Genomic DNA, 72,089 nt, shown 5'->3' on the forward strand with positions numbered 1-72,089 from the left:
TAGTAACATCCCAAAATATGCTATATAACCTCCAAACAAAAACAGACAAAGTGATCCCCCAACATTGAAACCATCCAACACATTATAACTACTCAATAAACATAGCAAACACTTAGTAATGTCCAATTTTTATTCAAAACATAACACCCACCTGTTAAAAGAGCCCAAAACAACATAACCACCTAGAACAGGGGTGTCCAAACTCGGTCTTGGAGGGCCGGTGACCTGCATATTTTAGTTCCAACCCCAGTTAAACACACCTGAACCAGCTACTCAAGCTCTTTCTAGGTATACTAGAATCTTCCAGGGAGGTGTGTTGAAGGAAGTTGGAGCTAAACTATGCAGGGCACCGGCCCTCCAAGACTGAGTTTGGACACCCCTGACCTAATTATACCCTAGCAACCAGCCAAAACATCATAGAAACCCAACATTGCCTAGAAAGCCCCATAGAAACCTCCTGACAATGACCTAGCAACCTCCCAAAACACCTTTGCAATGCCTGGTCCCTTTAGCAAACACCTAAAAACTATCCAATACATCATAACAAGCATCTACTACTGCTAAAAACACTGTTGTAATCACCTAGCAATGATCAACTACTTCACAACCTTTAAGAAATTATCCTAAATATCATTAAACACCCTAGCAACCAGCCATAATACACATGAAACCACTTAACAATGACATTTTGCCACTTCACAACCTGCTAAATCAAGCAATGACCTACCAATACCAGCTGGCCAATGGCCTTAAGAACAGTCTATAAACCATCAAAGACATCACAACAACCATCTACAGCTAACCATTTACACTAGCGACCACATAGAAATGTTACCCAGTAACATACTAACATCTCTGAGCAACCTAGAAACCCCTCAATGGCAAACAACTGAGCAACTACCTAAGAAACCTCCAATATTTTGCAGCCATCACTGAAACCACTCATCAATATTTATGTCAGAAATCAATCACATCTCCATAGCAACGACTTAAAGCCTGTTCTCCTGTTGTTGAAATCGACTCGCAGTTAATAAGGATTGTGAGGAGCTATTGGCTGAGGTTGGATAACATTATTTTATTTTGGATTGTGCAAGCAACATTTTCCTACGTAAGTGATTAGAGTGCATCCCAAAGGTGAATATAGTTGTACTCATGGCAGGTACTATTTGAAATAATTTGAAAAGACATTTCCAGAGTTCACACTTAGCTGATATTTGATAATAGAGCTTGTTTGGCTTGCTGTCCTGGGAGAGAGCCCTGTGATCATAAGATCCTCGAGCCCAGGGCTCTCTCCCGTTTGCAAGGCGAGAGGGGAGTTTGAGCTCAGGTAGATGTCGAGAACTCCCCTGCTGTAGTAGCTAATGAACAGATAGTGATTGCTCTTAAGAGATAACTACTTACTAGGAGCATGTCTATGGGGATGATTTGGATCAGTCAATTAACTTAAGTTGCATGTTTTTGGATGGTGGGAGGAAACCTGGGCACCTGGGGGAAACCCATGTGAGCACGGGGAGAATGTGTAAAACTCTGCATGGAAACGTCGACTGGCTTGGTAAGGACTAGAACCAGTTATGTTCTTGCTGTGAGGCAACTGGGCCACCGTGCCACCCATCTAGGAAAGGAGGAGGAGTAGGGGTGAAAGGGGGGATTCTTCAAAGTGAAGATGGCTGTCATATGGAACTTGTAGGTATTTATAGTGGCTTAGGAATCGTCTGATTGGTGAATCATAAATTGAATAATGCGGAGCCGGCTGCAAGCAATCATAAGCATGTGATCCTCTCGAAATTAGTTTATAAATAAACTTCACTTATTAAAAAAAAAAATGTTCCTTTTGGGATGACACAAAACTCATACACTACACCAGGGGTGTCCAAACTTTTTGGGTCGAGGGCCAGATGCAAAATAAAAATATATATCCCAGGCCAAATTTTACATACATCACACAGACACGCATATATATATATATATATATATATATATATATATATATATATATATATATATATATAGATAGATAGATATATATATATATATATATATATATATAGATAGATAGATAGATAGATAGATAGATAGATAGATAGATAGATAGATAGATATCGTCCAACTGTGTTTCTAGAAAGACTTTTAAAATCTTGAATCTTCTCTGGGCAAATTACAGCTACAACACTCATCTGACACTCCTATATAAATTCTCCTTCAGTGAAGGGTTTCCTGTGCTGTGCGATTAGCCAGCGTGGAATTTTTTTGCGCTTTATTAGCACAAAAGTTTTACTTTTTGATCTTGTTCGGCACCAGTGTAAGAGCTGAAGGCCTGATGTTTTGTTTCATAATGTCTTTTAATATTATATTCCTTTATTACTGCAACTGATTCCTGGCAAATTAAACAAACACATATTCCGCTGACCTCTGTGAGGAAATATCCCCCAACGTGACTGAAATTTCCAGCACTCACTGTTGATTTTCCTTTTTCTTAGTTGCGCCATGCGCAAATAAATCACGCTGTTTGCGATTAAATAGACGCGTGAACATTTTGAGTTTACTCGCTTTATTTGCGAGTCAAATTTGCTTCATTCACACGCAGAATTCACTTCACAACAGATGCGATTCACATCATGGACGGGGCTTCTGTCTGCCTGGTGACTCTAGCTTCGTTGCTAAATGGCTAACATGGGATTTATTGAGGGAGTAGTTGTGTTTATGTGCTTTAGGAAGGCTGAAAACATTGTAAATTAATTCGGCACAGTGTCTGAGCCCACTAGATCCTTTCAGAGGTGCACCAGCTCTGTGAGTTCATAAACTTGTCCAAAAACTACCTGGAAGATGGAGGCTTTCAGTGGTGCTTCCGACTGAGCCAAGCCTAGATGATAAGCAGTGTCGGCAGGAGGATTTTTCCTCTTGACACCAACCAACAGATGCTGCGTTATAATCACACCCCTACAAGAGCAAGCTCCTGATTGGATAAAGTTGCACGAATGTCCGCTAAAGTTCAAATTTTCTAACTCAAGCGAATCAAACGAGCAAAAACGCTGAATTCGAACAGCCTCATTTGCGTGAATCTTGATGTCTGTTCGTGTCTTTGCATTAACATGTAAATCACCCGCGATTGACGTTTCATCTGCGTCTGGTGTGAACGCACCATTAGAGTTTTGAATATGCTACTATGCTGTCACATAGGCATTTATAGCTCCGCCCTCTTTTGAAAAGAGCACAATCTCATTTGAATTTAAAGCGACAGTCACCAAAACACCACAGTTTAGATCAAAGCCTAAATAGGTCAGTTTCAAAGAGTTATTACACATTATTTGTGTGGTATATCAGCCTGATCTCATGAGAAAACGTAAGTATTTTACGTTTTGTCAGTTTAGTGGCTAATTCGTACGAATTCGTAGGAGTTCAGTTGTATGAAATTGTACGATTTTAAAAAGGAGGCGTGGCACCTAACTCACCCCTAAACCCAACCGTCATTGGGGGATGAGCAAATCGGACGAAAATGTACGAATTAGATCGTACGAATTTATACGAATCAGCCACTAAATCAAAAAGTTACGAATTGGCGTGAGATTGTGTTGGGTATTTTGAGCTGAAACCTCACACACTCTGCGGGACATCAGAGAGGCAGTTTACATGTTGTAAAAACAAGCAAAATAGGGCTTTTTTAATGGGCTAGCATAATTGTATTTTAGTCTAATATTGCTAAATATCTACACAAATAAACCATTTTGTCAGAGCTGAATCTTGGCATCTGTTGTGTATATCTCAGGCTCTTAGCGTCTGCCTTGTGTTTGTGCGTGAGGAATGAGCATCACAGCATAAAGCCGCAGGGGACACATATACCTGCCTACTGCATCACTCGTCTGCCATTATCAGCCAATATTCACCAGCGACCATCCTTCACTGTCTCTCTTTAATTGTGCGTCTTTCAAGCGCTTGTGTGTGTAGTGTGTGGGCTGTTTGTGTCTCATGCATCAGTGAAGCTGGGGATATTTTAATAAAATATTAGCGCCACACATTGCTTCATGTATTATTCATAAGCAATGATACTCTACACTGCAGAATTGTCCCTTAAGCTTTGACAACATCAGAAACGGAGAAGAAAAAGAAACTGTGCAGAGTGCATTTGCATGGTAAATCATCCTCATGTCAGCTCCTGATCAATTAATGCCACATGTAGCTGGTTTAGATTCATGAATCGGGGACTGTGTTAAAACTGGTCACCAGGTGTTTCGGAAAGGAGATTAATTAAACAAATCATCACAGAGCTTGTGTTTTACATTTTACCCCAGAGATAAAACTGTTGGGTTCACTTTTTTGTGTTGTTTTAACACCAAAAGTGCCTAGAGGAAAAATGTTATTGACATCTGATCTTTCATAACTCTTAATGAATTTGTATTGAAGTGTAAATTATGCCGCAGATGTTTTTAGACATAAATAATCAGGTTTTTTTCCTTCAGAACAATGAAACTTTATTAATTAGATTTCACCAAGAGTCCAGATGAAGTGTAGCATTGACTCATTACTGGTTTCCTGTTTTTATTGCCTACGAGGAACGTCTTCATCTCAAAGTGCCATGGGTTTAAACTAGCCTAAAGCCAAGAGTGGAGACCATCAGACCAAGAAGAGCAACCCTAGTTAAATTAACTCCAGAGCCTCCAATCTTATTTTATTATCTATTAGAAGTAATTGAGTTAAATATGTTTAAGCTGATGTTCCTCTTTTGATGCTGTCTGAAAGTCTTAAGCATGTTCCTGACATGAAATATCTGAAAACAGTAGAACATTAGCGAACTCTGCATGAGGTAATTTTTTATAATCAAGTTAATATCCTATCAACCAATCCAACACTACTGTAATTACCACCTAACAAAACACAGCCACCTAACAACATCATAGAAACTGCTTATAATATCATTACAAGTATTAACACCCTAGCAACCTCTAAATATACTTTAGAAAACCCCAAACAATGGCCAACCATGTGGAAAATCCCAATATGAACCAAAAAATAGTAACACCATAGCAAGGTTAAACCAGTATAGAAACCATTTAACAATGCCAAACTGCCTGACAGCATCCTAGAAAGTACACATAACATTGCAACAACCAGTTAGTAACACAAGAGCAACCACTAAAACAGCTTTGAAACCATCAAAACAATGGCCACCATGTGCAAAAATCTTAACAACTAATCAAACCCACTCTAAACCGCATAGAATCCAACCAGTAACACCCTAGTAATCACTAAAACACACTAGAAACCACAAAAACAATGGCCAGCCATCAGGAAAAATCCTAATAACAACCAAAACATCATATCAACCAACTAGTAACACCCTAACAACCAGTCAAATACCATTGAATACATCTTACAATGCCAGCCTGCTTGACAACATCCTAGAAACTGCTCACAAACATCATAACAACCAATGAGTAATACCATAGCAACCCCTAAAACAGCTGTTAAAGCACCTAACAATGGCCAACCATGTGCAAAAATCTTAACAACAAATTAAACCAACTAGTAACACCCTAGCAACCAGTCAAAACCCCATAGAAACCAACCAGTTGCAAAAATCTTAACAACTAATCAAACCCACTCTAAACCCCATAGAAAGCAACCAGTAACACCCTAGTAATCACCAAAAACACATAAGAAACCACCAAGTAATGGCCACCCATCAGGAAAAATCCTAATAACAACCAAAACATCATATCGACCAACTAGTAACACCCTTGCAACCAGTCAGATACCATTGAAAACATCTAACAATGCCATGAATCTGCATGACAACATCCTAGAAACTAAACACAAACATCATAACAACCAGCTAGTAATACCATAGCAAGCACTAAAACTAGTTTGGAAACCACCAAACGATGGCCAACCTCATGCAAACATCTTAACAACGAATCAAACCGACTAGTAACACCCTAGCAGCCAGCTTAAACACCATAGTAACCCCTAAAAACACAGTAGAAACCCCCAAACAATGGCCAGCCGTCGAGAAAAATCCTAATAACAACCAAAATATCATATCAACCAAATAGTAACACCCTAGCAACCAGCGAAATACCTTTGAAACCATTTAATAATGCTAAATTGCCTGACAATATCCTAGAAACTACGCATAAACATCATAACAACCAGCTAGTAATAACCACTAAAAACAGCTATGAAGCCACCAAACAATGACCAACCAAACAATGGTTGCTATTTGTTGTTAAAAATCTTAACAACAAATAGTAACACCCTAGCAACCAGTCAAAATACCATTGAAAACATCTAACAATGCCAGCCTGCCTGACAACATCCTAGAAACTACACAAACCATCATATCAACCAACTAACACCCTAGCAACCAGTCAAAATACCATTGAAAACATCTAACAATGCTAAACTGCCTGACAACATCCTAGAAACTACACAAACCATCATATCAACCAACTAACACCCTAGCAACCAGTCAGAATATCACAGAATACATCTAACAATGCCGAAACTGCTTGACAACATCCTAGAAACTACACAAACCATCATATCAACCAACTAGTAACACCCTAGCAACCAGTCAGAATGACACAGAAAACATCTAACAATGCCAGCCTGCCTGACAACATCCTAGAAACTACACAAACCATCATATCAACCAACTAACACCCTAGCAACCAGTCAAAATACCATTGAAAACATCTAACAATGCTAAACTGCCTGACAACATCCTAGAAACTACACAAACCATCATATCAACCAACTAACACCCTAGCAACCAGTCAGAATATCACAGAATACATCTAACAATGCCGAAACTGCTTGACAACATCCTAGAAACTACACAAACCATCATATCAACCAACTAGTAACACCCTAGCAACCAGTCAGAATGACACAGAAAACATCTAACAATGCCAGCCTGCCTGACAACATCCTAGAAACTACTCGAAACGTTGCAACAACCAGCTAATAAATCCACAGCAACCATCCAAAACACATTAGAAACCACTAATTAGAACTACTTGCTTTATTGTTGGGTCTTCACAATATTTGTTCATATTTTATGCCTGATTTAATGTTTGACAATATTGAATTGACTTTGTGCTGAGCAGCAAGTGGTGTTGCTGTCAAGTGTTTGAAACGAATCACTAGCAACCAGTCAAAACACCACAGAAACCAACCAGTAACACCATAGTAACCACTAAACACATTAAAAAACTGCCTAGCCATCTGCAAAAATCAACCAAAACATCATATCAACCAGTTAGTAACACTCTGGCAACCAGTCAAATATTATTGAAACTATCTAACAATTCTAAACTACCAGACAACATCCTAGAAACTACACACAAACATGATAACAACTAGCTGGTAAAACCATAGCAAGCACTAAAACAACTTTGAAACCATCAAACAATAGCCAACCATGCACAAAAATCTTAACAACTAATCAAACCAACTAGTAACACCCTAGAAACCAGTCAAAACACCATAGAAACCAACCAGTAATATTCTAGCAATCACTAAAACATATTAGAAATCCCAAAACAATTGCCACCCATCAGGAAAAATCCCAATAACATCCAAAACATCCTATCAACCAACTAATAACACCAGTAGCAGCCTGTCAGACAACGCTAAACCGCCTGACAACATCCTAGAAACTACGGGAAACATTGCAACAACCAGCTAATAAATCCACATCAAGCATCCAAAACACATTAGAAACCACCTTAGAACTACTTGCTTTATTGTTGAGTCTTCACAATATTTGTTGATATTTTTATGCCTGATTTAATGTTCGACAATATCGAATTGACTTTGTGCTGAGCAGCAAGTGGTGTTGCTGTCAAGTGTTTGAAACGAATCACATGAGACAAGTAGGTTTTGGAAAAATAGAGAAATAAACGTACGATGCTCATTATGAACTTCCAGGTCCTTCAGATTCCATCTCTCTGCTTCACTGCCCCCAGCAGCTGCTGGAAATAGTCCTAAAATCACATTTCATTTTCAATTGCGGAGTGAAAACTGATTCTGAGAGCCTTAAGAGGGTTCTCAGAAATTGCACTTGGCCAAATCACAAAGACTGAGCCATCACGCTTTTGATTTGCTTCAGCGAGTCCTTTAGCAGGAGAAATTAGCTGAGTAAATCAGCTTGTGAATTAATTATTCAAAAATCTCCATAAAAAATTACTTTGTGGTTCTATCCCAGGGTCTGGAGTTAGTCTATATTTCACCCTTAAAACTACATTTCAATACTATTTAGCAAGAAAAAAAAGTGGCTGAACTATCATTCATTCTCCTTCAGCTTAGTCCCTTATTTATCAGGGGTCACCACAGTGGAATGAACCACAAAACTATTCCAGCATATGTTTTCCGCAGCGGAGCCCTTACAGCTGCAACCCCATACTGGGAAACACCCATACACACTCATTCACACACTCATACACTACGGCTAATTTAGTTAATCAATTCCCCAATAGCGCATGTGTTTGGACTGTGGGGGAAACCGGAGCACCCGGAGGAAACCCACGTTAACACAGAGAGAGCATGCAAACTCCACACAGAAATACCAACTGACCCAGCTGGGACTTGAACCAGCAACCTTATTGATGTAAGTTGACAGAGCTATTCCTGAACTATCATGCAATCTGTTCATTTTGTAGTAAATTATGACCAATTTAGCAATTCTAATGCTCCCTGCTCCCAGTCATTTTTAAAGCTTTGTAGCATAGAATTCACTGTCTCACTTTGTGCCGTATCAAGCCGATAGGCTAAAGAAATATCATTCTTAAGTGCCCCTGTGTGTTTGCTTGGAAATAAAACATGAAAGAAAGTGCTCATTGGAAATTCAAATGGGAAGTGTGGGTTTGGTAATTAGCACTGGAGCAAGACCGCAGTAATTAAATCAAGCCTCTTTCCTCCTCAATGGCAGGAAGAGCCCCCATATAGAAGCTCCCATATAGAAATCTGAACTGAAGCAATATATGCAAATTACATACACTCAGTGGTCACTTTATTAGGTACACCTGCACATTAACGCAAATTTCTATCCAGCCAATCACATGGCAGCACCTCAATGCATTTAGGCATGTAGACATGGTCAAGACGATCTGCTGCAGTTCAAACTAAGCATCAGAATGGGGAAGAAAGGGGGTTTAAGTGACTTTGAACATGGCATGGTTGTTGGAGCCAGACAGGCTGGTCTGAGTATTTCAGAAACTGCTGATGTACTGGGATTTTCACGCACAACCATCTCTAGGGTTTACAGAGAATAGTCTGATAAAGAGAAAATATCCAGTGAGCGGCAGTTCTGTGGGCGCAAATGCCTTGTTGATGCCAGAGGTCAGAGGAGAATGGCCAGACTGGTTCCAGCTGATAGAAAGGCAACAGTAACTCAAATAAGCACTCGTTACAACTGAGGTCTGCAGAAGAGCATCTCTGACCATACAACTCGTCCAACCTTGAGGTGTATGGGCTACAGCAGCAGAAGACCACACCGGGTGCCGCTCCTGTCAGCTAAGAACAGGAAACTGAGGCTACAATTCACACAGGCTCACCAAAACTGGACAATAGAAGATTGGAGAAACGTTGCCTGGTCTGATGAGTCTCCATTTCTGCTGCCACATTCGGATGGTCGGGTCAGAATTTGGCCTCAACAACATGAAAGCATGGATCCATCCTGGTGGTGGTGGTGTAATGGTGTGGAGGAGATTTTCTTGGCCACTTTGGGTCCATTAGTACCAATTGAGCATGGTGTCAACGCCACAGCCTACCTGAGTATTGTTGCTGACAATGTCCATCCTTTTATGACCACAGTGTCTCCATCTTCTGATGGCTACTTCCAGCAGGATAACACCATGTCATAAAGCGTGAATCATCTCAGACTGGTTTCTTGAACATGACAATGAGTTCACTGTACTCAAATGGCCTCCACATTCACCAGCTCTCAATACAATAGAGCACCTTTGGGATGTGGTGGAATGGGAGATTGGCATCATGGATGTGCAGCTGACAAATCTGCAGCAACTGCGTGATGCTATCATGTCAATATGGAGCAAAATCTCTAAGGAATATTTCCAGTATCTTGTTGAATCTATGCCACGAAGGATTAAGGCAGTTCTAATCTGGTACTAGTAAGGTGTACCTAAAAAAAAAGTGGGCGGTGTGTGTATGACATACAAGCTCATATGAGGATTTCTCAAATAAAAATTGTCATATATGCAAAACATTTTTCTAAATATTGCAAAAAAAAAAAAATAGCTGTTTACGCATAAATCATTTTTTTTTCAACCATTGGAATTACATAAATGTGTTCAGAAAATATATTAGCTATAATTTTAGAAATGGCCAAATATGAAAGAATATGTGCAAAATATGTGAAAAATACATATTAGTCAGTATTAAAGCCAAAACTGGAACTAAACTAACAAAACAATTAAGAAAAAAACATTTATATGTTGAGGAAAATTATGAAATACAATTTTAACAGAGGAAGAATCAAGAGAAACGTAACGAATGTGAACAATTTAGTTGAAATTGTGTTAATTTTGTGAATATTTTTAACTCATTTGAATTAAAATGTTTGTTTTTTTTCTATTCCTAAGTATGTTAGTTGACCAAACTCTTATTTTAATGGCTGAAGCTGTTTAATATGGGATATATTGGTTATATGGACTGAGAACTGGATCAAAATTATTCGTTTTCCAAAGGCAATTCCATTGGTTAAAAAAATGTATTTGGCCAATTTTGCAACATTTTACGTGAATTTTATGTTTTCTTTTCAGTTTAGTCCCTTTATTAACCTGGGGTCGCCACAGCGGAATGAACCGCCAGCTTATCTAGCATATGTTTTACACAGCGGGTGCCCTTCCAGTCACAACCCAACACCGGGAAACACTCACACACACTAATACACTATGGCCAGTTTAGCATATTCAATTCCCCGCTTTGGGCTGTGGGGGAAACCGGAGCACCTGGAGGAAGCCAACATGGGGAGAACATGCAAACTCCACATAGAAATGCCAAATGACCCAGTCGGTGCTCGAACTAGCGACCTTCTTGCTGTGTGGCGATTGTTCTACCCACTGCACCACCGTGCTGCCCTAAATATGAACTTGTATGTCATATATGTAATTTGCATATATTTCTATATGGACTGCAGCTCATCTCTGCTTTGCTTCTGAATGCTGATGTTAGTCTTTCCTTCAATACTTGGACTTATAAACACGCCTTATGATATTAAAGGTGTTTTTCGCTGTCTGAGTCACATCATTGATATTCCTGAGCACAAGAGATGCTCTGTGGAAGATTATTGATTAAACACACACACGCACACACGACTCTTTCTGGACAGATGACTGATCGCTTCAATAGACACCGCTTATAGTGCAAGCTCAAAACAGCATGCTTAGAAGTATGATGAAGTGCTGCAGCTGAACACTGCGCTTCTGCAGAGGAGGGTTTTGCCTTTGCTTCAGTTTATCAAAGCGCTTCATAGATCTTGTTTAAACCCTGTTGCGGCAGACACTCATTTCCTGCAGGATGTGCGTTCACGAGTCTGATCAATAGCGAATATGCTTGAAAACAACACTGCCCTGTAATCATCATCGAGATCCATGGAGTGAGAATCTAATTGCTGTTGTTTACGTTTTTTAGATCATCAACATTCACTTGAAATAAAAATCCAGACTTGTTGTAAAGGGGACCTATTACGCCCATTTTTACAAGATGTAAATTAAGTCTGTAATGTCTCTAGAGTGTTTATGTGACGTTTCAGCTCAAAATACACACAATTAATGTTTTCCAACTCTCTGAAACTGACCCTTTTAGGCTTTGATACTAATTGTGGTGTTTAGGTGACTGTCGCTTTAAATTCAAATGAGATTGTGCTGTTTTCAGGAGAGGGCGGAGCTACAAATGCCTATGTGTCAGCATAGTGGCAGATTCAAAACTCTAATTTTGGAAGGCTGCTTCTCACTCAGGGCTGCTGTTTATGCTAATGAGGGAGAGATAGTCACTTGTGGGTGGGGCTTTCCCTCACTGATGACACCTACAAAAGGAGAATGTCGATCCAATATTTCTGCAGACTGTTTTTATCAAGTCTGATTATAAACAAATGAAATTATTTTTTAGCACTAAAGGCTGGCTATATTCACACACACAGTTGCCACACCACTGTTTGATCCCCCTTTAAATGTGATTTTTTCAATCTTTAAAGTTACCACAACATGTTAATTCAAGTACTTCACTGTAGTGTGTTTCAAAAACACTATAGTATTTACTATAAGCTACTGTAGTATTTTTCATATGGGTGGTTTATACATTCTAGCATATTTAGTAAAAAGATGTTCATTCAAATTAGGGGTGTGTGATTTTGCGTAAGAAATTATATCTCAATAATTTGGAGCTACAATTGCCTATGTGTCAGCATAGTGGCAGATTCAAAACTCATTTTGGAAGGCTGCTTCTCACTCAGGGCTGCTGTTTATGCTAATGAGTGAGAGATAGTCACTTGTGGGTGGGGCTTTCCCTCACTGATGACACCTACAAAAGGTGTCAAACAAATGTTTCTGCAGACTGTTTTTATCAAGTCTGATTATAAAAATGTTTTTTTATTTTTTAGCACTAAAGGCTGGCTATATTCAGAAATAGTTTGAACCCCCTTTAAAGCGATTTTTTTCAAACTATAGATTTACCACAACATGTTTATTCAAGTACTTCACTGTAGTATGTTTAAAAAGCACTATTTACTATAAGCTACTGTAGTATTTTTCATATGGATGGTTTATACATTCTTGCATATTTAGTTAACTACAAAAAAGATGTTCATTCAAATGTTCATCTCTATAATTTGGTCATTTTTTTAACCAATAACAATTATTAAATCATATTTTGCTGTTTGTTTATTTTAAAGGGCACCTATGATGAAAATCATCTTTTTAAAGCTGTTTGGACAGAGCTGTGTGCAGGTATAGTGTGTCTGCAGTCATATTGGAGTGGTAGAAACACAATGAGGGTGCTTTCACACCTAGACTTTTGTTTTGGAACCTGGCGAGTTTCACCAGTTAGCGCGGTTCGTTTGGCATATGTGAATCCAGCAATCGCGCTCGGATCAGCGCCAAATCAGTCGGTCCGAGATCACCTGAATGAGGTGGTCTCCGCTCGATTGAAGTGAACTCTGGAGCAGATTGATTGCAAGTGAGAAAGCTAACGATCCAAGCCCGGCTATATCACAGTGTATTATGGATATGTAATAGTATAGCCATAGCCATAATAATATATGGCTGGCTAAATGAAGAGAGAATGATGAGTAGGACGAGATGTCTTCATTCCTATTGGTAAATGTGCGTTTCATGTCAAATACGAAAGTGAAAGCATGTTAATTTTTTTAAAAGCCATTTTAAGGTCAATATTATTAGCCCCTTTAAGCTATTCTTTTTCCCGATAGTCTACAGAACAAACCATCATTATACAATAACTTGCCTAATTACTCTAACCTGCCTAGTTAACCTAATTAACCTAGTTAAGCCTTTAAATGTCACTTTAAGCTGTATAGAAGTGTCTTGAAGAATATCTAGTCTAATATTATTTACTGTCATCATGACAAAGAGAAAATAAATCAGTTATTAGAGATGAGTTATTAAAGCTATTATGTGCAGAAATGTGTTGATAAAATCTGCTCTCCGTTAAACAGAAATTGGGGAAAAAATAAACAGGGGGGCTAATAATTATGACTGCAACTGAATGCATTTATTTTCACATGCTGAAAAAACCTATCACAGGTAGCTTGTATAATCTTATTTTACAAATAATCTTGAATTTGGTCATTTTAAGCACACTGTTATATCCTTCACCCAGTCAATGCATCTAGACATTTTTCTTTTTTTGTCAGCTCACATATCGCTAACATGATTATCACTGCAGATAATGCATTTTGCACACCCCAATTGAAATGATCCGCTGCTAATGACTACATTTTTTAAAGATGGGCAGGGGTTTGTTGTTTTGAATGTGCTGTAAACTAAACCCAATCCCAGACACGCTCCATTAAGGCTCTCAGCAGAACTTAGTGGAGAATGTGCATTAGCAAATTGACCATGCACGAGACTTCAGGGCCCTTGGCGACACACACAGTTGTACACTCACAATGAAACAGCTGACGCAATGCTTCCAAGACACATGGTAAAAAGTCTGCTTTATTGGTTTCATCATAACAGTCTTCATTCCCATACAATCACATTTAGGTTCTGCATATACAACATAGGCTAAAATAACCAACAAGCCTTATTTTAACGGGTTTGGTTTGAGTGTGGTTCTGAGTCGAACTCATTTTCACATGCATGTCTGTCTACTGTTAAGGGTGCACCGAACACTAAAGCTGGTGTCTCTGTTGCTTCGAGAGTTTCTCCCAAATAGTTCTTCCACTCCCTAACAGATAAAACACATATCGGAGAACAACCTAGGTTTCAAATGCATAGTCATGTGGAAGTCATGCAAAAATCATGCAGCAACACAACATGAACAAACTCAACAGAAATGTCCCTACGCTCCTATATTGTGCAATTCTCACACTCCAGAGAATTGCATTCACACTTGTTTCTGTGCCTCGTCGTTTACGCTGACCCTCATATTAAATCAAAAAGAAAATACTATACTAATACTGCCATCAGTTGACTGGGAAAATGGGAATGGTTCACTGACAAAGCACAGTTTGGAATAGAAAGGTGAATCAGTGACATGGGAAACAGAATTAACCATATTACACTTTGAGCTGGTCCATTAATCTGTATTATTTTGGCAACTACTTAGGTTAACAATTATACACATTTGCCTGTCCTCAGAATCGTAATGTAAAGCAGATCTCATTTTTATTCACTCAAAATATAGTTAAACTAGTATTAAATTCCTCCATAACGAAAGCAGGTTTAAATGTGTTTAATTGTCATGAAAATACTGCACCATACAAATCTCATTGGTCCTACAGGTAAAATAGCACAGTTGTATAATATCACTACACATAAAAAAACTATAGTCATTTATAGAATAGTACTTCTGAACCATACTATAGTTAAATATAGCATATTACTGCGTATATTATTAGTATTTATGATTTTGGCAGTATAAATAGTGCACGTATAAACTAATAAATTTTAGTTTTTACTACAGTAAGCTCTGGTGTACTGCAGTATAATTTCTACAGTTATAATTTATACGCAAATCAATATACCATCGTTTTTGTGACACTGTATAATAATTCCTATTTACACAGTGCTGTGATGGTTGGGTTTAGTCGTAGACGTTAATAAAATACAATTAATGGGGGATTTAATAAATAAAATAAATAATTCTCGTTAACTTATCGGATAGCAGCTGTATCAGATAGCTGCAACCCAATTCTAGTACTTCATCAACCATAATATGGTTCAAAAATCCTACACTGTTTACTTCAATTTACTATAGTACGGCTGTTATATCTCTATCGTCTCATGTGATTCAGCCTTTGCTGGTTGATGAGCAACTCTCATGTGAACGGCAGTGTTTAGAGTTTAAAAGCTGTCCTTGTGCCTCGACTTTGTACGTTACGCAATCAGTGGAAAAGTTGAATGAAAAATGTCAACCAGCTTGTTTCTAACCTTGCGTCTCAGGAGGGAGGAAAGAAAAATAGAAAAAGTACAACCTGATCTATTCTCAGCGCATACTTCAAAACACGGAGAAGTTTAATGTCACCGCTTGCATAATTCCTCGAAACGGCAACAGAACGAACAGTGAGTTAATTGCACGCAATTAAACTATCAACCAGCAAAGCTACGAACCCAAATAAAAGAGATGAAAGGGAAACGCACTTTCAACAACCTCATTTGAAAATAGCAGTGCATGATCGCTCTCAGTAAAATAAAAAAGAGACTGGAATAGTTTCAAGCTCATCCAAGCTTGAACTGCACAATCTCTCTCCGGTACATTCTCCAAGCATGGCCCCCAGCCAAACCTCCCTGGGAAACAGATATGCACCTCAGGGAGACGGAGCTGTTAACCCGGGGTCATCATCCAGAGATAAAGCTCAGAGTCAAAAGCAGAGAGATAGAGAGAATATGGGAGGCAATGCTAGACGTGGAAGACTTGAATTGAGTTTCTGGCTTGTTTCTAATCCACAGATCTAAAAATTCTGAAATCAAGAAGCATTTTATTGACAAGTAAAGGAATAAATGCTGTTTTAAGAAATAATGTGTCAAGTTTAAGTAAGTTTCTCCTTTAAATCAGGCAAAAATAATCTGCCCATGGGGTAAGTGACGTGATCTTGTTCTTCGTTTTGATTTAGGAGCATTTTGCTTACCAGCATGTCAGATTATTTAGCATGTTTTATTGAAAAACTTAATTTTGGCATATTATTTCTGAAAACAAGAGAATAGTCATCAAAAACAATTGAAGAAAATTGCAGTGTGTGCTAAATTTTTTCAAGCATTTAAGATAGATTATGTAAAGAAACCTAGTGTCACAGAGCAATAGTCAGATTGGCTATTCATCTACTCAATCAGTTCTTTAATATTAAGTCAATACAGAAGTCTGAACAATTAAAGAGCATTACTGAATGACAATAGTGCATGTAAATAGTTAAATTTATTACTATAATGTATGCATTAGACATTCATAAACATGCAGGACATTAAATGCTTGACTATTTAGACTGTTAAAGAGACAGTTCACCTACAAATGTACATTTAATCTCCCATTTTTCCAACCAATAATGAGTTTCTTTATTCTATTTAACACAATAGAGATATTTTGAAGATTAAAAAACGGTAACCACTGACCTCCAAATACTACGAAGGTCATCAATGGTTACAGATTTCCAGCTGTCTTCATTTGTTCAATAGAACCAAAACAACTCAAATGTTTGAAACAGAGCTGAGCAAATGACAGATTTTCATTGAGTGAATTATCTCCTTTAAAATATCAAACCACACTGTTCACACTGCATACACTGTTTTATTGCGGAGCATAACTGGATCTGTTTTGATCTGCATCAAAAGCAAAAACTAGTGAAAAAGCTCAATTGGTAGATGTTTAGAGACACGATCTCCTTCCCTGCCCTCTCTCTGCTGTGTTTGACTCATGAAACTTTGACTGAAAGCGAGTTGGCTGTGTTTTTGTGCCAGATTTGGGTGGTGTGGGTGGAGAGAAGTGGATCTCCGGTCTCCTCCAGGCATGAGACCTGGATTACACTTTCCAAACCCACTTAAAAATGCGCCCACTCTCATTGAGAAAGGATATTGCACTGCAAAATCATTCAATTTTTCAGTAAGGCTGTTGAAATGGACAGGAGGTTGGCAGAGAGGATGCAAGAGTTTCTTCACTCCCAGCTCTGACACTTATGCGCAGGCTCCATTCGAAATAATAAATACTAATTTACCATTGTAACCACAGCGTTTTCTTCAGCAAAATTTAATTTAATGTCAGCATTGATTTATAGTCGTTCCATTTATTTGTTTAGTACAGCAGTAACAATAAATATAGCAACCCTGATATTTTGGTGCAAGCTATGGTTACAATGGTCTACTTTTAAAAGGTTAAACACCAGACAAACAGGGGCATTCAGGGCATGCACTCAAGCACCGAGCACTTTCCAGATGAAAACAAACCAACTTATGAGTAAATGAAAGAACTAAACAAGGAAATGACACAAATGTGGGACCTGACTGCAAGTTTATTTTTATATTACACTTTTAAAAACATGTATAAAATTGGTCCGGCTTCAGAAACAAGGCACGCAATGTCTTGGTTCACGATCTCAGTGTTTGTATCAAGCATTCCCTATATAAAAACATCCAAATTACTGAGGTTAAAATTCCGAGCAGCGAGACAACCATGCAAATAAACTTGTGTGATGCAGACTGGATGCTTTAATAGTAGGTCTCCCTCTCCACCCAACCTACGACAGAAATACAAGATTCAAATTAGCTCAGCAGGACGTTTGCATGCGCGCATATTCTGTTCTCAAAAACTCAATTAATTCAAGTGGAGGAAAGAAAAGCTAGCATTTTAAGTCAAACGTTGGTTCTATCACAGTTATATGACTGAGTGAGCTATCCCAGAATGCATTGCAATGTGAAACAATACAAAGATTCAGCCAAAAGCTGAAAATTAAGAATATTATTACTTTTTAAGTGTATATTTCTGGCTTTATATCATGTTGTCTTGATAGACTACTCAATTTATGAACAAGATCTTCGGTATTATCATGAGCATTGGTGCAAGTGAACGTTCTCTTACCTCCTGGGCTGCGTCGGATGATAAGTTTTCTGATTTCATCATAAATAAAGATGAGGAGTGAGTAGGGGAAGGCGCAGAACCACCAGTTTGGTCTGGAAAAAAATGCATACATTTAACCAAAATTGGTTTTACCAGTTCTAGACTTGATTACATTAGCAAACCACTAGCCAAAAGCCACCTTCAATGCTTTTACATAACGCACGATGCATAAACCCTAATGCTGTAATGATCATTAAATAGAAATATTCTCAGATTTGTATATTGTGATATGTATAGCCGAATTAAACTAATTCAAGAGTCAGCTTACTGCAGGGGTGCCCAAACTCGGTCCTGGAGGGCTGGTGTCCTGCAAAGTTTAGTTCCAACCCAACCAGAAAAACCTAGGCTGGCTAATCAAGCTCTTACTAGGCTTTCCAGAAACATCCCTGCAGGTGTGTTGGAGCTAAAATCTGCAGGACACCGAGTTTGGGCACCCCTGGCTCAGTGTATTTAGAAGATCTTCATGTATTCATTAATTCAGTGCGTTTAGAAGTTGTTTGCAACCTGTAAGGTTTGTTCGTTGAATTTAGTTTATTAGATTACATGAGGTATTTAATGAAACCTGACACTATACTGTCCCTCCATTTAAAGTCCATTAAAACTTCCAAACCTGATGCTGCGTCCCAATTCGCATACTACCCGTCCTAAATAGTATTTGAAAGTAGAATTAGTATGTCCCAAATCGTAGTATGTTGAAAAGAGTTTGCCAAAAGTTCCTGTATAGTTTACTATATCCGGTAAAAATTAAGTGTAGAACCGTCCATAATCTAACCGCTGATATTCCCCACAGTACATTGCGTGTTGGCCGTGCATTCGATTAGAACTACAAACACGGGTTAAAAGTGTAAATAAACTACAATCATGATGGATGCACGAGACCAACCGTCAAGTAGAGAGGCTCGGAAAAGATGTTAATTGTAATTGTATGACTGTTAATTAATATCTAGCCCACTGGAACATGTTTTAATCACGTTTACTGTGTTATATTTCATCTGCAACAACAATACTGAACTTATATAAAGACATCTTTGGACATTAACATCTGAATGCAGAATTATCCAAACACCTGAGGAGATTTCTCTGCATGAAAGACTGGTGAATGGGAGATTAACCTGCTGCTGCTGCTTCTCCAATACGATAGGAATTAAATATGAAAGAAATGTGGATGATTGACAAGGCTCATAACGAAGCAACACAGCGATCTGTTAATGAGGAAGTAGTGTGTCCCAAAGCTTGCATACTCTTTTGTTACACACTCAAAAGTGTGGATTTTCCTTCACAAATGTGTACATGCTTTTAGGGCGTTGTACAAGTATGCAAATTGGGACGCAGCAAAAGTCTTCTGAAAAGACACGATGGCTTATGATGATAGTAATCTTGTTTTCACTTTGAAATAACTTTATTTTTCAAACCACGTTGGCAGATTACTACGGTTTCAAGGGAAAAAAACTCACTCAATTGACATTATTTCTGAAGACAAGACAAAAAGTTTTGCTTGTTTAGAACATGCTTCTTGAATTATGTAATGTAATGTTTGGATTTAATAGCACATTTATTGTGTATGGCCATACACCCAAAACACTTCATGAGCGGGGTCTCTCCACACCACCACCAGTGTGCAGCATCCACTTGGATGATGCGACAGCAGTCAAAGGACAATAGCGCCAGTACGCTCACCATACACCAGCTATAGGTGAAATGGAAAGACAGTGATAGAACCAGTTTGGTGGATGGGGATGTTTGGGAGGCCATGATGGCTAAGGGTCGATGGAGGGAATTTAGCCTGGACACGGGGGTTACACCCCTATTTATGAGAAGTTAAATGGGATTTTTAATAACCACAGAGGGTCAGGACCTCGGTTTAATGTCTCATCCGAAAGAGAATTAAGAATTTTTTGATATTTGGACTAGAAACCAGACAAAAACTAAGTTAGAAAAGCATTTTTTGCAGTTTATGTTAAAAACATTCACAAAAATCCTTACAGAACATGTCTAGATGATTAACAAATATCAGTAAAGGGGCAAGACTTACTTAAGTGGGTACATTCTGAGGGCTACGTCCATGCCTGGGCAGTAGGACAGGAAAGCTGCAAGAGCGGTTTCTTCAAACAATCCAAAGATGAGAATCTTATTCCTGTAGAAAACAGCAAACGTGTAAAACCTCTGATATGAGCCATTCAAAACAGGCTAAACTATTACCCATCTACTTACTTCATTCCTTGCTGGAAGACAGAGTTTCTTCTGGTCTTGCAGATGATCAAATCTGCCCACTGTACAATCACTATACTGGTAAAGAAGGCAGTGTGGCATGTGAACTCTACAATCTTCCTCTGCTCGTACGTCTGGGACGGCCAAGAACACAATATTCAGATTAGATGCTGGACAAACAGCAGTCATCTGCTTATTGGATGATTGACAACACTCACCCATTGCTGGCCATAACTGTCCTCCAGATCGTTGACGTATTTGTCATCCCAATACACTCGAATGCCCAGCAGTGATGATGGTAGGAAGCCATTTTCAGCCAAGATGACAAAATAAGTGAAGAACCCAGCCAGAGCTTGAATCATGCCTGTGCGGAAAGCAGAAGCATTGAGATTCAAACCTCAAACTCTACATCACACTCCTGGTGGAAACCGACAATTCATGTCCACCCAAAAATGAAAGATGTACTCAACCTCAATTGGTTACAAACCTTTAAAATACAGTGTTTTGAAGAACGCTGACAAAACTATAACCGCTGACTTCCATAGTATTTGTTTTTCCTACTATGGAAGTCAATGGTTAAATGGTTCCAGGTTTCTTCAAAATACCTTCTTAGTTTTCAACAGCAGAAGGAATGTCAAACAGTGACAAGTGAAGGTTGAGTAAACGACAGAATTTTCAGTTTTTAGGTGAACCATCCCTTTAGCGTAGCATCTGAGACTCTTACCGATCTGACCGTAGGCTATGCTAATGAGCCTCTCGTTCACAAGTTTGTCTGTTTTGGGGTTTCTGGGTTGACGCTTCATGATGTCACTCTCGGCAGCTTCATAGGCCAATGAGATGGCAGGAACCTTGATGATAACAGGAGAATAATGATTATTAATCCAACCAACCAACTAATCAATAGAACCAAATCAAATGCAGTGCTTACCATGTCGGTACCCAGATCAATACAGAGAATGGTGACGGTGCCCAAAGGTAGAGGAATATTGGCAATGATGAACAGAAGGAAGGGGGTGATCTCGGGGATGTTACTGGTCAATGTGTAGGCAATGGACTTCTTCAAGTTATCAAAGATCAGACGACCTAAAGATATGGAAGATATGCTTGAGGTGTAGGCCTTCAGAATTTATCAGTCAAGCAAGTTCCCAAAATATGACATACCTTCTTCTACTCCAGTGACAATTGAGGCAAAGTTGTCGTCCAGAAGGATCATGTCAGCAGCCTGTTTGGATACGTCAGATCCAGCAATACCCATAGCCACACCAATGTCAGCCTTCTTCAGAGCTGGAGAATCATTGACACCATCACCGGTTACAGCTACAATGGCACCCTGTGGAGAAACACAAATGAATATTAGTCAGTGTTGTGACATGTCCAAAGACTATTCCAAACCAATCAGGGTTGAAGACTTGGTTGTATTCCACAGCATTATTTTGTTTGTGGGTTATTTTAGTGGACAGTCCAGTCTATTAATTATGTCGTGAAGTTTCTTCTCTTTAAATCTTATCATAGGTCTTGTACACTACTTTGGGACATAAAGCACATTTAAAAACATTATTGGAAATAAATTGACTTAAACCAGCTACAAACACAACATGCTCTTTTGGTTTCTACTGCTGTTGTGTCATGCTTGTTAGCTGCATCTACGGTTAATCCTAATGTGAAACTTTTCATCTCAGATAAGCCAGAAGTAACTTGATGCTGGAATCTTCCTGTAATGCACCAGCCAAGTAAAGTACTTGCCATTTATCTCATCAAGACAGCCTGGTGAAGTTTTGATTGATTGAGATTGTTAAGACGACTAACCTGTCTCTGGCAGCCTTCAACGATAATCAGCTTCTGTTGAGGAGATGTTCTGGCAAACACTATTTCTGTGTGATGTTTCAAGACATCGTCTAATTGCTCAGGGGTCAGATCCTTCAGGTCTCCACCATGGATCACACAAGCTTTGGCATCCCTTCAAAAGCACATTAATTGGGTTTGAGCTTGTTTATTTATTGCCACATCAGCAAAGTATGGCATAGCAAGACCAATATAAGCAATAACATCAGTATTAACTTCATATTTCAATTAGAAATTATACAAAATAAATAACAATGACAAAAATATACATTTAATACCATTAGACATGGTTTTCCAGTTCAATTTTGATAACTTAAAATTCTTTCTGAAGATACCCTTTTAAAAACACAAAGTACTCAGGATAAAAATGTTGTCTAGTAATCTTTAAAATTTCACATTGTTTAAGATGAGAGGCTTGGCAGTGATTACCAGTTGCACATTAAATGCAATTAGAAACTAGATGCAATAAATATCCAACAAGAAAACATCCAAATTGAAGAGGAGGAACCAATTACCTTGGGTTGACCTCATTAATAGGAATGTTCAGTCGAGCAGCGATGTCTTCAACAGTTTCGTTACCCTCAGAGATGATGCCCACCCCTTTGGCAATGGCCTTGGCTGTGATTGGATGGTCACCGGTGACCATGATAACCTAGAATAGAGATTTCTAATTTGTAACCAATGCATTTCTGTTTCTTTAAGACGAGCAGTTTTTAAATCATACCTTGATTCCAGCACTCCTGCACTTGCCCACAGCGTCTGGTACAGCGGCACGAGGAGGATCAATCATGGACATGAGGCCAATAAAGCACAGGTTCTCAGTGGGGAAGTTCACTTCGTCGGTATCGAACTGGAAGTCCTCAGGAAACTGTTCATCAGGAAGATTGAAGTGGCAGAATCCTGTGGAGAAACAACATGTTGAAGAAACATGTCGAATGGAAAGGCATAGTATAGCAATGCCATTACTCACCCAGTACTCTTTCTCCAAGACCACCAAGTTCCAAGTAGGCATTCTGGAAGGCATCCTTCATCTCATCATCCAAAGGCTGCTCTTTTCCTTGGATTAAAATAGAGGAGCACCGGTCCAGGATCCTCTCAGGAGCGCCTTTCATTACTAGCAGGTGTTTGCTTTCAGTGTTATTGCTGTTGGGGTTCTGGTGGATGGAGAGCTAAAAAAAGAGATTTCACAAAAAGAAGCTATTAGAAATCTGATATTCATCCAAAGTCAAAGTCTCTATTGTTATTTTTAAAACTGCCTAGCCAATGCAATGACATTTCATTCGGTGTACACCAGTACATTTTGAAGTGACATGACATCCCAAGCCAAAGATAGTTTTACCTGGTATTTGTTGGTGGAGTTGAATGGGATCTCTGAAATCTTATTATATTTTTCTCTCATTTCTTTCACCGATCCACAGCAGAGCTCGATACACTTCAGCAGGGCGGATTCAGATGCATCACCAGCCACGTCTCTCTGTGAGAGGAAACAGGAAAGCATGGGAACAAAGAATGGCCTTAAACAAATGTCCAAACAAACAGTCGATCTGTGGCTCTTTTTAAATACTGCTAAGATGTTCCAGGAAATGCAAGGCGTGGTAATGTGTGCCATTTAACTTGAGGAAATGGGCCAACAAATTAGTCCCTTTACAAAACAAGTCAGAATGGGCCAAAATTGGAAGGTGTTTACAAAAAAACACCATTTCAGTAAGAGGCTCCAGGGAGCTTAAGGGGCTCAGAGAGTCCTTGGAGGCAAACAGCCGAACTAAGCACAAATAGACATGGCTAGCATGTAGTAAACAACTCTGATAGCGTCAATAAAGGCACACGTAACACAGGTATTTTTATAAACGAAGTTCTCCATTTAAAAAAAAAATTGTCCAAATGAAAACTGTAAAAACACACTGTCATGCATGTTCGAACCAACAGGTGGCAACAAAAAAAACACTTCTATTCTGGGTTAACACCAAATGCGAAATTATGTATTTGCGTGAGTACATTGCATACAAGTCAATGCAGACATGAGAGCGGAGGTGGTGCGAAAGTTGTGGAACACGCGACATGTTTGCTGTAAATGTGTGGAATTTGGCTCAATTGCATCTTCCGCGTTTGGTGTGAACCCAACTATGTTGGCCAATCAGAAAAGAGAATACAGTGCACACTCTGTCCACATGGCCACTCGTATGAGTTTTGGAAATTCTTGACCCTGGCCAGAATTTTCAGACAGTTTTGGATTCAGTCATCTGATACTGAGACAAACAGTCAAACAACATAGAAAAAAAAATGTGGTTTTGAAAATACACGTATTTGTGTGGACAGGGCCTAAGATGCAAAACAACTTTTCCATACACTGCAAGGACTGGTAAATCTTTTGACAGACAAGGCATAAACACAGACCTTGAGAATTGGGATGTTTTCTTGTTCAGCAAGGAAGACGGCACGGTTGCAGAGGCCAGCAACACGAGCGAGGGCGGCCCAAGTAGCAGAGCTCCTGTCAAAGGAGGTTCCACTCTGGTTCTCCGTGGTGTCTGCTTCATGAATCTGGTTGTCGAACCACATGTGAGCGACAGTCATCCGGTTCTGGGTCAAAGTTCCAGTCTTGTCAGAGCAGATGGTGGAGGTTGATCCAAGAGTCTCCACAGCTTCAAGATTCTTCACCAGGCAGTTCTTCTTTGCCATTCGTTTAGCAGTGAGAGTCAGACACACCTGGAAACAACAAGAATGAGGTGCATCTATATATAAAACTAAATCTAACTCAATCTGTAGCAAATGTTCTGACACTTACAGTTACAGTAGCCAAGAGACCCTCTGGTACATTCGCAACAATGATACCAATCAGGAAGATGACGGCTTCCAACCAACTGTAGCCAAGGATCAGGGAGAGGATGAAGAACGACACACCCAGGAAGACAGCTACACCAGTGATGATGTGGATGAAGTGCTCAATCTCAATAGAGATGGGGGTGCGACCAACTTCAAGGCCAGAAGCAAGAGTGGCGATACGACCCATGACTGTGCGGTCACCAGTGTTGATGACAATCCCTCTGGCAGTACCTACAAGTAAAACATTTGGCAATGAAAACATTTACTTTTGCTTTACACAATGCTTAATCCCAAAAGATCTCTTTTTGTACCTTCAACACAGTTGGTAGAGAAGAATGCAATGTTTCTGGTCTCCAGTGGGTTATCGTTGGAAAAGTCAGGAGTACGAGTCTGGGGTTCAGATTCTCCAGTGAGGGAGGAGTTGTCCACCTGGAAAGAAAACAATTATTTATAAATGCCTGTGCACAATGGACAAGCTATTTCAGCATGATTAGGTAATAGTACTTCACCTTGCATCCATGAGCAGAAATGATACGCAAATCAGCAGGAATTCTGTCGCCACCTTTGACTTCCACAAGATCTCCGACAGCAACTTCTTCAGCGTTGATGTTGTTCTTCTCACCATCACGGATAACCAAGGCTTGCTTTAAGACAAAGTGGGAATTCACGTAATATGTCAGAGTAAGGAAAATATAACATTTATAATTCAATCTATGTAATATAATATCAATTACAAGTACCTGGGGAACCAAGTTCTTGAAGGAGTCCATGATCTTGGAGCTCTTGGCCTCTTGATAGTACGAGAAACATCCAGTGATCATCACGACAGCAGAAAGCACAATACCCAGATACAACTGTGCAAGACAATGGAGGAGATGTTAGGATTGGTGCTAAAACAACATGATCTTAAGAAGGCAAATCCTTAAGACACACAAACAGGGTTTTCTCCTTACATTATCATTGGCAGGTTCCTCCTCAGAGGCCGCCAGGATGCCGTAGGCAAGAAAACAAAGGATGGCTCCAATCCACAGGAGAGTTGAGAATCCTCCAAAGAGCTGCTTGCAGAACTTGACCCATTCTGGGGTTGTCGGAGGTGGAGTCAAAGCATTGGGTCCATCACGTGCCAAGATCTCCTTAGCACGAGTGCCTGACAATCCCTAGATGAAGTGATGATTTAGATTATCAAGATCCAAACTGAAACTTTTACATTTCCAAAGAAGAATTAGTTGTTCCAATACACACTTACCCTTGTCAAATCAGTGTTGTATTTTCTTGTGAGCTCATCCAGGGACAGTTTGTGATCATCCTACAAAGATGCAATAAAATCCCAACATTTTACCATCCCATCAAAATTTATTTGAGTGATAATGGGATTTATGCTCATAAACTGTAAACCGACTTACCAAGTCCACTTCTTTTTTGAGTTCATCCATGTCTTTATCCTTCTCTTTCTTGCCCTTGGACTTTGACTTCTTGCCCCCCTGCTCTGAGGTGGCTGCCAGCTCATATTGTTCTCTGCCTTCCTATGGAGAAGCAAGCAAAAACTACCATTAAATCGGTTGTGCAAGGTATAACAATATAATATATCCTAAAAAGGATGTTTACAGCTTTAATTTGCACAATAATAGGTCAAATAAATCTCCTTAACTGGCATTGCTCAACTTATTCGGAGAACTTGCATATAAAGCGTCAAACATTTACAACAGTTAACTGAGTGCATATTGCATGACCCAATGGACAATGTGTAGTAATTAACATTTAACTAGAAAGGCAATTAACCAAGTGACATATACTACTCTTACATAACAGTTCTTATCACGATGGCTTTCTTTGAACACCTTAGATGACTCGTCTTGAATGCACGTGAGCTGTTAGATGAGAGTGCACTCACACTATGCTATTTGAACTGTGCCAAGGCACGTTTCTTGATTAGTTTGAGAAGTGTGAGTGCTCTGATTCGGGCTCAGGCGCGGTTCAGTTGGTCGGCCATGGCCTGGTTGGAAGAGGTGTGCCAGAGCGCGGTTCACTTGGGCTTTGGCGCCGTACGCTTGTAGTACGAGTGCAAAGCGCGACTGAGCCGAAACTGAAGACATGACATTACTTTTTAAGGGACTGTTTGATATGGATTTATTAATCATTCTTAAGTTAGAAAGTATTAAAAATTGATCAATCAATTATGAGAAAATTAAGGCCATTAAAAGGTATTAGAAAGTCTTAATCGTGTTTTTGTGAGGTCTTAAATTTTGTTCAAGCGTTGTCCAAAGTGTTTGACCCCAAAAAAGTATAAATACATTTATTTTCCTCCTAATATTAACAACAGCTCGCTCAATCTACGCGACTGATTGGGGTGCGTCCGGCCAAGCTCCTCCACGTAGGAAGGTGATGTGACGTTCTCCACATGTAGCGAAACCATAGAGCAAAATGGGGCAATCGCACTTTGGCATGGTTCAACGCAGCTGTAGCTAATGTGTTCGGCAAAATATATGACTGCATTCCCAAACTACTAAAAATAATACAAAACGATAAAACTAAAGCAACGTCTGTGTTGAGCGAGAGCGCTTCACCTCCTGTTAAACTTAACAGTCGCATCATTGATGATGCAAGCATGCTCAGGTCCGGTAGGTAAAAATGCAATGTAAGTGCAGGTCGAGGGGGAGGGGGGCAATCGCGCTTTGGCATGGTTCAACGCAGATGTACCTAATGTGAGTGCGCCATCAATCACTAAAGTGTGGAACGTTTGAGTGATAGTTCGCATTTGAATCAAGTGCATCACTTTGTTAGAAAATTGATGCTTTAAAATGTACCAAACATGCCATGAAACTTTAACTAAAAAGTAAAACGGTGCTATAGCATGGCATGTTTGACCATGAAAGGTCTGTATAGTTTGAGCGAATATCTAACCTACAGCAAAGTACTTTAACAAATAGTTTCATTTTGATCTATCATTTGTTGATAGTAAAAACAAAGTTTCAAAAAGGATTTGATGACTTCAAATCATTTTAAAAAGATACAAGGCATTTATCTCGGCCTAAAATCTTAATTTTTTGTTTCCCATGTCCTGATATAAATCTGAAAGCAACAAATGCTAAGTGGACATAAACAGAGAACTTGACACCTGTAGTGCCTGACTGAACTCGACAGCCACTTTAAGCACACTTTCTCTTCTGCGTCCGCCAGTTTTACTCAAACGCTTACTCATCAGGTCTAATACGCACATGAGCACCTCTAACATCTTGCACATGCATGTGGAAAATGTCACAAGGCTGAAAGAAAGCGGGAAATAAATCAACCATGGCAGAGCCCACTCATAAATATTCACATTTTTGAGAGAATATTTCGTCTGAATGCTACTAAATTACATCGATCGCACGTGAGCCAAAACCGGTTCACTCAGGCATATCAGCCCTCTCATACTGGGACTTTGCCTTGTTGCCATTGGAAACAGAGCCACACCTCTAGACCCGGGAATGGGTTGAGTCACGTGTCAGACCCAACTCTCTTTGTTTCAGAAGGGTTGAGTGAACAGGGGAAGGTGAAAAGAAAACATGCTGTACAAACTCCTCCACACCAGTCACAGGGCAGTTAGCTTTTTATAAGCTTAGTGCGGTTTATAGAGCTTGGACAGAAAACATACAGTGGGGTCCAACACAGTAAAGCGCTTCTAGTTTACATCTGAATCAGACCTTAAAGGGATAGTTAACCCAAAAATGTAATCGGTCCTCAATTCTAAACTTAACTGAGCTTTTCTGTAAAACACAAAAGAAGATATTTTGAAGAATGCTGGTAGATGGTACCCATTGAGTTCTATAGTAATTTTTTCATACCATGATAGTCAATGAGTAGCATCTACTAGCTTTTGATCACAACAGAAGAAAAAAAATACTAAAACAAATGTTTAAAACCACATGGGGGAAAGTAAATGTTGGCTAGTTTTCGTTTTTGGGTAAAACTTGTGAATTATAAAACTGAAAAACGTCAAACTAACCAATACTTACATTTGAGAAGTCATCTAGACATATTAAGATTCAAAACGTTGTGATGCTTTCATACACAACTGCATTTCTATAGACATCCATGCATTCTGTATACATTTCTCCACTGGTGGTAGTAAAGCAACTTTGAATGGAAGTAGATGCATGCTACCGTATCATAGTTCACTGCACCAAAAAAGGTAAGGGGGCCCTGAGACAGGCAGCCCGTCTGGCTCGGTGAGGAGGGGTGGTCAGCCTCTGTCAGATGGCATTGTCAATGACAAAAGGTCTCACTAACACATACTGACTGATGAATGGAAAGAATGTTAAACCCTTCAGAGACGGAGTGACAGTCTTAGCTTATGTACACACTCGAGAGAGTGAGTACACAGCTGTGGTCAACACCTGATGCTGGTCCAAAAGCACCAACTTCTGTGCATTAAAAAGCAAAGGCGTACTGTGGAACTGTTTATATGAATATTCTCAAATTGGTGTATGAATTATCTTTAAATACAGAATTGCGATGCCACAATACTTAAAACCAAAGAGTAACAATTCAATCCCAAAGTAGAAAAAAACACCAAGAAATTGACAGCATTGCAAAATAGGTTAAATGCTTTTTTTTTTCTTCTTATCAGCCCCATGCACACAAACATGAGTGCATCTGCAGAGGCGAGACATCTGCCCCACTGCGGTGGGATTTGATGGGGCTGGGGGCGTAGCTCAATGCACCAAACCCAGATGAAACATGCGGATGGCTGTTTGCTCTCCATCACATGGAATATCCCGGGACTGAATGCATAATTTACATTTACACTGGGGCTCAGAGCCTCACATTAGGGAGTGGTGTTCAGCTCTTACGCAATGCCACCGCATACTGGAGTCCTATTAGGAGTTAATGAACCCTACAGGAAGCAAATCATAAGACTATGACTGAACGTCAAATGGAGGAATTGGGAAACAAAAAAACGATATTTGTATCCAAACGCGATTTTACGATTACAGAATATAATAATAATTACGATAATCAATATATGGACGCAGAATACAAGACGTGTGTTTTTTTGGGGAGGGAAAAGCAAGATGACTCCTATGTTTATTTTGAACCTCCACTACAAGATAACCATGTCAAACAGACATGATGATAACTAGTCCTCTACCTCGAGTCAACTTTATAGTATCAGACTACACCCTAAATTTGACACGGTTTTCAACGTATTACTCGGTCAGAGACTAAACATGAACCACAAACACAACGCGGCATGATCACGCCATTAAAAACGTCGCGTTAACTACGCGATTTTACATAAAATAGTAAAAATATTCTGAAACAACAGGTTTAAAACAAGAAGATACTTGTTTATATGAAAGTTAGTTTTAGTAAAGTGTGTCAAGATTTTAAAAACGTGTTTGTATCGCGTATTTTTTTAATTACGCGTCGCTCATCTGTTTATTCAGGTTTTCGCGGTTAACGTGTAACAACGTATTAGCATTGAAACACGTTGTCGGGCAACCTAGTTATGTTCTGTAGCAATAGATAAGAGCTTTAAGTTTTTTTCCCCCTCATAAGACCTGCTTAACAGCTCAACGAGAGCTCTTCTCTTGCGACACACATGATTACTTCAGTTTTACAGTGTAAAAGTCACGGGATTTCAACTATATCTGCTTAGACAAACAGGCCGTGTAACACCGCGGCCATAGAGGAAGTTTAGTGTCTGCTACATTCCTCAAATCTTTCTAGAGATCGAGGAACGTCTTAAAATGGAGTTTGACTCCGTTTTAAAGCCACAGACCGAAAACCTGTTGCTCCACCATCGAAAACAGACTTTTAAAGTAGTTTAGATGAACATCTGCGCACATTTCATTCATTTAAAACTCATTTGAATATGAAAACTGCGGAAGTCTCCGAGCTAGAACAGTGAGAGAGCCGTTTACCAGTTGCTTTTCTTATAGTTACTCCAAAACATTGTGTTCAAACACAGGACAAACCGAGACAAAAGTGAATCAACAATTGGGTTTACACTTACTCCTCGTCCCATTTTGCTTCTTTTGGTTAAAAACGACCACCTGGGAATCCCAAAAAACAAATCCAAGCTTTCTTTCAAAACAACAAATTAAAAGTCCCCGATTTCGTTTCCTCTTTTGGGGGCTTTTTAATAAAAATGCTCTCCTTGGTCACCGCCGGACGCGTCGTACCATCCAGACACGCATCCGAGCCGCGTTACAGTCAGATCATTCAAAGCTTATATATAGTGCGGTTTTTCAGTATGACGTCTGCACGGATCGTCATGGTAACGCGGAGGAAAAGGGGCGGGGTCTGCGGGGAAGAAGAGCCGCGGGAGAACAGAAAGAGTACAGGCTTTCACCTCTGAACTTTGATCACGCTGGAGAGAAAATGCCCACCAGCCGCTTTCCCTTTATCAGACAGCAGAAGCCGGCTTCTTTGATTTTAATCATTGAAATAAGACCTTTAAACTGTACATTCAACATTAAGACCCTGTTAGAATATCCAGGTTAAGCCTGGAGCTGTGCCAGCTGGTTTCTAGCTGGTCATTAACTGGTGTGCCAGCGCCGGTTACTGGTTTACTACAGATCTAAGATGGTCTACAGGTTTGATCAAGCTTTAAGAGATCACTGTCTTATGTTAGGGGCATATATATATATATTCTTTCTACTTTTATTTCATTTTTATTTATTAAGCTGTTTTTTTATATATCACTCAAACATCTCAATTTGTGCTGATGTAATAATATTTTATGTTATAATATTATTATTACAGGCATCGCGGTGGCGCAGTGGGTAGCACGATCGCCTCATCGGAAGACAGTCGCTGGTTTGAGCCCTGGCTGGGTCAGTTGGCATTTCTGTGTGGAGTTTGCATGTTCTCCCCATGTTTGGATGGGTTTCCTCCGGGTGCTCCGGTCTCCCCCGCAGTCCAAATACTGGGTAAGCTAAATTGTCTGTAGTGTGTGTGTGAATGAGAGTGTATGGGTGTTTCCCAGTGATGGGTTGCAGTTGGAAGGGCACTCGCTGCGTAAAAGATATGCTCGATAAGTTGGTGTAATATGCTGGATATGTTAGCGGTTCATTCCGCTGTGGCGACCCCAAATTAATAAAGGGACATAATAGGGAAAATGAATGAGTTATCATCATATAACATTACATTATTATAATAATATTACATGTTATTTTATATTTAATAACATTTAATTACGTTAAAACTATTTGTTTGACTCTCAACATACAAAATATGATAGAAAACAATGTTATATATAGTTTATAGGTATAATTTATATTTGGCGGTTAGGTGGCGCAGTGGGTGGCACTGTCGCCTCACAGCAAGAAGGTTGCTGGTTCGAGTCCCGGCTGGGTCAGTTGGCATTTCTGTGTGGAGTTTGCATGTTCTCCCCATGTTGGCGTTCCGGTTTCCCCCACAGTCCAAACACATGCGCTGTAGGGGAATTGAATAAGCTAAATTGGCCTTAGTGTATGTGTGTGAATGTAAGAGTGTATGGGTGTTTCCCACTCTTGGGTTGCATCCTCTGCGTAAAAAATATGCTGGATAAGTTGGTGGTTCATTCTGCTGTGGCAACCCCTGATTAATAAAGGGACTAAGCCGAAATGAAAATGAATGAATGTCATTTTTTCCAATGTCATGCAGCCCTACTGGAAATAGAGAGACGATCATAAAGCGAAGATCAAAATGATGCAATAATATTGCTGCATGAGGTCAGAGTAACCTGGTTAAAATGTGTCTGGATGAAATTAATCTATGATCAAGGTCTTGTGATTGTACTTGTGTTGTAAAAAGCGATCATAAGCTTAGTAATCAGTCTAAAAATCCCGACCTGCTTTGTAATGTTTCCCATTATTCATGATAAGTGCAGTATGTTACCCTTAAATAATTCACTGAATCAGATTATATGATTAATATTAATTCATCAGTTTATAAGGATAACCAGCATACACTAATTTGAGGAGTTCTGTTTTCGTGAGATCTTATTTCATGATAATTATTGTCTTCTCTTTCTGTTATCTGGGATCATCCTCATTAGAGGGATTAATCTCACGTATGGCGTGTGTTGCTGATGGAAACTGACTGGTGCTGTTGAACCAGCGCCTGTTGGAGACCGCATCTTCAAAGGAGGAGAGCTAAAAATATCTTGAATTTTATTTACAAGCTGTGGGCTCTAGCCTATAAATGTGTTGTCATGGAAACTATCATGTCACCCCCTAATTTTAGACCCAAGTAATGCCCTCTAGTGGAAGCAGTGAAATGTCTGATGAGACGGATCTGACAGTGCACGTGCACGTGCTCGGCCTTTGTCGTCATGGTCAGCCTTTGAGTTTTCATGCAGTCTCTCTTTTAAAACGTTGTTAAATAGATTTATTGATTGATTTATGCATTTATTGATTTATTTATGCATTTATTTGGTATTTATATTTGTTTTGCCTTTATTAAAGTTCTATTTTTACATACTTTAATGTCATTTATACACACTTTAAAAAATATGGGTGTAATAGGGATTAACCCAACTGCTGGACTTTTGCATTAAATGAATAGGATCAAATTCAATTCAATGTTTGGGTTAGTCCATATTTTACTCAATTTGGATTTAAATAACCCAGCATTTTTTTAGAGAGCAGCCCAGAGTTTGCTTTCATTTATTTATTAAAATTCTGCTTGTGCCTTTTAAATTAAATATACTAGTAACACTAAACTTTCTGTGCTATTTTCTCTACTAAAATGGAGATCATTTCTAATACTCACGTCATATAGCATTTGACGCCTCTCTAAAATTATGCAAACAGCCTAGAGTTCATTTTAACTTAAATTTTTCTTTTAATAAAAAGGATACTTGTGGCTTTTGTATTATAAATATTAGTAACACTTTACACTTTTTGTGTAATGTTGTCTACTACAATGCAGATAATTTAAACTAGTAGTGTTTATGCAAAGGTAAATTTTGCAGTTTCACGTCATATAGCATTTGATTCCACTTTAACATCATGCAAACAGCCCAGAGTTTATTTATTATTTATTAATATAAATGCTACTTGTGCAATTTGAATTAAACATACTTGTAACACTAAACTTTTTGTGCTATATTCTCTACTACAATGGAGATCATTTGAACTAATGTTGTTCATGCAAACATTAAATCTTTACATTTTCATGTCATATAGCATTTAAAGGCACTTTAACATCATGCAAACAGCCTAGTTTATTTATTTATTATTTATTTTATTAAAAATGATAGTTGTGAAATTTGAATTAAATATACTAGCAACACCAACCGTTCTGTGCTATATTCTCTACTGCAATGCAGGTCATTTGAACTAATATTGTTCATGCAAACATTAAATCTGGTCACATTCACTTTAACATCATGCAAACAGCCTAGAATTTATTTATTTTTTACTGTTTTTATGAAAATGATGCTTGGTTTTTTCTATTGTAAATACTAGTAACACTTTACACTTTTTGTGCAATATTGTTTACTACATTGGAGATAATTTGAACTATTATTGTTTATGCAAATGTCAAATCTTTGCATTTTCATATCATACAGTATTTGACGCCACTTTAACATCATGCAAACAGCCTAGAGTTTATTATTTATTATTATTTATTAATATAAATGCTACTTGTGCAATTTGAATTAAACATACTTGTAACACTAAACATTCTGTACTACACTCTCAGAAATAAAGCTACGTGAGCTGTCACTGGGGTGGTACCTTACGCATTTGTACTTAAAGGGTCCATATTGGTACCTCAAAAGTTTATATTAGTACCTAAAAAATTTAAGGGGAACACTTTTGTACTTTTTAGGTACTAATATGTACCCTTGGGATATTAATATGGACCTTTTAGGTACAAATTTGTACCTTTTGAAAAGGTACCACCCCAGTGACAGCTCGCGTACCTTTATTTCTGAGTGTGTACAATGGAGATAATTTGAACTAATATTGTTCATGCAAACATTCAATCTTTAAATTTTCATGTCTGATAGCATTTGAAGCCAGTCTAATATCGAACAAACAGCCTAGAGTTGAATTTTTTTAATAAAAATGATACTTGTGGCTTTTGTATTATAAATACTAGTAACACTTTACACATTTGTGCATTATTATCTACTACAATACAGATCATTTAAACTAGTAGTGTTTATGCAAATGCTACATTTTTGCATTTTCATGTCATATAGTATTCAACGCCACTTTAACATCATGCAAAATGCTACTTGTGCTTTCTGTATTTTAAAACTAGTAACACCTTACACTTTTTGTGCAATATCATCTACTATAATGGAGATCATTTGAACTAATATTGTTTTTGCAAACATTAGATTTGTACATGCCAAATATTCATGTCAAATAGCAAACAGCCCAGAGTTTGTTTATTTATTCATTCATTTATTTACTTTTCGGCTTAGTCCCTTTATTAATCTGGGGTCGTCACAGCGGAATGAACTGCCAACTTATCCAGCATATGTTTTATGCAGCTGCAACCCATCACTGGGAAACACATACACACTTATTCACACACACATACACTACAGACAATTTAGCCCACCCAATTCACCTGTAATGCATGTCTTTGGACAGTGGGGGAAACCGGAGCACCCGGAGGAAACCTACGCGAACACAGGGAGAACATGCAAACTCCACACAGAAACACCAACTGACCCAGCCGAGGCTCGAACCAGCGACCTTCTTGCTGTGAGGGGACAGCACTACCTACTGCGCCATCCCCTTGTTTATTTATTTATTTATTTATTTATATGAAAATGCACGGGTGCTGTTTGAATTATAAATATTAGCAACACTTAGCACTTTGCTGTATTGTCTACTACAAAGGAGATAATTTGAATTTTTTTAATGCTAATATTAAATTTGTACAATTTAATGTCATATATTTTTAACATTTAAATCCACAGCCCAGAGTTTGAGTTTATTTATTTTATATAAAAATATGCTACATGTTGCCTTTTGAGTTATGTATACTTAAGTGACACTTTGCACTTTATTTTGTTTATATTTCTACAGAAAATGGAGATGTTTGTTTTGGCTCTTCAAACATTCAGACGTCACTCGTAAGTCCTGGCTTTTACTCCTCTAAGAAAGCCTTTTTAAGATGTGTCAGATGTCTTTAATCTTGTGAAGTCTATCCTATTGACTTCTATTGTTCTTAAACTAAACTAATTAGAGCCGCAGTAGATTGGATCTACAGCAGGCATTTTTGAACCTGAAGAAGACATCATATAATTAATCACTAAAAAAGATTACAGCTATTTTTGATTGGTCTCTTTGAGTAATGTAATTTACAAAATACATTTTACCTCAGGATTTGATTCAAATCAAATCAAATCTGCATGTAAATCTACAAGTTGTGGCTTAATGTAAAATGTCAGTAATTCAATTGGCATCTTTTTAAAATCATTAGCATATTGAACACACAAAAACAAGCTTGATCCACTTCAACAGCTTTATTGACTAAAAATGGCCGGATTCTGTATCATTTTAAAAATATTAATACATATAAGTCTTCTTGGGTATGTTTGCTTCATGTTTTAGTAGTATGTTTCTTGTTCCACCCAGCCTGAAACACAAAAACATCACAGACATTAGAGCCAGAAAAACATCTACTGTTATGAAAGTCATCACTATCGCAGATCCCATTCAAAACACAGCTTTCCACGTGGGAAGCAGCTTTAAAATAAAAACAAACACAGTTATCATCGATGTCGAAGAGTGCAGACATCTGTTAGTTATATCTGTTATTACCTCCTGGGCTCCGCCTAAGGATGTATCTTCTAGTTTCATCATAGACGAAGATGAGAAGTGAATATGGGAAGGCGCAGAACCACCAGCATGGTCTAAAACATAATAACAGTGTTATAAAATGGCGTTCAAGTTCACCTACACTGTTTCTTGAATGCAAAATGCTAGTTAAGTCCACCTACTTGAGCGGATACATCCTCAAAGCTACGTCCATGCCTGGGCAGTAGGACAGAAATGCTGCAAGAGCAGTTTCTTCAAACAGGCCGAAGATGAGGATTTTGTTTCTGAGAAAGAATAATGTTGGAGATTAGGATGTGATCCTTAAAATAATATCGTCTGACACACGTTATACAGTTAATGTTTAATTATAGTACTGTGCAAATGTCTTACGCCACCACCAGCTTTGGGGGCTAAGACTTTTGCACAAAACTATCTATCTATCTAAATATCTATCTATCGATCTATCTATCTATCTATCTATCTATCTATCTATCTATCTATCTATCTATCTATCTATCTATCTATCTATCTAACTGATTATTCATCCATCCATCCATCCATCCATCCATCCATCCATCCATCCATCCATCCATCCATCCATCCATCCATCCATCCATCCATCCATCCATCCATCCATCTATCTATCTATCTATCTATCTATCTATCTATCTATCTATCTATCTATCTATCTATCTATCTATCTATCTATCTAACTGATTATTCATCTATCTATCCATCCATCCATCCATCCATCCATCCATCCATCTATCCATCTATCCATCTATCCATCTATCTATCTATCTATCTATCTATCTATCTATCTATCTATCTATCTATCTATCTATCTATCTACACAATTTTCAGAATAAAATAACCTTTTAATCAAAAGACTAGCATCAAAAGTTGTTTAATGTGACCTCTTTAGCACCAAGCAACAGCTTAAACTGTTCTGAAATGATCTGCTATTTGATATCAAGCATCTTTCAGCATTTAACAGAGTTAGCATGTCATATCTTTCTTTTTCTGTTCAGGTTAATCTCATACTACATATAATATTTAGGTCTGGACTCTGTGGAGGCCATTTCATTTTTCTCTCCATATTTGATTTCCTTACATTATCAGTGTGTTTGGGATCATTATCATGCTGAAAAGTAAACCATTACATATGAGGTGCTTTCTAAAAGCAATTACACGATGGATTAAAATCTGTCTGTACTTTTTAGCATTCACAATCCCTATCAATTCAGGAAATATTTCCAACAGCTCCGGCAGAAATGCAGATCAAACCAAGACAGAAAATCCAGTATTTTTCAGTCTTTCATCTTTCTCTTTAAGTCTTAAACAATTACACCCATAAAAATCCTGCATATTTTGGTTGTATTTTATTAAAGAGCATGAGAAATACTATATAAAGGCATCATACCCTCACTAAAATCACTAATGTAAAAAGGGGCCAAAACTTTTGCACAGTACTGTACCTCATTCCCTGCTGTATAATGGAATTCCTCCTGGTCTTACAGATGATCAGATCTGCCCACTGCACAATCACAATACTGGCGAAGAAGGCTGTGTGGCATGTGAACTCCACAATCTTTCTGCGCTCGTATGTCTAGAAATATACACAGACGGGCCGTATTTACATGATTTATGCTTCACATTTTGTACATTATAGGTGATTTTGGATTATAGAGTCACCTTACCCATTGCTGGCCATAGCTGTCTTCCAGATCATTGACATATTTATCATCCCAGTTGACTCGGATTCCAACTAAATCGGAGGGCAGGAATCCGTTTTCGGCGAGAATTACAAAGTAGGAAAAGAACCCTGCGACTGCTTGCATCATACCTAAAAATAAGTATGATGACATTAAATTGAAAGCGTCTGTCTGTGGATTTAAGATTGTGATTAAGTGCACATTTTATTTGTATGTATTTATATATAATTTTTTTAATTTACATATTAATTCCAGAGCATTCCATTTTAATAATGGGATTTTTAAAGAAACAGTAGGTGGCGCCGTTCATACTCTCATTCATTCTTTCATTTTCTTTCGGCTTAGTCTCTTTATTTATCAGGGATCACCACAATGGAATGAACCGCCAACTTATCTAGCATATGTTTTACACAGCGGATGCCCTTCCAGCTGCAACCCAGTACTGGGAAAAATCTATACACTCTCACATTCACACACATAGACTACGGCCAAATTAGTTTATTCAATTCCCCTATAGCGCATGTGTTTGGACTGTGAGGGAACCCAGAGCACCGGGAGGAAACCCACACCAACATGGGGAGAACATACAAACTTCACAGAAAAATGACAACTGACCCACAGCTGGGACTTGAACTAGTGACCTTTTTGGTGTGAGGTGACAGTGTTAACCACTGGGCCACCGTGTCGCCCCAATTTTGTGATAATCATTAGCATATTCATTTACTAAACAACACTGGCGGACTACAGGGATGTATGTGTGCAGGTGTGTAGTGTTTTTTTTACAAGGCCATCTGCTGGCCTGGTGGGGTTGTTGCGTTCTGCTTTCACAGATCTGTGTTAACAGGGACTGTTTTGGTAGGTGTATGATAAATATTTGAAAAACCCAAAGTAAAGTCAGTTTTAATGCACTGTTGTGGTGTAAAGGTAAAAGGCTTTGGTAAATAGTTAGTGAGAATCAGGCTATACTGCTCTTAACCTTGGATTGTCACTGTTTAAAAATACTTTCACTCTTGTGATCGAGAAATGGGGTTAACATAGCTTTTTACCTGGAATTTTACCTGAAACATTATATATTTTATATAGTATAATATATATATATATATATATATATATATATATATATATATATATATATATATATATATATATATATATATATATATATAATATATAGTATAATGTTTTTCCAGCTTCCAGGCTGAAAATGTACACCGCTATTCTATTGTTAATCGTGCAATTCAGTACAAGACATGTGAACTGGAATGAATAGATGCTTAGCAGCCAACAGCTAATTGCACAGCTGATGTGCATAGTGTAGTAACAGAATAACAGTGTATAAGCCAGGATTCTGTTTACCTGTGTTAAAAATGGACCCCTATGTGAAACACCCTATTGTTATCTGCTAGTTAGGTCGTGACATGTGGAATATTGTTTCCGGGTCCAAGCCGTTACTCATTTGAATTGAGAAAATATTTGTTTATGACCCCTTTTTGGTCATATCACACATTAAAGTGAATGTTGTAATGTAAATTTATATAGTGCATTTATCATGTATGGCCATACACCCAAAGTGCTTCACAATCATGAGGGGGCGTCTCACAACACCACCACCAGTGTGCAGCATCCACTAGGGTGATGCGACGGCAGCCACAGGACAACGGCACCAATGCGCTCACCATACACCAGCTATAGGGAGAGTGGAGAGACAGTGATAGAGCCAATTCGGTGGATGGGAATGATTGGCCATGATGGTAAGGTCTGATCAAGGAAATTTGGCCAGGACCCTACTCCCTACACCCCTACTCTTTACAAGAAGTGCCATGGGAATTTTACATAAAGTCATAGTGTACAAAACAGTCTCTGGTTATCGGCGTTAATGTGCTGTGTTAACGCAAGACTCTTATCGCGCGATAAAAAAGATATCGCCGTTAATCTATTCTCACAGTTGGGTTGAGAGCTGGGTCTATTCTGCGCAAGCTATGATGACTTTCACCTTGATAGTTTAGCGCGGTTGTATACCTGACCGGTGAGCTGTCTGACAAACAAGTGCCCTTCTGAATCAAATTAGCAGGATACCTGACTTTAGCAGCAGTTCGCGGTGTGTGTGTGCGTGTTTTGTGTGTGCTCCTTTACTGACAGCCGCCTGTGTCTTGGATCTTGTCGGAAAATATGGTGAAAAGTCCTACATGACGGTAATAGTTTGATTGCAGTGTTTACTTCAGTAATGCCACTAATATCTGCATACTCCACATGGCTTAATTCCATTTCTGTTTAGTTCAGTTATGACTTTAATCGCATTAAGGTCATCAAAAATCTATGGTTACATGGTAGACTCTAATCACAGTATTGTTTTAATCATATTAAAATCGTATTAAAGTATTGTTGCCCATGTAAACATACTCAATGTTTGACACACCGTCAGGGCTCTGTGAACTTGGCATTGAGAAGCAGCATTTTCTGTATGAAATCAATGTTTGGATATTATGTAGGCCTACAGTTCATCATTCATGTTTAACTGAATAAACAGTTGCATTTTGGAAATAGGAGATAAGCCCCTGGTCTAATGCGCCACCTGGCTCGAGAAACCCGTTCTCAAAGATTTATTATTTGGGTAGCACACATATTCTGAATGCCTTTTGATTTTTGCAAGTATTATATCGCTCTGTAAACATTTATTATTATCATTTGTAGAGACTCCCTTTACAGTTTGATATAGCACTTGGACCTGGAAGATGCTTCACATGATGTCACGGTTAACAAGCAGATAGAACCGTAGAGTACTTTTTCAGAACCAGATCACAGAACAAACACAGAACGAACAGCTATAAACATCTGTTTAGAAGAACCATGCTCTTACCTATCTGACCATAGGCCATACTGATCAGCCTCTCGTTCACCAGTTTATCTGTTTTAGCATTTCTGGGTTGTCTCTTCATGATGTCACTTTCAGCACTTTCATAGGCCAATGAGATCGCAGGAACCTGAGGAAACATTAAACAATAATTAACATTTGCAATTGAGGATTACAGGAGGAAACACATCAATTTTAAGCAAGCTGGTTCAAAGGAAATTATGTGAACCATTTCTTTAATCTTTTATACCACTCGAGGGAGCCATCAGAAATTCATGTGCATGGATCAAAGATCATCTAGTGAAGATAAAAGGATTGCTTTGGATTTCCTTTTACAAGGTTTCCCTTTAGACATCCAAAGGTTGCCATTATAAGTTCACACTCCCTTGCTGGAATTATATTTACTGGACATCTATAAAGATAATTATTGCATACAACACATTATATGTGCTGTAAGCAAATTTTGCCAAACAATGTTGGTATTTAAAAGCATCAAAACAAACACACCCATAACCCAACAAGATATTTTTAACATCTCCTCTATCGTTAATAGACAAACCGTATCATTACTGCTAATTGGCTGCTAATGTGTTTTGGTTATTGGGCTTACACAGTATGCAAAATAGCTTAGAGCACCTTTAAAGATGATTAAAAACAACCTGGTGAAAAGGTTATGCAGTAAAATGTTGCACACACACTTAACCCCTCCAGATCTGCTCACACTACACCAGGCAGGATTCAAACCAGCATTTCTGGCATTGAAGGTAAGCCAGGTAGGGTAAGCTAATGAGGACACTAAACATTATAGCTTCAAGTGGGAGTTCTTGACTTGCCCATGTATAGATATTGGTATAGGTGCCTAAAGTCTAGTTATTGAGGTTAATTCACAAAGAAACTATGCAACTAGCATAGAAATAATGAGTCGTTTCACCTACCATGTCAGTGCCCAGATCAATGCAGAGAATGGTGACGGTGCCCAGAGGTAGAGGAATATTAGCAATGATGAACAAAAGGAAAGGTGAAATCTCAGGGATGTTACTTGTCAGGGTGTAGGCAATGGACTTCTTCAAGTTATCAAAGATCAGGCGTCCTATAGTGGAAAACATATTCAAGGAATAAGTAACCTTCAAAGTAACATTGATAATTCTTGATTAATTTAGGTCGTCGTACCTTCTTCTACTCCAGTGACAATTGAGGCAAAGTTGTCATCCAGAAGGATCATGTCAGCAGCCTGTTTGGATACGTCAGATCCAGCAATACCCATAGCCACACCAATGTCAGCCTTCTTCAGAGCTGGAGAATCATTGACACCATCACCGGTTACAGCTACAATGGCACCCTGATAAGAGTAAAAAAAATTACAATGGGTTCATGCAGAATAAGTACTATCAGCTGGAATTGATTAGATCTGATGGTACCTGTCGCTGACAACCTTCCACAATGATCAGCTTTTGTTGTGGAGAAGTTCTGGCGAACACAATTTCTGTATGGTGTTTCAGAATATCATCTAGCTCTTCTTCACTCATACTTTTCAGTTCTCCTCCATGGACCACACATGCCTTAGCATCTCTAAAGGCACACTATGTATTAGCAGACATTTAGATTCAAACTTCTCCATAAGTTTTGTTTTAATGCCAAGTGTACCTTGGATTAACCTCTCCAACCGGGATGTTCAAGCGAGCGGCAATGTCTTCAACAGTCTCATTGCCTTCTGAGATGATGCCAACACCTTTTGCAATAGCTTTAGCTGTAATTGGATGGTCACCGGTAACCATGATGACCTGTAAATAAGATTCAGTGTTATTATTTGACTAACTTAAAGGAATGCATCTAGTATGAACGACACTGAATATGCTGCAACAAAGGTGCAACATATTCAATCAGTGGATCTTGAATCAAGAACTACTTGAATCTTGATTCAAGATCCTTTACAATAGTCTTGGCTGTAAATCGATGGTCACAAGTAACCTGTGATAGAAGACATAGATGCTTGATCATCTAATTAATTTAATTTAATACAGGTATAATATAATCAAGGCATCAGTCTTGAATCAAGGTGAAACAACACCTTGATTCCAGCACTCCTGCACTTGCCCACAGCATCTGGTACAGCGGCACGAGGAGGATCAATCATGGACATGAGACCAACAAAGCATAGGTTCTCAGTGGGGAAGTTCACTTCTTCAGTATCGAATGCAAAACCCTCAGGAAACTGGTCATCAGGAAGGCCAAAGTGGCAGAAACCTGTGAGAAAGGACACATTTACTTGTGTGAATAGTCTCAGTTATTAACAAACAAAAACTTCTAAAGAAAAACTTCATTAGGGGGATTTACCCAGGACTCTTTCTCCAAGACCTCCAAGTTCGACATAAGCATTCTGAAAAGCATCTTTCATTTCTTCATCTAAAGGCTGCTGTTTTCCCTGAATTAAAATGGTGGAGCATCGATCCAAGATTCTCTCAGGCGCTCCCTTCATCACCAGCAAGTGTTTTGGCTCTGAGGAATTGGGATTTTTGTGGATTGAAAGCTAGAGCAAGGCAGAATAAGCACTGTTAGGAAGACTAGTCAAATAGGCAAATCTCCTTAGAAAACCAACACAACATATACACAATACCTGATACTTGTTGGTGGAGTTGAAGGGGATTTCAGCAATCTTTGTGTACTTCTCTCTCATTTCAGTGACTGAACCACAGCACAGCTCAATACACTTCAGGAGGGCAGACTCTGAGGCATCACCAGCTGTGTCTCTCTACAATGCATTGATTCTGTCTTTTATAAAGAGCATCTTGATGGACATATATTTACTACTACACCATTAAACATAAATCAACCCACCTTAAGGATTGGCACATTGCGCTGATCAGCTAGGAAGACGGCACGATTGCAAAGGCCAGCAACACGTGCAAGAGCAGACCACGTTGGAGAGCTCCTGTCAAAGGAGGTTCCACTCTGGTTCTCTGTGGTGTCGGCTTCATGAATCTGGCTGTCGAACCACATGTGAGCGACAGTCATACGGTTCTGGGTCAAAGTTCCAGTCTTGTCAGAGCAAATGGTGGAGGTTGATCCAAGAGTCTCCACAGCTTCAAGATTCTTCACCAGGCAGTTCTTCTTTGCCATTCGTTTGGCAGTGAGAGTCAGACACACCTACATAAAGCTCCATGTTAGGTAATTATTTTGGATCAAATAATCAACAAGTGTACTTTACACTCTTACTTACAGTTACAGTGGCAAGGAGACCTTCAGGTACATTGGCGACAATAATTCCAATCAAGAAGATGACGGCTTCCAACCATCCATATCCAAGAATCAGGGAAAGAATAAAGAAGGACACACCCAGGAAGACAGCTACACCGGTGATGATGTGGATGAAGTGCTCGATCTCTTTAGCAATTGGTGTTTGTCCACCTTCCAGGCTGGAGGCGAGAGTGGCAATGCGACCCATGACAGTGCGGTCACCGGTGTTGATGACAATCCCTCTGGCAGTGCCTATTGAATATTTTAACTATGTAATTAAGTCATTGATTCTGTTATTTATCACAAGTGAAGTTTCTTTGTACCTTCAACACAGTTGGTAGAGAAGAAAGCAATGTTCCTGGTCTCCAGTGGGTTATCATTGGAGAAGTCAGGAGTACGAGTCTGGGGCTCAGATTCTCCAGTGAGGGAGGAGTTGTCCACCTGAAATGTAAGGAAGGTTACCTTGCATATTCATGTTGGTACAGGTTTGTCTATGTTTCTGGTTTGGTGTTGGTTTAAGTCAGTGGTGTTCAGATCTGCTCCTGGAGGACGTATAATCTGCAGAATTTGCTAAAACCTAAGTTACACACCCAAATAAGCTAATGAATGATAATGATGTTTGTGGTGTCAGTATCAGTAGCATTGTAGTTAGTTTGCCAGCAAATGATGCTACCCAGCAGGCACACAACATCATAAGAGGTTAATATTAGGTTAGATTTAGGTCATGACATCGGATGACCAAAATTCAATGTCTAGCCAGACGATGTTTTAACATCCAATGGGCATCAAATGTCGTTGATATTTGGTTAATTTTAGGTTGTGTTGGAAACTGACCAAAATCCAACATCAAACCAACATCATATAGACGTCAAATACCTACATTTATTCCTCAGGTATGGCAACCAAAATCCAATGTCTGACAGATATCATAGTGGTAACATCCACACAACGTCAAGCTCTAACATCATTATACATGGATATTTGGTTGATTTTATGTTGGACATTGATGTCGGCCTGACGCTGGGTTCTGACGTCAACCCGATTTTCATGTCCAGACAAATGGCAATGTCCCCCGATGCTGGGGTACAACATCAGTCTGACATCCTGGCCTGCTGGGTATGGTACTTGTGGCGACCTGAGTTTGAATCTCATCTTGAGGTCCTTTGCCTGTCCTGTTCCCCTCTCTTTGCTCCCCATACTTTCCTGTCTATACTCTACTATCCTGTCAAATTTAAGGTTTAAGTCTCTCTCACTCAAAAACATAAATAAATAAAAGTATAAATATTATCAAAATCAGTGGTGGTTCGGAAGGTGTGTGTGTGTGTGTGTATATATATATATATATATATATATATATATATATATATATATATATATATATATATATATATATATATATATATATATGTATTGGGTGTCTATATATTTATTTATTTCATATTATTGAGTAATGCATACATGTTTAGATTATTTGTTTACAAAACAATTATTTCCTATGTCTTTTAGATTATGTATTCATTCCACAATAATTCCACACATGTTTTTTTAAATATGTGCAGAAATAGCATAAGAATTCTGCAGAGTTTGTCTGACCCTGCTAATGAGCTTTAGTTCTTACCTTGCATCCATGTGCAGAGATGATGCGAAGGTCAGCTGGGATTCGGTCTCCACCTTTGACCTCCACAAGGTCACCAGCAACCACCTCCTCAGCATTGATGCTCTTTTTCTCTCCATCACGCACAACCAGGGCTTGCTACAAAACCAGGTTATTTGAGAATGTCTTATTTTCTGTGTGTGAGAGCTACAAAGCTGATCTGTATAACGCTTTTTGATTTTAGTACCTGAGGAACAAGGTTCTTAAAAGATTCCATGATCTTTGAGCTTTTGGCTTCTTGGTAGTATGAAAAGCATCCAGTGATTATGACAACACCAGCAAGCACAATCCCCAGGTAAAGCTGAAAAAGACAAACAAGTTTATAGTTTGGCTATTAAGAGTTACATTTTTATTACATTAATAATTGTGCATTTATGTCATGTCTGAAACATACATAATTGACAACAAAGGATTGTAATATAACAGTTATTATGTTTTTATATAATACAGCCCACATGACAAAAATACTATAATATTCATTGATTTTTTCAGCTTAGTCCCTTTAATAATATGGGGTCGCCACAGTGGAATGAACTGCCAACTTAAACAGCACATGTTTTACGCAGAGGATGCCCTTCCAGCTGCAACCCATCTCTGGGAAACATCCATACATACTCATTCACTACAGACAATTTAGCCAACCCAATTCATCTGTATGTCTTTGGACTATAGGGGAAACCGGAGCACCCGGAGGAAACCCACGCGAATGCAGGGAAAACATGCAAACTCCGCACAGAAACGCCAGCCAAGGCTCGAACCAGCGACCTTCTTGCTGTGAGGCGACAGCACTACCTACTGCTCCACTGCGTCGCCACAAAATACTATAATAATTGACAGTAAATAATGTAGTGTTTTGGGTGACATGGTGGCTCAGTGGTTGGCACAGTTGCATAACAGCAAGAAGGTCGCTGGTTCAAGTCCCGGCTAGATCAGTTTGCGTTTCTGTGTGGAGTTTGCATGTTCTCCCCGTGTTGGAGTGGGTTTCCTCTGGGTGCTCACACATGCGCTATGGGTAAATTGGCTAAGCTAAATTTTCCGTAGTGTGTGTCCTGGTCCTCCAGGTTGAGGGTTGATTGTTGGGCTAACGACACACACGAATTACATGTTACGAAACACCAACATGATGCGGCTAAATATCAACTTCGATATAAACGTCGCTGGGAGTAAACAAGTAAGTAAATAATGTAGTGTTTGACCCAGACTATAGAACAGTGTATTTTATATTGTATAAATTACAACATATACAACTCTGTTAATGAATGCTAATGTATTAACTATAGTGAAATGATAAACTGCATTAAATACTGTAGTATACTTTACTTTTACTACAGTAAACTATGATGTATTGTAGTAATATACCCTATCGCTATAGAAACTACAGTGTTGGATAAATAGTTTATATTACTAATTATTATATAGTATAACCACAGCAACTATAGATGAACACAACAAAATAAGTCAAGTACTTCACTATAGTATGTAAAAAAATAGTGTGTAGTATAAACTACTATAGCATTTTTTTCATGTGGAAGCTTAAAGTGGCTTCATAAATGATTTTAAATCTATTCAAAACCCAAATTATGCAAATGATCAGCTTTTCATTTTAACAAACCCTGCTGTATTTTCTTGTAATTCATCTTAAGTAGGTACAACGCCATCTTGTGCCGACTATAGTGACATGAATTCACCTGATGTCGTCATCACGCAAGTAAGAACATCCCAGGAAGACTTCAATGCAGTATAAGACAAGGCTGTTTCTGCTCCAACTTACATTGTCATTTGTGGGATCGTCTTCAGAGGCCGCCTGGATGCCGTAGGCAAGAAAACAAAGGATGGCACCAATCCACAGGAGGGTTGAGAATCCTCCAAAGAGCTGCTTGCAGAACTTGACCCATTCTGGAGTGGTTGGTGGAGGGGTCAATGCATTGGGTCCATCACGAGCCAAGACCTCCTTCGCACGAGAGGAAGACAAGCCCTGGGAACAAAAATAGATAAAAATCAAGTTTATATATACTGTTGAAGTCAGAATTATTAGCCTTCCTGAATTATTAGCCCCACTGGATACTTTCCCCTAAATTTTTTCAACACATTTTAAACATAATAGGTTTAATAACTCATTTCTAATAAATGATTTCTATTCTCTTTGTCATGATGACAGTAAATAATATTTGACTAGATATTCTTCAAGACACTAGTATTCAGCTTAAAGTGACATTTAAAGGCTTAACTAGGTTAATTAGGGTAAAGTTAGGGTAATTAGGCAAGTCATTGTATACAATACAATACATTTATTTATAAAGCACATTTAAAAACAATGAAAGTTGACCAAAGTGCTGTACATAGGAGTACTAAAGACAGAGAAGAAAGCAGAATATAAAAAGAAGCATTTAACAAATACTAGCAATAAAACAGTGATCAATGAGTATTAAAAGCAAGAAAAAGAATAGATAGGTCTTTAAAACAGATTAAGGAGCCCATATTATACATGGAATAGGGTCATATTTAGGTTGTAAGGGTCTCCAACAACAGTCTAATATGCATGCAAGGTCAAACAACACTTTGATGGTCTTATAGTCTGCATTTATTTTTACCTAATTATCCCAGCGACTCCCATATGAATCGTTCAGTGATTCATTTGTTCCCAAACCCCTCCTCAGCGCGAAGCTAATCTGCGCTGATTGGACCGATGACAGCCTGCTGCAATTGGTCGAAACTGACAGATTCAGCGTGAGACAGAGTGAAATGCCCAGCAGATAATCAACAATATAAAAGTAGTCACAGTGCACACACGCTTCATAGTGGATTTTGGCTGCCAGTGGGTGAATGTAAATACAGACGATGAACTAGAAAATACTGATGACTAACTATTTTATCAAGCAAAAAGTCCAAGAACTGGCGAGGAGATCTCCTTGCCCATCACAGGCTACCTGCTCTTTTCACACACACACACACACACACACACACACACACACACACACACACAGGGCCGGCGCGTCCATAGCGGCGTCGGCGACACCTCCCTTACCACCCGCGTCCTCAGTTATATCCGCGAATAATAACCCCCCGCCCCCACGCACGTAATTACACTTGTGAAATGGGGGAAGAAACTGATTCATGATGCACTAATCCATGTTCTGACAGTCTTTACTGATCCTTCCTTTAACAAACCGATGAAGTCTTCTTTGTAAGCATGTAGTTTCCAGAAGCACTCGATCTGCTCAAGGCTAGGCTATATTGCTGAGGTTTCATCTTTGATTAGACTGTCAATAATATCCATCTGCACAGCGTGACTTCATTCGACCGGTGTCTGTGTGTGTCTCAGTGTGTGTGTGTGTGTGTCTGTTGCTTTTTTTCTGTTAGTGGGCGGGGCCGCAGGTTTTAAATCTCCCGGGTTTGCGCGCGCAACTACTTGTGTTTTGTAGCCGCGTCATCACGAAACACCTAATGACTCGTTATCAAGACGACTCGTTTGAAGCTCTATGAGTCGACTCCTTTATAGATGAATCAACAGTTTTAAACACTGTACACTTACAGATTTAAGCCTTAGCTGGATATTTCACTTCACTTAGAGCTGTGTTACACACTACATGGAAGGGCATTTTCAAAAACCCATAATATGGGCTCTTTAAAACACAGAAATGGAGGGGCAAAGTCTAATGTGAATTAGTTAAGTACTTTCAGGACCAGCAACAGCAAACGCTCGATCACCTCATTTTTTTAAGACATGTTCTGGGCACGGTGAGTAAATTGAGATCATAAAATGATCGAGAGGGGGTATACCAATGCAATATCACGGCAATTCATAATTTTTAGATTTAGAGGCTAATTCGTATGAATTCGTACAATCTAATTCGTACAACTTAGTACGATTTGCTCATTACTCAATGATGGTTGGGTTTAGGGGCGGGGTTAGTCCAATTTAGTACGATTAAAGCTGTGGTCACACTGGGCTTTTCTTCCCATAGACTTCCATTCATACACACGCGAATGCGTCAGACCGGAAACGCAAGGTCATGCGTCAAGTTTGGCATGTTGCTGCAGTGCAAAGTTCAAGCTTGGTGAAGTCTGACCTGCGAAATCGCATCACTTGACTGCGTGAGACCAATCGAGGATCAAAACAGGACCTCTCTGGACAGAAATTTAAAACATGGAGCAAATCGCTCGTTTTTTTTTAATGTCTAATCATCTTGTTTAATCCCGCCCCTTTTCTCAGCGCCGCACGACAGAATTTCACACACACAAAGCCCGGTGTGACCGTAGCTTTAGTTAGTCCAATTTAGTCCGATTTGCTCATCACCCAATGATGGTTGGGTTTAGGGGCGGGGTTGGGTGCCACGCCTCCTTTTTAAAATTTTCATACGACTGAACTGAATTAGCCACTAAACTGTTAGAATGTAAAATACTCACGTTTTTTCGTGAGATCAGGCTGGGCAGAGCAAATCATTATGGCACTGAGGAGCAAGATTATTGATGGCTTTGTGAACAAATAATAAAATGTAAAAAAATAATTCTGTATTTTATGGGTAACCAGTGAAGTGCAGCTAAAATAGGAGTTACCGACTCATACTAGCGGGTGCCAGAGAGTCTAGCAGTCGCATTTTGTACCAGCTGCCGATGAGATGTTATAACAGTGGTTTGTTCTGTAGACCAGAGTTTCCCAACCCTGTTCCTGAAGGCACACTAACATTTTCTTTCTCTCCCTAATCAAACATACCTGAAACAACTCATCAGAACATTAGAAGAGACTCCAAAACCTGAAGTTAAGGGGTCAGATGAGGGAGACCAAAACATGAACTGTTGGTGTGCCTCCAGGAACAGGGTTGGGAAACACTGCTATAGACAATCCAAAATTAACATCGCTTAAGACGGCTAATATTGACCTTAAAATAGGTTTAAAACAATTAAAAACTGCTTTTATTCTAGTCGAAATAAAACAAATAAGATGTTCTCCAGACGAAAGAAAATTATAAGAAATAATGAAAATTTCCTTGCTCTTTAAAACAATTTTGGAAATATTTAAAATAATTCTGGGTATAATTGGCTAATTATTCTCAAAATTCTTCTTATTCTCTAAATATGATTATGAGACTGTATGGAGATTGTTGTGAGGAAACTGAAAATCCAAGGAAAACTCAAAAGCATGGTGAAAGTCGATGGTCACGTCGATGGTAAAAGTGCTCACATACAAAAAGTTATGATAAAAAGGGGCCAGGATATCCTTGAGATGCGTACTTAAGGTCACAGTAGGGCTGAGGGTTTGGTTTGGACCAGGTAGGCGGAGCTAATCTTCACAGTAATTCAGTCCAAAGTATTATGCGCTTAGGGTTCAGACTCGAAAACTTGCATTCAGTCTAGTCTACTGTTTTGCCTTGAACAAATCTAGACCACAACTACTGTTATTTGACTGGAAAGATATATTGAGTTTATTATTACAACCTTTCAGTGATTTTGAGTCATGGTACCAGCTGTTTTCTTCTTAAAAAAAAAAAGTAATAATAATGTAATAATTTTTGACATTTAAAGATGCACATAATTCATTTTAGAGACATAATGATTCCCAAAGATGCATATAAATCATTTTAGATATATAATGATCCCCAGAATTGATATTAAACTCACCCTGGTCAGGTCAGTCCCGTATTTGCGGTGAAGCTCGTCTAGCGTCAACTTGTGGTCGTCCTGCATAAAGTAAAACACCATTGACTCTCATTTGCCTACAGAATTGATAAAAATAGTTGAAATTATGTTAAATGCATGAATTTCGCACCAGATCCACTTCTTTCTTTAGTTCATCCATGTCCTTTTGCTTCTTTTTCCCTTTTTTTGGCGTTTTGGCTTCATCCTCTGAAGTTGCCGCCAGTTTGTATTTATCATTCCCTGTCTATATAAAAAATACTATATGTAAGATATACATAAACATTACCTGACTTCAGCAAAGCAGATTGAGAGATTAGATTTTTTTTTAAAGTTAGAGAAACAATAGTAGAAAGTCAAAATATGCAAAGTATTATTATAAAAAAGCCGCCGCGGTCCACTCACTCCAAGCCCCATTTTCCTGGATTATTCCAACTCAGATTTTCAGATGTCGTAGTCCGCTTGAGAGCCCTTCCGGAGACAAAAAGCTCCTGTGTGTCCAAGCCAGGTTCACTAAATTTATACCCTGCCAACTCACCTGTTTCAGGGAGGAGTTTTCACAGAGATCAGGGAGGAGTTTGGCTGCTGTTATGGAGCCTTTAACATTTATTCAACCTTCATCTGCACAGGTAGGTCACGTCATTGACAACTAAATGATAAGCTTAATGTTTTTACTGTAGTAATTTATAGTACAATCTCTGTTTTTGAATGATACTGTATATATTATAGTATCTCTGTGTTAAAGAAGGCTACAGCATACTCTCACATTAATTATAGTGAACTGAAAAACGAACACTTCAGTTTTTACTACAATACACTGCAAGGAAAACACTTAATTTTGACATTATATCTTAATACAAAACTATATTTTATGCTTGTCTAGAAAATGCTTCTTGACTTAAGAATTTTTAGATAATTGACTAGAAACAAGACAAAAACTCCAAGGAAAGCAGTTTTGCAGTGTAAACTGTGGTGTATTATAGTAAAATTTAGATACACTGTAAAATATTTGACTTTAGATTCACAGTGACTGGCTAATGCATTTATTTCACAGTAAGGTACTGTGTGTAAACTCGCAGTAAATTAATGTGAGGTAGTTCATAGTAAGTCATTGTGATTTTGCTTTTCACAGTAAAGAGTTAAGCCCATTACTGTGATACTGAAGAATTATCTCTATTTTACTGTGAAGTTGCAATTAATGGCAATGAGATTACTGAGATTTAGCAGTAGGTTGCAGTTATACCTAATTTAACAATATAGTTACGTTTATATCCAAGAATACTGTAATTTAACAGTTGCTGTTGTATAATTTCACCCAACAATGAAAATTCTGTCATGATTTACTGCCCCTCAGGTTGTTCCAATTGTGTATATATATATATATATATATATATATATATATATATATATATATATATATATATATATATATATATATATATATATATATATATATATATATATACACATATTTATATACATACAGTTGAAGTCAGAATTATTTGCCCCCCTGTTTATTTTTTTCCCCAATTTCTGTTAAACGGAGAGATTACATCAACACATTTCTAATCATAATAGTGTTAATAACTCATCTCTAATAACTGATTTATTTTATCTTTGTCATGATGACAGTAAATAATATTAGACTAGATATTCTTCAAGACACTTCTATACAGCTTAAAGTGACATTTAAAGGCTTAACTAGGTTAATTAGGTTAACTAGGCAGGTTAGGGTAATTAGGCAAGTTACTGTGTAACGATGGTTTATTCTGTAGACTCTCGAGAAAAAAAAATAGCTCAAAGGGGGCTAATAATTTTGACCTAAAAATGGTTCATTAAAAATTAAAAACTGCTTTTATTCTAGCCAAAATAAAACAAATAAGACTTTCTCCAGAAGAAAAAATATTATCAGACATACTGTCAAAATTTCCTGAATCTGTTCAATTCAAAGGGGGCTAATAATTCTGACGTCAACCGTAACAAAAAAAAAAAAAGTTAATTAATGAACAATTGGCCAATAATTATAACATTTTCAGTCAATATCTTCAGCATGTAGTGGACCAGATTAGCATCTAAAATGTGAATGGTTGAAAATGAACAAATTGCCATGCAATTGATCCTGTGATGAATGTATTTTAATTGCCCACTAATATGTGGTTAAATTACTTTTTATTTGCCATAATCTATGACAATATAATTTTATTGGTTGATAATGATAGCCATAATGAGAACATGAAGGCTCAGCTTACCTTAATTTCACCATAACATTCTCAATTCAAAACATTACTGTGAATTTCACAGTTAAATCCTGTGATAAAGTGATACTAATGTAATTTACTATGAAAATTACAGTAACATGTTGTGCAATTCTGGGAATATTTTACAGTGTAGCTGTAGAAAACTTTAAAAAGCGTATTTTGTAAATCGTTCATATCACTATAGTTCTGGTATTGCCTTAGCATCTATAAAATCACAACAAAAGATTCATTCATGTACTTTGCCGTGTAGTACGATAAAAAAAATACTACCATAAATTACTATAATATTTTTTATATTATTATAATGTTATAAAAATCACTGTTTCCATTTAGCAAATTAAATGCTTAAAAAAATCCCTATGTACTGCTTTGTCTACAACCTTTAGTTTCTCTGGGGTTATGAAACATTTATGTAGATAATTTTATGACTTTTGTTCACTTATCTCCTTCAAAGTCAATGATGAATGACTGTCCTTTGGCACCCAGTAATAAATCTGAACGCTCACTATCTACACACACACACACACACACACACACAACTGTGTTTGCACAAAACCAGAATCATATCTCAGAAATGCTGTGAATTCAATCTGTTTTGCATACATTTCGTCAGTGTTGTGTAAACGTATTGCAGTCTTATCTCTGTCAACAGTGGATTAAGTTTAGAGCATATATTGCATATAGCACACCACTTATATATGTCTGTGAACATGTTTCTGCACATTTCCATTTGAGTCTGCATCTGTTTATTTTGTAAATACTCCTGAAAGACCAAGAGCAGCTGCTCAGAGAAGCCTGTGAATAGCAGCATGTGTTACACTGCAAACAAAAGCACCAAAAAAGAAACGAGTTTTTGTCTCGTTTCAAGCCCAAATGTCTAAAAAAAAATTAAATCAAGGTTATTTTTCAGGAATAATATGCCAAAATTAAGTGAGTTTTCCATTAAAACAAGCTAAACAATCTGCCAATAGGGTAAGCATAACAATTTTCTATAAAATCTGCAATAACTTACTGTAAATCAATTACAACAAGAATACTGTATTTACATTTACAGCTCCATTTATCTAGCTCTATATGTATTTACAGTATTTCTTTACTGTATTACAGTATAGTGTTGCAGTATTTACAGTATTGCATACAGTACTGCTTACACTATTTACAATAGTGTTTACAATATAGCTTTAATGATGCTTTATTTATTTACAGTATTTACTGTAAAATACAGTCATTTTCACAATGCAACTATAAAATACAGTAACATACTGTGTAATATAAAATATAATACTGTGTAATATAAAATATAATACTGTGTAATATAAAAAAAATGCACTTTTAGACATTTCTAGACAAAATCTATCTTAAAATATTTTAAAAAAGCAAAAATTTCTGGTTCTGTCACGCTACTAACATTAACCAAGTAAGCCAAATTGCTTAAAATTGTGACGAGAGCCATGGCTAATAGTTACCAACAGTCTTATTTAAAGTTAAAGCTGTGTTAATGCAATTAACTAAGTAAATTTAACAACTAAATAGATGTTACATTTCTCAAATGGTTGATCTAACTTCAAACCAGAGAAAATAATATTAACCAACATTATACGTTACTTCGTTCTATACTCGTCCACAAAATGATCTGTAAAATGAAACACTACCCCAGCTTACCAAAGTAAAGCTTATTAAATCCATTCTGCATGTTCGTCAAGTTGTCCTCCAGAATTGCTCCAAGGACCTCAGATAAAATTTGGCAAATCCTGTGGTGCACAATAGTCGAATTGCTGCAAGATGGCATCGATGCTGTTGTGGAAAACACAGTATTATACACAATTTTTTAAAAATACAGTAAATTGCTGTATAAGTTGTTTGACGTCATTGAAAACACCCATAATACAACGGTTAATCCAGTTATTTGCTGTAAAAACAATTTGCAGTATTATACTGGGTAAAATACAGTAAATGACATATCACAGAAATGTCTAACAGGGATTGTTATTTTTCGAGATAAGATTATTAAATAAGATTATTTTGCTTATCCCATTGTACAATTATTTAACTTGTTTTATTTAAAACAAGTCAATGTTTTACTTGTCTAAAAAATGCTTCTTAATCTGAGAATATTTAGATATTTGGATTAGATACAAGAAGAAAATAGATACTCTTCCTGAGGCCCTCAGACTATGCAGAGTCACTGATTCGATCCAAGACCAACGACGAGATGATCCCAAGGTTTCCATATCCTGGACCAGGCCATATCCTGAGCAGCTACTGTGATGGTCATGGAAGAGTGGAGAACATGAGACTGTTTCCTGTGACGCTCCAGAGACAGACGAGTCTTCGCTGAGGCCAGCTTCCAGCCTCCGCCACTGAGACTGCAGCTCTGCACAAGACGTTTGGCCAGCGGAGAAATTAAAATGGTCGTGCCCAACTGAGCCTGGTTTCTCTCAAGGTTTTTTTCTTCACTTTCGCCAATTAGTGAAGTTTTTTTTCTCTCTCCGCTGTCGCCACTGGCTTGCATGGTTTGGGATCGGTAGAGCTGCGCATCGTTGGATTTGCTCTTCAGTATTTGGGCTCTCAGTAGTGATTATTAAACCACACTGAACTGAGCTAAACTGAACTGAACTTAAACACTACAAACTTAACTACACTGTTCCTATTTACTGTGACCTTTTATGTGAAGCTGCTTTGACACAATCTACATTGTATAAGCGCTATACAAATAAAGGTGAATTGAATTGAATTGAAGAATACAAGTAAGAGACTACTTTTTTTGCAGTGTAACTGTGCACATATTCAAGGTGAAATCAGGGTTATGTGAAAGACAACAGTCACGCTCAGCCTCTCTGACACTTGCACACTAATCAATAACGCTGGTTTTTGTGGTTACTTTTTAATATTTCTTTCCTCATAAAGCTCTGGCACTCATTAACCCAGGCTCATTAAAAGGGGGTTTAAAGCTTCAAAACCTGCTTCATATGCAAGCACTGCGAGTCTCTAAAAGGAAACATTATATGCTAAAGTAGGCGGTCTGTGACTTAGCCCAGCGATCGCCCTTGAGTTACTCAGAAATCAGGTGAATAATAGCTAATCTGTTACTTTGCAAGCAACTTGTTTAGTTACTGCACATTAAATAGCGATTGGTTACTTTAAAAAAGTGAGTAAACCCGTTGCCTTAAAAGCAACAAGTTTACTTTGCTTGACTTTACTTTCACTAAAAAGTGAGCACATCCATTGTAACTTGGAACAGTTAAGTTGACTTAACTTATTTTGTATAATTATGCACATAGTTAATTTACTTAATAACTTTACACCGTAAAAACAATGCTGGGTTCCACACAATCAAATTGTGTTGGGTCAACATGAAGAATTTAAGTTCACTTGTTAGTCTTTACAAATTTAAGTGGGTTAAACATAAAACAATCAAGTTGTCCCTCTAAAAAACTCAATAATTGTGTTGTTTCAGCTCATTCTAAATAAGTAGTTTCAACAAACGACAAAACTAATTATTTTGAGTGTACAGGAATGGGTTTACTCCATATGTTAAGTAAAGTCAACTAGTTACTTTAAAAGCAATGGGTTAATACACTTTTTATTAAGTAAAAGAAATTAATTGTTGGGGCGACACGGTTGCGCAGTGGGTAGCGCTGTCGCCTCACAGCAAGAAGGCCGCCGGATCGAGCCTCGGCCGGGTCAGTTGCCGTTTCTGTATGGAGTTTGCATGTTCGCCCGTTGTCGGTTGCTCCGGTTTCCCCCACAAGTCCAAAGACATGCGGTGTTGGGGAATTGGGTAAGCTAAAATTGTCCATAGTGTATGTGTGTGAATGAGTGTGTATGGATGTTTCCCAGTGATGGGTTGCAGTTGGAAGGGCATCCGTTGCGTAAAACATGCTGGATAATTTGGCGGTTCATTCCACTGTGGCGACCCCTGATTAATAAAGGGACTAAGCTGAAAAGAAAATGAATGAAATGAATCGCTTTTTACAGTGTCTTTTGGCTCAAATCGCCTAAGGTAACAGCTAACAATATAGACTTTACAAAGTGAAAACAGTGATTTAGCGAAGCGGCTCCAGTGCTTCATCCTGTAATTGTTGTGTCTGATACGGGGATTATTTGCAGAGAGGAAGCACGGCGTGTTGAAGTAGCTCATTGTGCAGAGCTCATATACTGTATCAAACACACGTGATCACAGCAGGAGATCCACAGTCTGAGCAGAAATAGCAAACAGGACTGGAGATCACTGAACTGAGGAGAACGCCATGTATTGTTAATGTATTGTGGCTCAAAAAATTCTGGCCCACATAATAATATGATATATTATAACATACATAATCTCCAAAGGCTATTCACTGCCTAAATAAACCGAACCAGCCCATATTAGTTGCTTTATTTAGTATTTTCTATTGGATTCAAGTCAGGTGATTCAATCTGCAGCTTGATTTTCTTTCTCTGAAAGCACTTAAGAGCTTCCTCGGTTGTGTTTTGGATCATTGTCTTGTTGAAATGTCCACCCTGGTTTCATCTTCATCCTCCTGCTAATGTAGATGTTGGACTGAAGCAGCTGATGTTCATTTACACTGAGGAAGAGCAGAGGGTTGCTGAAGAACTACTGAGATTTTTTCAGCTGCTGTCAGGGCATTCACTGCTGAAATACACCTCCCTTTCTTCATGTGTTCAATACTTTTTCCCTGCATCATTTCATTTTATTACACATAACTTCATTTGTAAACTAATTAGATTTGTTTTCCTTGTGGATTTCTTTGGTTACCAACATCTGGGGGAAATTTCAAGTCAGCGGCACCTTTAGAAATATGCTTTCTGAGAAAAATCATGACGTGTTCAGTACTTATTAGAAAGAGAGTTCAGATGCAAAAGCCTCTAAGCGCCATCTGAATTTTCATCTAAAATGATCATTTTTCTTAGGCTCTGATATTTATGTTCAGCTTTTTCACTTTGCAGGCAATGCAAACAACCTATTCCTCACCATAAATGTGAAAGAAATGAACCTACACACAGGGTCTTGAGCAAAATTGTCAGTTCTAGATGAAATTCCAGACAAATTATACAATTGTAAACCATAAAATGAATGGAAAATGCTTGAAATCCATTATGAATGCGTCATATAGTGTGTGTGTCTTGAACATCAGTGTTGAAAGCGCACTCGTCAGTGAGCACTAAGGACTGTGGAGTGTCTGTAAGAGCTGCTTTTCTCTCATGTCACTGCAGACACTGGAGATCAACAGAATAATAAACATGACAGCTGTGAGAGAAGCCAGTGTTTCTGTCTCGCACGGCTCTTCAGCGCACAAAGCTGCAAGAGTCTGATTTTAGAAGCTGCTTGTCACTTCTCGTATGTCATCGCAGTTCAGTGCCATTGTAAAAGTCTCTTCATTATAGAGGGTTTACACTTGTGTCAAGATTTGATCAGTTCCCTGTGTGAGCGGGCATACTAGTGATGTAAACAACAGCATAGATTGCATGATTGTTTTGTCTACACTAACTGACAAGTCACCTATCCAAGTTTTAGGAACAGCAAATAATAACTTGACTTCTAGCTGATCATTTGGTATCAGAAGTGGCTTCTATGAAAGGCAAAGGCCTCTAGATGACGCTTATTTGACCACAATAAAATATGATCATACCAGATTTTGACTGATTTCATTAGGACAGTAAGGTCTGACTCTGCTTAGACTAAAGTCTGCTCACTGAACCTTCAATAATGTCCAGTATAGAATATGTGCTCATGCTGCAGTGGAAACAGAATGAATATTGTGTCTGACTCCATCATGAGCTTGGAGAACTGCATCCATACATCTCTGACATCACTCAAATCACTGATTAATAAAGTCATCTGGAATGGCAAAGAAAGCCTTCTTGCAGGACTCCCAGAGTTCATCAAGACTCTTTGGATTCATCTTCAATGCCCCCTCCTTCATGCTCAATAATGTTCATATCTGGTGACTGGGCTGGCCAATCCTGGAGTACCTTGACCTTCTTTGCTTTCAGGAGCTTTGATGTGGAGGCTAAAGTATGAGAAGAATACTGCGGTTTGTAATGTAATGGGCAGCACAAATGTCTTGATACGCATGCCCCCATACTGAATGTAACCCCAAACCATGATTTCCTTCACCAAACTGGACTGAAAAACTGTGAGAATCTTGGGTCCAAGTGACTCTGCCACTTTTCCAAATGATTAACTAGAAGTCAAGTTATTATTTGTTGCTCTTACAACAGGGATCGACTTCAGTTCCTCAGATATTTTTGTATCTCTTCTGCTTGATTTGTTTTACCCTTTGGTAGTCTATATTTAATTTTACTTTTCTGGTCTGATTGATTAGTACAGCCCAAAAACAGCAGCAATAATATTTATATATATATATATATATATATATATACTACTTTCTTTCAGTTTAGTGGCATTGTTTACATTCTCTGCCTCCGTGTATGTAAATGTGTCATGAACACACTGTGTTCAGAAACAGTTTAGCCAAAAATGAAAAGCCATTTGCTCAATCTCATGTCATTCTGAACCTGTAAGTCTTTCTAAAGGAGCTTTTACATCTGTGGTTCGGTTCATTTGGTCCGGACCAAGGGCAACAAATAATACACTGTAGCATTTCACTGCCGATTTTGGGTCATTTTCACACCACACTGATTGCTTTGGTCCGAACCAGTTGAAAAGAACCAATATACAGTCATGTGACAAAATCCACATCTCTCATTGGTCAGATGTTATTGAACATATTTCCTAAACTGCTTGTTGATTGGTCAGAATTAACAAGCGGGAAAACGCCAATGGAACTCCTGCAAGTAAACAAACCGGCAGACACAAAATGTCGCTGTTTACTATGGAGGGAAGACTGCGCTGGTTGAATGTATCCCTGATCATAGTAAACTATATAGTTTGCATACATCACTTTAGACAAACGATACATTTGGAGAATGAAGCACGGCTGTGGCCGGAAAACAATGTTTTAATGCAGTGCAAACGGCGAAGGTGCATCACAAGTCACTTTAGGAGGAGGCGTGAATTAATTTAGCTAATCTGTGGCATGGACATCTTCTGGAAATATTATCAACAATCCATCATGTCTTTCCCTGTTTAAAATTGTTGGTAAAGCGCTGTCAACAAATATTTCTCCTCTATATTCCATAATGCACAGCGCATCAGACTACAGCAGCTGGGATTATGGTCTCACCACAACAAACCGCTCCAGGGTTCGTTTGAAAGCGTACCAAGACCATCTCTTCAAGGAGGTCTCTGTACGCTTTTGGTGCACACTTGAGTAAGATTGCTACATTCACACCTGCCTAAATGAACCGCACCAAGACGGAAAACAAACTCTAGTACAATTTAATCGAACTAAATAAGGCAGGTGTGAAAGCACCCTAAGAGAAACCAGTCTATTTCTCAGAGAAAAACAACATTCGCTGTTTGGAGAACACAGGTATTTTGCGAGAGAATGCAATCATGAATGTATAAATGCAATCATTTTGAAAGATTCCACAAAGATGTTTATTGTCATAAGTTTGCAAGAGAACACAAATGAGAAGATTTACTAATAGTTTCGCTGGTGCAAATGTAACAGAGGCCAGCTAGTGAGTGCTGTACAGGTAAAAACCTCACTCCTCTGACCTCTAAAGGTGCTCTAGCAACAGACGCTAGAGGCCATGGTCTTTAGCCTCCTTGGTAGAGCACCTGACTCCCATGCGGAAGGTCGCCGGTTCGGAGCTCAGAGCGGGTTGGGTGGTGTGGGACCGGTGGGGTTATACAAATCTTCTTTTGGCATTAAAAATATCAGGATTTTTAAAATAAATTAATGACAGACATGCATGGAGATAAAAAGGACACAGTGTTGGCAAGAGTTTCCCTTTAGGATATAAAATACACAAGAGAAAAGAACAATATTGAAATAAATCACACAGCATGACTCTATAAGGAGGTTTGCAGGAGTAAATATTCTGGAATTTGAGTGTTTTTTTTGGGCCTGTGTTGCTGGTAGATTATCTGCAGCTGATTATCATCGGCTCTGCTTGTTTATGACCTAATTTGTCCTGCTCTCGGTAGATTATGTTGGTCATTATGGAAGTCAGTCGCTGTTCTTCAGTTTGTGCACTGTCAGTAAATCACTCACGGCTTTACTCTTGTGCTCACTTGTACAGTACATTTGGCCCAATGTTTCTGAGACTCAATTAATCTTCATTTCGATCGTGCTTTTACAATGCAGATTGCGTCAAAGCAGCTAAACAAAGACGTTCTAGTAAACTGAAACTGTTAGTCCAGTTTTCAGAGTTCAGTACTGTTCACTGTGGTTTAATAGTCACTGCTGAAAGTCCAAACACTGAAGAGCAAATCCATCCATCGATGTGCAGCTCTACAAGTCCCAAACCAAGCAAGCCAGCGGCGAGATACAAAACCTTACCAATTGACAAAAGTGAAGGAAACGACTGAGAGGATGTAGAGGTCCTAAAGAAACCCAGGAGTTTTACAAGAGATTATAAAGACTCTTGTGGGAATACAATATGTTTTTTGAAAGAGAATAATCTTAATAATTAGAAGGAAGGACAACAAAAAAATGGTTGACCAATTAGTACAGCCCGAAACATGATGACAATTGATCATTTTCAGCAGCAATAATCAGCTAAATATGTGAGTTGCGTTCAGTTCGGTGGCATTGTTTACGTTCTGTGCCTCCAATATGGCCGACTGATGATGTGACATGAAAACACTCTATTTAGGAACTGTTAGGAGAACTTTGTCTGGAGAATATGATCATAAAACATCTTGGTCGAATGCAAGATTACACAAAATCTGTTTGTTTTTTGTCGATTTTTTAAATTTCCGGTTGGTTAAATAAAACAACCTAAATTCATATCCCATGCTGTTGAGTGCGTGAGTTAGTACATATGTGCTTAGTGTATGTATGCCAATGTGGGATGCAGCGTCGGTTTAAAAACATGTAGTATTTACTATAAGTTATTATAAGTTATTAGTATTTTTGATGTCATTTCCACACTGTGTAAGGATTGTGATGTTGAGGAGATCTGGAGCTTTAAAACCCCTTTGTGAAGCACCTGTAATCACACTGTGTTTCCTGAGGGAACGCTCGAGTTACGGGCCGCTCAGAATCAGCCAGTGGAGCAGATCCAGCTCATATAAAGCCTGCTGTGTGTGTTTGAGGCTCGCCCGCCGCATGTGGGAAACCATTGTTCCCTGACAGAACCAGAGCGATGGAGACACTCACAGAGAGAGAGAGAGAGAGAGAGAGAGGGAGGGAGGAAAGCTGAACCTATAACAGAGATTGGTGTCTCAAGGGTTCAGGTTTCCAGACATCACATCACATCCGTCTGAGACCCTCAACAGACTGTTATTTGTTCACATCTACAATGAAAATGTTTCCTTCATTTTGTTTCCAGCTAAATGCAAGATGTTATTACAGGGATAATCATTCATTCATTTTCTTTTCGGCTTAATCCCTTTTTTAATCTGGGGTCGCCACAGTGGAATGAACCGCCAACTTATCCAGCATATGTTTAATGCAGCGGATGCCCTTCCAGCTGCAACCCATCACTGGGAAACACCCATTCACTCCCATACACACTACCGACAATTTGGCTCACCCAATTCCCCTATAGCACATGTGTTTAGACTGTGGAAAAACCGGAGCATCTGGAGGAAACCCACGCCAACACCAGGAGAACATGCAAATGTCACAGAAATGTCAACTGACCCAGCCGGGACTCGAACCAACGACCTTCTAGCTGTGTGGTGACAGCGCTACCCATTACTGGCCCATTACAGGGATACTTCACCCAAAAATTAAAACTGACTCACTATACTCTCCCTCAAGTAAAGTTATTCCTGTTTCCTTTTATTCTGCTGAACACAAAAGAAGATATGATGAAGAAAGCTGAAAATATGTACGGAAAAACAAATACTATGGAAATAAATGGTTACAGTTTTCCAGCATTCTTCAAAATATCTCCTTTGTGTTCAACAGTGGAAAGAAACTTGGAACAAGTAAATGATCACAGAATAAATATTTTTTGGGTAAACTATTGCAGGAAGCAAAGAATTCTGGCCAAGATATAGCATAAAGCTGGCACAGCAGGCATTCATCCGACACTGGTATACAGCATGTGGGCCAATCATGGCCCGGGTTTGGCAGAGGTGGCACCGCCTTATTCATTAAGGCGGCACGCAATACTTGGGCTAAATATCAAATGTAGTATTTGGCCCAGATGATAATGATGGATATGTGGGCCATGTAAGTTTGGCCCATCTTGACCCACATTTAAAATACATTTTTATTATTTTTGACTAAAGGAAAAAAAATTCTACTAATCATATCGCTTCAAGAAAAAGCATGCCCATAACGCTCCTAAACATAGGATATAGTCCATGTTTGGCCCTTGTCTGGAAGCCAGACTTGGTCCAGTCATGTACAGTAATTCACAGCAACACGTGGGCCTAGCAAAAGTTGGTTGTGTGGGCCAGAGCTGGGCCAGAGTTACTTTGCTATGTGGGATCCCTTTAAGTCATAGGTCTCAAACTGGATTCCTGAAGGGCACCAGCTCTCCAACTCTAATCAAACACAGCTGATCCAACTAATCAAGGTGTTCAAGACTACCAGAAGTGATTCAGCAGGTGTGAGTTGGAGATGGTTGGAGCTAAACTGTGCAGAGATGTGGCCCTCCATGAATTGACTTTGAGACTATTAAGCCTTGTGCTGCATATGTATTTTTACAAACCAGATAACACACCAGTGGTATTTTTACTTCCCTATTGTACTGCTTGCAATCAAATAGTGCAATGTTTATTTTGCTAGCTCAGATTGTTATTTTTAAAGTGAATAATTAATCCATGCCAGTTAACTCACTGTTTTGTTAATTTTTAATGAGAGTCTCCTCATTTGCTTCCACATTTGGAGTGGTGGTGCTTCTGTTAAAGTCAACCTAAAGGTTTTCATAGCAACTGCCATTACTTGCCTAAAAATGTAGTGTGAGTAGAGTAAAAATATCTGTTGTAAACATTACTCAAAGTACAAGTAAAAGGTAGCCCTTTCAAAAGTACTCAAGAGTAATGAGTAGTGAGTATTACGCTGTAAAAAGCTGATGCATTTACATCTAATTTGTGCATGTGTGTGTAAACGTAACATTCTGTAGTGTGTTTAGTTATTGCCCAGCAGGCACACAACGTCATAAGACATCAAAAATAGGTTAGATTTAGGATGTGATGTCAGGTGACCAAAATTCAATGTCTAGCCAGTGTCTTAGGACAACGTTATTTTGACATCCAATAACGACGCCAAATGACGTTGATATTTGGTTGATTTAGGTTGTGTTAGAAACAGACCGAAATCCGACGTTGAGCCAACATCCCACATAGCAAATGTTTTCTGGTCCAGCTCCGGGCCACACAATAACTTTTCCCTCGGCCCAAATACCGCAAAGAATGACGATAACTGGATTAAAGACAAGGGCCACACATGGGCCATAACCGGCCTGAATCTGAGCCAATTTATCACCCTGAACTGGGCCAAAACAGGTTTATATTGGTACAGATTCTCAGCTGTAAGTTTATACTTTATCTAGAAACCCTAAATACTGAGCCATAACCCAGCCTAATGTTACCTAAACAATGTGAACAATTGCTACACTGATCTGGGCCACACACCTACCATCCACAACTGGCCCAAATGTAGTTTGCCGTCATGCATGCAGTGCCATCATTGCCACGCATGGTCCACATTCGGCTGACATTAAACATGCTAGTGCCGGCAACACGCCAGCAGTACCATAATGAGGGCACATTTGGGCCAAGTCCGTTCGCTATGTGGGATGTTTAATCAACATCATATTGACGTCAAAAACAGTGATCCCTTGCTATAACGTGGTTCGCTTTTCACGGCCTCGCAGTTTTGTTGATTTTTTTTTCGTGCAATTTGACGTTTTTTTCTACAGTGAATTGTGTTCTGCGTTCTGATTGGCTGTAGAGCATTGTCAATCATCTCCTCTGTGTACAGTACAGTACAGAATGCGTTCATCCTGCCAAATTGACATAACTGTTTGATTGCTAGCAGTGTGACTTTGAAGAGCTGTACTGTGTGTTTGCATGTTTTCTCCCCACAATGTCGACGAAATGTTCTGCACCATCAAAGGCACCTGCAGTAGCACCCAAAAGGCAGAGGAAGATGCTAACCATCGCACAACAAGTTTAACTTCTGGACATGCTGAAGGAAGGTAGAAGTTACGCTGCCATTACGGAATAAATAAATGAAGATCAAATAGTTTTGATCTTTGGTTTCATTCTATAATACTGGACTCATTTTTTATGAAGGTTTAATCTTTGAGTGTGTTTAAACAAGAGAGAAAAGTGTGAACAAGCTGAATAGTGTATCACGTGTGTAGTGAGGGGTTTTACAGCCTTAAAACATCTGGGGTCGCCACAGCAGAATGAACCGCCAACTTATTTTACATGTTTTACGCAGCAGATGCCCTTCCAGCTGCAACCCATCACTGGGAAACATCCATACACACTCACTCACACTCATACACTACGGACAATTTAGCCTACCCAATTCACCTGTAGGGGAAACCGGAGTACCCAGGGGAAACCCACGCAAACGCAGGGAGAACATGCAAACTCCACACAGAAATGCCAACTGACCCAGCCGAGGCTCAAACCAGTGACCTTCTTGCTGTGAGGTGAGAGCACTACCTACTGCGCCACTGCGTCACCCTTAAAACATCTATAATAATTGTAAAAAATAAAGCTGACTACTTCACAGATTTCGCCTATTGCGAGTTATGTTTTTAACATATCTACCTCGAGTAACGAGGGACATCTGTAAAGGTCTTTTTAGATGTTAGTACGGGTATTATTAGTTTTAAGTATATCTATAAGCTAGTGTGCTCCAAAACCTGCAGTCAAAGCTAGCAGTTTATGACTTCCACCTCAATGAATCAGCATTTTATTCACGTCACCTCATACTTCAGTTTCTCATCAAATCTTCTGACCAATCAAATGCTCTCTAGCATCTGCCCCGCCCCCTTTAAGACGCTTCTCATTAGCTTTTCATTTGATGCACTTGAGCTCAAACACTCAGAGCTGTCATAAAAACAAAACACTATTGGCTGGTTTTAAAAAGGGGAGGAGCTACTATATGTCCCGCCCTCTCTTCATGTTTCAGTTGAGATGGTCAAACATCGAATTAAAAAAAGCACATTTCAGTGCATTTGAGGGACCTTTAGGTACATTTTATAAGTATCTGTACTTTATCAAAGCATATATATATATATATATATATATATATATATAAATAATTAAAAAATGACCTGTTCCTCTAGATATGATAATTATTCCTCTTTTTAACCATTCAGAGCTCTTAAAAGCTGCAGTTTAAACCACTGTAGTCCACTATATGGAGAAAAATCCAGCATTAATTCATTAATTTTCCTTTAGCTTATCCTCTAAAATCAAACTCTACATGCAAACATGCAAACTCCACATAGAAACGCCAACTGACCCAGCCGGGACTCGAACCAGGGACATTCTTGCTGTGAGGCTACAGTGCTAACCACTGAGCCACTGTGCCTCCCCAAAATCCAGCATCTTTCCCTAAAAAACCCCTCATTCCTTCTTGACTGGAGTAAGAAATAAATTAACCTCCTGGATGACAAGCGGGAGAGTAAATTATCAGGACATTTTGGTTCCAGAAGTGGGCTAATCTTTTAAAGGACGACACCTACATTCATCCACTGCTCCTCGTCCTCTCATTAGTCAGTCGCCTATAGCAAAAACAGACACTAATTGTGAGGGATTGAGCGCAAACTGAAGTGGAGAGTGTAAGTTATCTCTAGAAAACCCTGCAGAGGAATTAAAAAGCCCAGCAGTTTACATTGCAGTGATGAAGATAGTGTTTTATCTGGTTTGTAAAACACATGCTGCACCAGGCTTAATTACATCTCGCCTTGTGCTGGAAACAAACGTAATCTCAATAATTATATTCTTTTCGAGAAAAATGTCTTGTGACTGTGTGGTTCGAGAAATAAACACAGAAGCTCAACCCACAATTGCTCTTACACTGTTTGTTTTTTTACGAAATGCGCACTTTTATTCTGCAAGCCATGATTAGTCAGTGGTTTCCAACATTCTTCAAAATATCTTCAACTTAAGCCAGTTTAAATGATGTCATTGTTGCTATTTTTGGGAACTATACCTTTAAATCTTTTTAAAATGATCTCCTAACTGTCACTTTTTAAAACATAAAAGGAAGTTCAAAAGTGTTCTATTTTTAGAATGAATTCCGTTTGTTTGAATTTTTTATTGATCAAAGAGTTCTGGAAAATTCCATATAGTTTCCATTCATTTATTTTCCTGCGGCTTAGTCCCTTTATTCACAGCGGAATGAACCGTCAACTTATCCAGCATACAGTTGAAGTCAGAATTATTAGCCCCCCTGAATTATTTGCCCCCCTGTTTATTTTTTCCCCCAATTTCTGTTTAAAGGAGAGCAGATTTTTTTCAGCACATTTCTAATCATAATAGTTTTAATAACTCATCTCTAATAAATGATTTGTTTTATCTTTGCCATGATGACAGTAAATAATATTAGACTAGATATTCTTCAAGACACTTCTGTACAGCTTAAAGTGACATATATCTAATTATTAATCTTATATAAAATTATTCTTTCTGTCATTAAAAATCTTAAATATCAGGACTCCAGGTAATTTTCCTGCATAACCATGATCCTTTTGTTCTTAAACAGTTTTGCCCTCAAGACATCTTTGCTTACCTATAAACAGCAGAGAAAAGCTGAACCGCATGAAAGAGTAACACAGATGTCTACGCTTGAAATGGACAGTGGAAATATAAAGCGTAGCAGGTAAAATTGACACAACAAACCCAGCATGCAACTCCTGGTCACGGAAAAGCGCTCTAGCGAAACCATTGTGAAACATTGTACCGTATGGCATAGACATTTAGGAGTTAGAAATGAGGGAGAACTGCTTTAGGCTTGTTAGTGATTAACACCAGAGTTTACGGCATGACAAACAGCATTCATATGAGCCATGAACGATCACACACGCGACTCCAACACTTAAAATTAAAGCTGCACGGCATTGGAAAAATCTCACATTACGATATTTTGGATTTCTGCACTATATATTGCAATGTTGGCGGTTCATTCTGCTGTGGTGACCCTTGATTAATAAAGGGACTAAGCTGAAAATAAAATAAATGAATGATATTGCAATGTGAATGCCGCTTTATTTGGAAAGAAGGCTTAATTTTGGACAGATTATGGGGTGATTATTAATCTTGAATAATATATAACAAACATCTTGATAAATACAATATAGCAAAGATAAACGTGAATTACAGTTTTCTAGAGAGGATTTAGGCACAGATATTGAATAAGAATAGTCTGCAAAGTCTTTATTGCAAATAATGTAATCTTTAATAAAGTTACAACACTATAATTTCTTGTGGCCGGATGTTTTCAACTCAAAAATGATGAAATGTTCACACAGTCACAAGCCTTAAAGGGATAGTTCACGCAAAAATGAAAATTGGCTCACTATATACTCGCTCTTCACTTGTTTGTAATGTTTATGAGTTATAAAAATATCTTTATTTTGTGTTCAACACACTGAACACTGAAAATAGTGAGTAAAGTTCAATAGTTTAACAAGAAGATTGCTGGTTTGAGTCCAGGCTGGGACATTTGGCATTTCTGTGTGGAGTTTGCATGTCCTCCCAGTGTTGGCGTGGGTTTCCTCCGGGTGCTCCGGTTTCTCCCACGGTCCAAACCAACACAATCTCACGGCAATTCGTAACTTTTTGATTTAGTGGCTAATTCGTATGATCTAATTCGTACAATTTAGTAAGATTTGAGCAATCCCCAATGACGGTTGGGTTTAGGGGTGGGGTTAGGTGCCACGCCTCCTTTTTAAAATCGTACAATTTCGTACGACTAAACTCTGCCACTAAATTAGCCACTGAACTGACAAAACGTAAAATACTTACTTACGTTTTCTCGTGAGATCAGGCTGGTTCAAACACATGGGGTACAGGTGAAGTGGATGAACTAAATTGGCTGTAGTGTATGAGTGTGTGTGTGAATGAGTGAGTATGAGTGATGGGTTGCAGCTGGAAGGGCATCCGCTGCATAAAACATATGGAATAGTCGGCGGTTCATTCCGTTGTGGCGATCCCTGATAAATGAGGGACTAAGCCGAAAGAAAATTAATGAATGAATTACCCTTATTGTTTTAATGCTTGAAGTGTCCATTTGGTCGGTGACCGGTGTGTAATCCTCATTATTGCATCATTGCTCTTGAACAGTTTTGCCCTCAAGACATCTTTGCTTACCCATAAACAGCATTAAAGCAGAATTACAACAGAATAAAGAAACCCGACTGTATAAAGTCAAAACAGACAGTGAAAGTATATATGATTACACACTGCAAGCTTCACAGACTCAACAAGCCCAGGATGATGATTGGAAATCATGTCTAAAATCTTTACAAGATATAGTAAAGAGTCACAGTCATTTTAGATCTGTCTGAAATTAATACACTGTAAAAGGTTCTGGGTTTCACACAATATCTCCCAATACAAACTAACTAGGTTAACTTAATTTTTCATTAAACTTCGGCTTAGTCCATTTATTTATCAGGGGTTTATTCATCAACTTATTCGGCATATGTTTGACACAGCGAATGCCCTTCCAGCTGCAACCCAACACTGGGAAACACCCTACACACTCATTTACACTCATACACTACGGCCAGTTTAGTTAATCAATTCCCCTATTGCACATGTGTTTGGACTGTGGGGGAAACCGGAGCACCCGGAGGAAACCCACGCCAACACGGGGAGAACATGCAAACTCCAATGCCAACTGATTCAGTCGGGACTTGAACCAGCGACCTTCTTGCTGTGAGGCCACAGTGCTAACCACTGAGCCACCGTGCTGCCCCTGCAAGTCATTTTTGAGCATGAAATAATGAGCTACTTTTGCTCCACTTGTAAATCTGCCATGTTTGGGCTTTGGCTTTGTTTGTGCATGTGCTATTTTTGTGGGAAAATGAGCAGTTTGTAAGACAGGAATGGCCGTCTAGCAAATAAATACATCTTTTGAGTCTTGCGAGGTGGTCAGACTTTACTGCTGGGCTGTTCTGTTATTATAGTTAAAGGTCCCATGAAATTAAAATAAAGTTTTTTAGATGTTAGTATCAGTTTCAGGGACATCTATACGCTCGTGTGCTCCAAAACAGTGACAAAATTCAAGTTTAGAAGATATAAACCTGATATAAACAGGTAAAGCTTCTAGTTTGTGACTCCTGCCTAAATGGATCAACGTTTTTTTTCACGTCATCCCATACTTCACTTTCTCATCAAATGTTCAGACCAATCAATAGCTCTCTAGTGTCTGAAATGCTCCGCCTCCTTTTTGTCATTGGCTGATGAGCTTGAGCTCAACCACTCTCACTGGCAGAGCTGTGATCAAACAAAACACTATTGGCTGTTTTTTAAAAAGGGGAGGAGCTACACTATGTCCCACTATGTCGCGTTTCGGTTGAGATTAGGTCAAACATCAAACAAAATGCACATTTCAAAGAACTTCACGCGACCTTTAACTAAAACTAAATCCATTTCTGCTACTTGAAGATGAAGTAAATGTTTAGTTGAATTCAATTCAGTTCAGGTATACAGTACTTGTATAGTGCTTTTCACAATATTTACTGCTCCAATACAGCTTCACAATAGGTGCACTTCATTACATTACAGTCAAAAGGCGAAGGATTGGC

The 72,089-nt window shown here is 38.6% G+C and overlaps 2 protein-coding genes across 2 annotated transcripts; both read right to left on the bottom strand.

The window, feature by feature from the left end:
- Window positions 1-17,677: 17,677 nt before the first annotated feature.
- atp1a1a.1 (ATPase Na+/K+ transporting subunit alpha 1a, tandem duplicate 1) lies at window positions 17,678-31,379 on the bottom strand. The gene is made up of 22 exons (XM_056463442.1): window positions 31,169-31,379; window positions 26,574-26,693; window positions 26,417-26,476; window positions 26,124-26,327; window positions 25,911-26,024; window positions 25,680-25,814; window positions 25,482-25,599; window positions 25,133-25,401; window positions 24,745-25,053; window positions 23,690-23,824; window positions 23,321-23,519; window positions 23,075-23,250; window positions 22,866-23,002; window positions 22,315-22,465; window positions 21,670-21,838; window positions 21,437-21,591; window positions 21,233-21,356; window positions 20,727-20,872; window positions 20,512-20,642; window positions 20,333-20,434; window positions 18,262-18,353; window positions 17,678-17,920 (listed from the first exon to the last, which is right to left on the bottom strand). Exons 1-22 carry the CDS (start codon window positions 31,178-31,180, stop codon window positions 17,892-17,894), a joined length of 3,087 nt encoding a protein of 1,028 aa, XP_056319417.1. The 5' UTR covers window positions 31,181-31,379; the 3' UTR covers window positions 17,678-17,891.
- Window positions 31,380-36,619: 5,240 nt separating this feature from the next.
- Window positions 36,620-52,531, bottom strand: LOC130233418 (sodium/potassium-transporting ATPase subunit alpha-1). The gene is made up of 22 exons (XM_056463454.1): window positions 52,423-52,531; window positions 52,151-52,264; window positions 52,003-52,062; window positions 48,155-48,358; window positions 46,571-46,684; window positions 46,348-46,482; window positions 45,053-45,170; window positions 44,713-44,981; window positions 44,331-44,639; window positions 44,110-44,244; window positions 43,830-44,022; window positions 43,564-43,739; window positions 43,140-43,276; window positions 42,914-43,064; window positions 42,666-42,834; window positions 42,431-42,585; window positions 41,502-41,625; window positions 38,630-38,775; window positions 38,408-38,538; window positions 37,112-37,213; window positions 36,933-37,024; window positions 36,620-36,747 (listed from the first exon to the last, which is right to left on the bottom strand). Exons 1-22 carry the CDS (start codon window positions 52,432-52,434, stop codon window positions 36,719-36,721), a joined length of 3,075 nt encoding a protein of 1,024 aa, XP_056319429.1. The 5' UTR covers window positions 52,435-52,531; the 3' UTR covers window positions 36,620-36,718.
- Window positions 52,532-72,089: the final 19,558 nt, after the last annotated feature.

This window comes from Danio aesculapii, chromosome 1, assembly GCF_903798145.1.
Source record: "Danio aesculapii chromosome 1, fDanAes4.1, whole genome shotgun sequence".
NCBI classification, from domain to species: domain Eukaryota; kingdom Metazoa; phylum Chordata; class Actinopteri; order Cypriniformes; family Danionidae; genus Danio; species Danio aesculapii.

Coding starts and splice junctions, on each gene's coding strand:
- LOC130233418 (XM_056463454.1), bottom strand. Junction 37,025..37,111: donor TTGAGGATGTATCCGCTCAA/GTAGGTGGACTT, acceptor ATTATGTTTTAG/ACCATGCTGGTGGTTCTGCG. Junction 36,748..36,932: donor CCTTAGGCGGAGCCCAGGAG/GTAATAACAGAT, acceptor TTTGTGTTTCAG/GCTGGGTGGAACAAGAAACA.
- atp1a1a.1 (XM_056463442.1), bottom strand. Junction 23,251..23,320: donor TCTTGGAGAAAGAGTACTGG/GTGAGTAATGGC, acceptor GTTTCTCCACAG/GATTCTGCCACTTCAATCTT. Junction 21,592..21,669: donor TGTCACTGGAGTAGAAGAAG/GTATGTCATATT, acceptor CCATATCTTTAG/GTCGTCTGATCTTTGATAAC.